Source organism: Fringilla coelebs (genome assembly GCF_963513975.1).
Source record: "Fringilla coelebs genome assembly, chromosome: Z".
In the NCBI taxonomy this organism is placed as follows: domain Eukaryota; kingdom Metazoa; phylum Chordata; class Aves; order Passeriformes; family Fringillidae; genus Fringilla; species Fringilla coelebs.
Genome location: NC_140031.1, coordinates 55768760 through 55840848, shown reverse-complemented (window position 1 = coordinate 55840848; position 72089 = coordinate 55768760).

Genomic DNA, 72089 nt, shown 5'->3' with positions numbered 1-72089 from the left:
ATCTGTGCCCCAAGGAATTTTAAAAATAGGGGGTTTTTTCACTATTCTCATGGGCAAAGTTTTCCTGTATCTGCTTATCTGAGAAATTTTTAGCTTGCAAAAATGGACATAAAATTAGAACAGTATAGAGAAATGTAATTCAAAAATATTAGTTCAGATGAAAAAGGGTATATGAGTATGAGACATACAAGGGATAGCTCATGACAATTCATCACTTTCCATGTGGAATGCAATCCCAAGAATAATGGTAGATCTTCAAAACCAAAACCATCCCAGAATACTGGAAAACAAACTGTGCAGAGCCAGGTACAAATGCAAAAGGTATTCTTTATTTTTTTAGGCAATTTTCATCTCTGGAGTCTTGATTTTGCTGTCTTTTATTTATGGCAATACTTATGGTAATATTTATGGTAATTTCAATGCATCAGCAAAAATAGACATGCACATAAGCCAGTAAATTCAAAGCCCTACTTTTGCACACAGAAGGACCGGGAGACTTCCACAGACTCTTTCCAAAAGAAAGATGTTAATATTGTCGGAAAACTATAAATGCTTATACACCCTACAGTTAAACAATGACATCTAGAAGAATACGTACCACCTCTAAACTGTGTGTGGTGATAAGTCATACAGACCATATATGGGTTAAAGAAAGCTAAGAATTTCAGAGGCATTGCTTGAATAGGTCAGAGACCCTATTCAAATGTCAGGGTATGATTGTTTCTTGTCAGATAATATTTCTCGCATAAGTACAAAGAGAACAAGGATTCTTGGTCAAAAACTTTCTGTTGAGTTAGGAAAGGTATTTAAGTTAAAGGCTGTCCTTGCTTGTTTTTGAAAAAACTACCCATACGACTATTTACTCATTAGTATTATGTGTCTATTATCTTTGTCATGACTCTCAAAGGTTTCTCCCATAGGCATTTCATACAACAGATAGAAGTACCTTTATACACCCTTGATTTTTCAGCAACTAAAGGCATCCAGAAATTCAGCAAAAGCAATGGACTGCTTTTCCTGCACTTATATGTGCAGAGTTAGGACCTCTGTATGTTACAGATGGAGATTAAGAAGCAAAGCATTATTAAAGGAAATTACCCACAGAACCTCTGCCTTACATGGACCACTGCTCCTGCCTGAGTGCAGTTCTTTGGTGAAATTTATGGATTTTATGTGCCATATTTGGATGATAGAGGACTGCAAACATTAAAAAAACAACCTAACAACACAATGAGGTATAGCCAAACACACTATTGCTACCTTAAATACAGTTCTCCAAGAAATCTGATGCCGTAATACCTACATATATACTTGCTATATGTTATTATCTAGTATATTATCTATCTATATATAGTATATATATACTAATATAGTATCTATCTATATTATCTAGTATACCATCTATCCATACAGATGACTATTCTCTGCATGTCAAAATTTCTAAGATTTGTTTTTAGCTACTAGAGGCAGATTAATTTCCTACGATTTGTGACACAAAAGCATCATGAACTAAGAAAACTCAGCAAAGCTGAGTTTTGTGGGGTGACTGCATAGCAGTGAAGAGGATCATACACCTTTTGAAATTTGCAGATTCCATAATTAAATTAGTTAGCTCTTTGAGCTGCATTCTTTAATTTAACCACATACTTATACGATGAAAGGGTACATTACTGCAGGCTCTCATTTTTGTCAAGGCCTCCCCCAACACTGCATGCCATGTAGCAATTTCATTAATGTTAGTAAGAATCATCAACTTGGAAATTCCCCAACAGAGAGTAAATTAGTCCACTAAGATGCATTTATTGTTGTAAATGAATGCAACATTTATTAGTATTAGCAGATGCAATACTTACACAAGAAAGGAACAACAGCGAGCATCAAGTCATTAGATTGCATTAAAAAGAGAAATGAGCTTGAACTGAAAAATCTGCCATTTAATAACCTAAATGTTATCTATGTCTAACTGCCAGACTTTGAGTTCACTTTTTAAATAAGAGGTTGTTTTTGCAAGAACTTTGCTAGAAACTTTGATCCAAAGAATTGTCCGTGTTTTACACTGCTGAGATGACCTGAAAAACAGGTTGTGATAAGGACAGCAATGTTTATGTCATAATATTTAAACTATAGTTCCGTATATCTATTCCTATGGATGTCATTGAGATCACATCCTACTAGAAACGTCACGTCTGTGTTGTGACACATTTGTTGTTACCTTTCAGCCTCCACAAATTTGAAACTGCTCTCCTAAAGCTTCAGACTGGTGAAATAACTTGGTAGCAGCTTACATTATGCCTATAGATCCCACTGAAAGTTTTTTTCCAGATCTCATATTTGTGAAGCGCTATGATACAATCACAGATTTAAATTATTTCTATATATTTTATTTAATTCTCAAGAAATTGTCAAAGATAGATATACTAGATAATGTATTTACTTTCTAGCTGAGTGGTTTATCAGTGAGCATGTTGTCTGGGCCTGTATATCATTTTGAGGTTTGCAGGGGACAAATTTAAGTCTCAGGGCACAGTTATATTGCCACATCTAGCCTGCTGTTTTTGCAAAGTTATGGCAGGACTATATTAAAGAAAAAAATTGCATCAATCTACTAATATCTCTCTTAATTCTTTGGAAATTTTCTCTACTAGTGATTATTCACAGTTAGTTGAGTACCCTTGTTAGAACAAGATCATTTAATAGAAGGCAGAAAGCAGAATGTGTTTTTTCCTTACTTAAATATTTACTACTAACATCTGTGACTATGGTACAATTCTTGTTGTGTCTTTTTAAAAATCTACCTCACAAATCATATCTTCACTTTGGCTCAGCAAATTGCAGCCACTTTCTGCTGCAATTGCATAACTAAAATCAAATGTTCACTTATTTCTTCAAAGCTGCTTTTCATAGAGAAGATTTAAGTTCAGAGTCAGACTGCTGAAGAATAAAGAGGATGTTCTTTGCAATGGTAATCAGGTAATTGCTCTTTACTGGCTTTACTCAAATGGAAATAGAAGCTGTTCACAGATCAAAATGAAAAATGTGTGTCTTGTTTCCCAGTTATGCAGGAATGTTCATGATCAATATAAAATCAGTTATGAAATATGGGAAGTACACAATTTCTCAAGGAAATTTTCAAGAGAAAGGATTTCACAACTTCTGCTTTCCAAAAGGCATGTGAAAGGCCTCAGAATACTATTTTCTTTCGGTTTCAGACAGAAATGGTGATGCAAAATCCTGATCTATTTTACATTTCAAATTCTTATGGGTACTTTGAAAATTTTTGCCACTTTCTACAAGTTTTTTTTTCCTATTTCTTTTCCCTAAAAATCAATATTTACCTTTATTTTGAACATTTATAGGATCTTTTCAAAGTAAAATAGGTCTTCCTTATTTGTTATTCAGGATGACATTCCTCTAAAGTTGGCTAATGCAAAGATTCAAAAATAAAGGTTGTTTGACTTATTACCCAATCCTGCAAAATACTGACTGTACAGGGAAAAAGAGGAAAATAAGAAGACTAGAGTTTTCAGAATGTAAAAAGTCAGTCATTAGTTTATGCAGAGGCCTGCCAGTATTTCAGTGGGAAGGCAATGAGGGCTGTGTGTAAGAAGTGAACCTGCATCTTTTTTGAGAGTTCAGAGTACTGAGTATCCAACTCAACCAAACAATCTGTGTAAACAGACTTTGGTTTTGTATATGATTTATTTTAAATAGAAAACCATAACCCCTCTTGCTAAAAAAGTAGTGACTTTAGCAGACTGATGGGAAAATGTTAATTTCTAATGCTTAATGTAGTTGAAAAAATTTTGTCAGAAGAAATTATTAACGTGTTCAGAATTTTCTCTGCAGGATGTATTCTGTTTTGAATGAAAGAAGTCAGACCTGTCGAGAACCTGTCTCTATGGATTGCACACAAAGAAGGTTTCCTCCCTACTGCTACATGAAATTACTGTAAATTGCCCTTCAGTTGATGGTGGCTTCAAGCTATTACAAAACATTTAGAAAGAATGATCCACACATTCAGTGGCATTATTCACAATTTGAATAGGAGTCTAGAAAGCAAGTAGAAATTAAAGAGGTGAGATTGGCAGAAATTTTCACAGAGTCACAGAATATGCTGAATTGGAAGAGACCTGCCAGGATCATCAAGCCCAGCTCCTGGTCTTACACAGGACCATCCCCAAGAATCTCATCACATGCCTGAAAGCATTGTCTAAATGCCTCTTGAGCTCAGCCTCTTGGTCAGGTTGATGCTGTGACCTCTTTCCTAGGGAGCCTGTTCCAGCCACCCACTGGGTGAAGAACTCTTTTCCTAATATCCAATCTAAACTTTTCCTGACTCAGCATCCATCCATTCCATGTCCTGTCACTGTCACCACAGAGAACAGACCTGTACCTGCCCCTGCTCTTCCCCTCACAAGGAGTTGTACCTGCAGTGAGCTCTGCCCTCCGTCTCCTCTCCTCCAGCCTGAGCAGACCAGGTCACCTCAGCCACCCCCACACGGCTTCACCCCAAGCCCTTCCCCATCCTCGTGGCCAGATGGAGGAGGTGGAAAGGGGTGGGAGCAAAGCCCCACATGTGAGGCTGTGGGGAAGCTGCTCTGCCATTGAGAGAGACCCCAGCAATGTCAGGGAGCAGAAGATTTCACTTTGAATTCAGGGAACCAGAATGACCTAGTGCTTCCTGCTTCCCACTAGCAGCCCTAGTGAGCACTGTCAGGTAGGACACAGTGGTAGTCCTGCTCATACTCCCAGCTCTGAAGAAATCAGTCCTACAAGATTCCCTGGATTGAACAGCACCACTGAGCTTTCACCGCCTCACAACTGCTTATATCAGCCTCCAGATGTCGTATCTGATGATGAAAAGGAGCATAAGAAGAAGAAAGGAAAATTTAAGAGGATAGAAATGAAAAAATGGAAGATTATGGTGCGTTTCAAGAAGACAATTTCGGTGATGAAGCTGGAAGTTCTTCAAAGTTGAAGCAGTCCAAGGGAATACATATCCTCAAGAAATCCAACTTTAAAAAAAATGAAAAGGAATTTAAAATTAAAGGGGAACCCAAAAATGAAATGAATGCACACTGAAGATAAACATAAGGAAGACAAACACAAAAAGAGTAAAAAGATGTAACTGCAGCAGACATTTTAAAACAGTGAGAAAAAAAGCAAACAAGGAGCAACAAATCAAGCTATTGCCAAGTAAAGACAGGGAAAAATTCCATTTTAATCAGGATCCTTGTCTATGCATAAAATCAACTGAACTGTGAAAATTACGGTAATTTGAATAAAACTGCACAAATTATAGAGTCTACACAAATGGCTGTGTAGACTCTATAAAGAAACCTTTCTTCTAAGCCTGGAGAGTTTCATATTTGCGTGTTCTACACATCAGACTCAGGGGAATTTAGAGAAGCCAGAAGAGTTTTCCAGTGACTTGAAGATTATTTCAAGACTGATTTTCTCCAGGTGATTTAAAATAATTTAGTAGCAGTTTTATTTCCAACCAAATTAATTATTTACATTATGATATTTGCCTTGCTGTGAATTTGTAGGAGGGGTTTTAAGTTACACTGAAAGCACCTGAATTTTAAAACCCTTTTGTTCCATAATTTTTCCTTCCAGACTTTGACTATGACTAATTTCTTGATAGAGCAGCTTTCTTTATTTCCAAAACATGGTTTCTATCACTGTTTCATTGTAAACTACCGTTGGTTGGTGTTGTTTGTTAAATATATTAATCAACACTACAGTGTCCAAATTACCTGAAAGTCACCATCCAACACAGAACAAAATTGTCCACTCTGTGCATGCTTTCAACCTTAAGCCAAGGGTATGTGGGAGAAAAGAGGAAAATAGGAGATTGTATATCAGGCACTCTTTGTGGAAAGGCAGATTGACATCTAATTGTTTGTGTGGGCTTTTCTTGGTACAGCAATATACAGGCCTTTAATTAATCACTTTTACACATGCTATGTACAGCTTAGTTTTCATAATTGCACATAATTGTAACTTTTTGTATTTGATTTGATGTAGGGTAAAAAATAATTTGTTTCCCTCTCTTGATTATTTACCCTCTGATTCCCTTTTCATTGAGAAAGGTTTAAGAAAATCATCAAAATTTCAGCTTTATATAATGAAGGTACTTTAAAAGTATATGAACTTGGCACCAATAATCATATTTGATGATCAGGGTCGATACCTGATTTCATTTAATGAGAATTACTCATCATATTTCCTCATAGCACCCATCAGGCTTGTAACATTTACAGCTTTCCAAGCAGAAGACAAGCCCCAGGAGACCACATGTTAAAGTGACTCTCATGGACTGGGAAATCTCAACCTGCCTCTCCACTTGCACACATTTCACAATGGCAGAGGTGTCCAGATAGCAGGACTTCATGAGAGGAAACAACAACCCATTTTAAGTAAGTGGAGACGGTGAAAATAAACAGATGTTTCTGGAGCTCATCTCTGCAGTTTCCAGCCATGCCCAACAAGCTCCAGAGGAAGCAAATAGCAGTAAATGAATTATGCAGGTAGCTGAGTAGGGTACCACATTTTCATAACTAGATATAGACTTGTGTAAGGTTATTCTATGGTCACTAAACGCAAATGAGAAGAGTCGCTGTAATAGCTGTGGTCTGAAACTAGACAATTGTTTGTTTAGGTACTAACAAATAATAGACATTCATAAGTAACATTTCTACAGACATTGATGATTATAGTTTGAGTAGCATCCTAAATTAAAAAAAAAAAATGAAAGACTGAGAATTGTATTGGGCTGAATGTCTTATTCAGCTCAAGTAGTACACATAGCTATGACACGCCTGGAATAAGTATATACACTTTTTAAATATTACAACTTTCTGTGAATCCACCATATGTCCTATTTCTTCCATATTATCCTCCTTAAGTATCACACAGGTAGGAATGTCTTCAGACATCCTGGGATTTGGGAGTATGTGGGGAGGTGGAAGCTGACATTAAAGAGCAAAAACAGAGCACCCTATGCCAAAAATTGCAGTTCCAAGTAAAGGTGGCATATGGCATACATGAATTATTCTAACTGAAGTCCCTGCTTGCTTCTGCAGCTGGAGGATGCCCTGCATGACAACTTGGAGGGTAAAGCCTAAACAATTAGCTGGTTTTGACAACAAGCAGGAGGCCTTTCCGAGTCTAGACAACAAGCACATTTAAATAAGTTAATTAAATTCCTTATGGCTTTTTATAGAAAGAAAAGTAGGCAGCACCTTAACACTGTAAAGTCAGAAAGTCAGCAAAAACACTACAAGTCTGTCATGAGAAATCTGAGGAAATCCAATCCTAATTTTGTTGTACTGAAGGGAAGGGGACTAGAAACCCTGTCTGGGAAATTACATTGCCTAAGCAATCATTGACTTAAACAATTTGTTTTAATACGTCTAATTATAAGGATCTCTGGGCCTATTGTTATATTCTTGGTAGTAGAGTTAAACTCATGTTTAAACATCAGTTTAAAACATGTACCACTCAGAAGAGCACTTAAACATGTTTAACTTTAAACATATGAACCCTTTATTGTAATCAGTGGAATTATTGTCAGGCAGATGCTCAAGTCCCATGTTGAATCAGTTTTCTCATTGCTGTTCAGTAGATTGCGCAGACCAGCATTTTTAAAAGAAAATTCAACAAAGCCCAACTGCATGGTTGGGTTAAAAAAAAAAAAAACAGTGAAAGCTACAGTTGCCAGTGACATGGTTTTTCTTAACACTTAAAACCAGAATGCCATGGGACTGTTAGTGCTCATGAATAATTCCTAGGTGTCTCAGTATAACACTTGGCCATTTAGCCAGATGACAGGAAACTCAGCTTAGTAATTGATTATTAGAAAAGGAATGCATGCAGAGTTTTGTATTAACCTTAATTATGATGCTTGACCAATTTACAAAGAAGATGGAGGTAGACAAATGAAAACCTAGAATCACAAAATTACAGAAACATTTAAGTTGGAAGGGACACAATTCCACTTAGTCCAGCTGTACACCTGACAATGCCAAGTCCACCACTAAATCATGTCCCAAGGCACAGGTCTTTTAAATACCACTTCCTGGGCAGGAACTTTTTAATCAGTTAAAAGTATAAAATAGGAAGCAGACCTCTAAAACTGAGGAATATGCTTCAAACTAAAGAGGAACAAATTGTGAAGAAACACTGTCAAAATATCTCTCTTCAATGCTAATACTAAAGAGACCTAATGAGCCCAAGAAGCTAAGCCAACTGATCAGAATCAACATTACTTTGAATCTAACAACCACAACACAGTAAAGAGAGGTCTTCACCCTGAGTACACCTCACAGTCTTCTATGTCAATACACCTTACAGCAAGATTTCAGCATTTCCTTGGTTCATCTGTCACATGTTTAACAATGTGTGTTGGCCATCAAGTAAAAGTTTTATTATGCATAGGCTCAGAATGTGAAATACTCATTTTCCAGGATTTCTGTATAGACTACTCCGTGACAGAAGTGAGGCAGAAGCATTAAGAACATTATTTATAAAACAAAATCATATCTTTACTCGGTACTCATGCGCTAATATACTGTTTCAAAACTCTTCCCTGCTGTTTCATATGCTTGTCAAACAAATATCTGTATGGTTATTTCCTGTTCCACAGTAGCTGGTGTGTAGATAATCTACCTGACAGCAACACTTCCTCTCAGCTGGAGACAAAGGAATGCGGAAAAAACTTCAGGAAGTGCTTCCACTCACTATGCAAGGATTTCCTGTCTGCTAGCAAAAAGAAAAACAGAGAGAAGAAACAGATCATACCAAAGGAGCAAAAGTGAGAATAAATTCACAGGCTTTCTGAGTTTTTGGATTCTCACTATTCCACTGGAAGCAGAGAGTACTATCAACTACAAGCTGCTACTGTTGCTGCATAAATCCAGCTCACACTGGCAAAATATTTACTGCGGTGTATATGGTAGAAAAATCAAACTCCTTAGAAAGAGGCTTAAGTGAGGAGGTCTCTATGATTGTACAATATTTTATTTCTTCAAAGAATAACCATGATGACAGAGGTATAAGTATGAGTCTGAGTATGAGGAAAATACTGCTATAAAAAAATCTAGGCAATCAAGAAAATTACTTCTGAAATCTCCAGTTTCTTAAAGTCCCAAATGAAAATGTGGGTTGCCCTTAACAACATAGTCTATATATGTCTATATTGTACTCAAAGGTGTTTCTATTTCCAATATCCAAGTGGTGGCAAGTAAGGCAACACCTTAACGTATAAATTCAGTTGAGTAATTGCTGGATTGTTGTGTGACCTATGGAAATCAAGTCAAAGACTAAGTAATATAATAAAACAGTAGAGACGCGTTATCTCTATATAAAAATATTTAGCAGCTAGAGAGATGAAGTGGAAAGAATGTGAATGAATAAGCACCTTTTACCAAATGATCAGTGTTCAAACCTGATCACTTCTCAACTACTTTGTGATAGTACAAGTTGTACTGTACAAATTTTTTTACCCATAATACCAAGTCTGAGTCTGATAGCACTGTGAGTGATGGTCTAGAACCTGTCTGGGGACCACATGAACTTCCAAGACTCAAGAAAATTTATCCCCTCAAAGTTGCTTCTTGGTCCTGATAGGAGATAGTTAATTTCCAAGAAAAATACTTTCACCATGTAACTTGAGAAAGAACCAAGCTGTTTTTCTCATGGAAGGCACCAGAGAGTAACAGTCCAGCCATTTAAAATTTGTGTGCAAATTGTTTTAGAAAAACATTGAAAGTTATCTTTAGCAAAAGAATATGGAAATGAAAGCTATGGTTACTTCTCCTGTTTTACAAGGCGCTTATATTTTTCTTAATTCCATTTCTTCACTCCTTTCAGAGTTCTCTGTCTTTGGCTTGTTATATGTAGTGGATTAGGAATAGGTCCTCAAGCAGTCAAGGGTGGACAAAGAACCTTCCATCCCACCTGTATTCAGGCTGGCCAGGTTGAAGCCAGCTTTTGTGCAGAGGCTGTGTAGCTACACCAGTGGCCAAAATTTGCTGATAAACCATGATCATTTTTCCCTCAGAAAGCCAGCTGAGCTACCCAGTTTCCAGACAGGGCTGGGCATGCCCATCCAGCACAGGAATGGCAGCAGTTTAAATATTCCCTCACACGTGCCCACGCGTGGCTACTCTGCCTTTCTTCCGAAAGCAGCTCTGAAAAACTTTGATACTGTCAGGACAAGTGCCTCTACACACTTCTAATACAGGTCTGTAGGGATTCGCTACAGGTAGCCCTATAGTTTTTGTAAATCTGCCTTCTAATAAAAGAAATTAGCCTGTGTTTGAGCCATGGATATTTTTTTGCCATAAGCCACTCCTGTCTTAATTCTACACTTAAGACAGCCTATTGAATCTATGTTATGTTATTTCATCCATAGATAACATGTCTTTTAAAAGAGAGAGAACGGGACCAAAGTAAAAAAGTTTGCGTGACACTTTTCAGCTACTTACCTGAGTTCCGTGCTATTTCAGGATGAAATTAATTTCCCATGTCCAGAGGAACATTTGATTTCAAGACGGATACAAAAAAAATTGCCTGATCTCATCCAATGGCTATTTATCTTCTAATCATCTCCCTACTTTGCCTCTAGCCCCTAGTATGTCAAAATTTCTCTTGTGCTTGGAAGAACGCCTGCACCAATCAAGATGATTGGCCTGCAGACTATTTTTCCACTGCTCCCTGGGGAAGGAATTCGATCACGCTCTGGCTGTAGACATCCAGTTGCTACCTCTGCTGACCTCAGCTGTTGTCATGATCTGCCTAATAAAATCAGAACAATCTTTATGTGAGAAAGCTTTGCAGTTAGACAGAGATTAAACACACCCTTATCAATGTCTCCAAATTAAATTTTCACATCATAACTCTTTAGCCCCAGCCTGTTCCCTGTAAATGTACTGGACCAAATTAAATTTCTGAATGCACTGCTCAGAATTGGTTTTTTAGTATCATAAATATTAATTCTTTTATTCCTCATGCCAAGTCTAAGACACCATAACTAAAAGTATAAAGTATGTTTCAGCTTATTAATTGTCTATAACAGAAAATTCTGTAAAAATTCTAGAGAAAAGGTACAGTGAAGCACTTAGTAAATCATCTGTTGTACAAAATGTCCTCTTTATAATACAAGAGAAGGGGGGGCACAACAAGTAAATATGTATTTCTGAAGTGAAATGATGTCAAGTAACCATGCTTAGAGAAGCCACATGGCAAAGAGTAAGCAGTTCTGTAATCAAAGCACATGCTCTTTGCAGCCTGGAGTGATGGTAAACTGATGATAAAAACCCAGCCAGAAACCCAGCCACAGTTCTGTGGACCATGTTTAAGAAGACTAAACCGTAATGTAAGAAATACTGAAGCTGGCAGCACAATACAGTAGAAATTGTCCAATGTCAAAAAAAAAGTTTAGGGAAAAGAGCAACATAGTTCAAATGAAAATTGGATGTTACATTTGTGAACAAAATTAATTTCTTGGGGAAAAAATGGAGCTGAAATGAAACATATGAGTCTCTATTATGGAAATATAAAGATGTGCGTGAATCTTGGGAGAAAGAGTATGATTTGAAGAGCAGGAAAGGCTGGGATAACAGCCTTATTTTAAATAATAAGGAATAAGTCCATACCACTAGAATGAAAGCTCTAGTTACAGCAACTATGTCACGATTTCCTTTAATAAAGATCTGTACTGACCCAAAATGTGGTTAATCCTTGTCTTCTTAGCCCATTGCTCCTCCTTCCTCTTCAACCTCCCAGCAAACTTTAAACAAGAAGCAGCACAGTAAATTAAGAATGAAGTACCTGCAATGTGTCCTACAAACGCCTATATGGCAGCTCCTGTCACTTTCCATTCATAGTAGAAGGATTGAAATCAAAAGGACTGATGGAGGATTTTCAGGTTCATTTTCTTCTACAAAAACAAATCTATTACCAAAGATTGACCAGCATTTCAATTTGCCTTCTTATGTATCAAGGACTGTTAAATATGTTTATGAGGTGCCTCAGATGTCAGGCAATTCAGAAGTTCCTTTCAGGATACACCAGGATTACTAATATCTGGGAAAAGTGAGCTAATAGCTGTAGTATTGCCTGTGCTCATCTCCTATCCATAAAATCTTTCAAGGAAGAAAAAAAAAATTAAGAAAGGACCAAGTCTTGGGCTGATATTTCCCTTCTTCTTGGAATTTCAAGCAGGTTCTCTGTTCCACTGCAGAAAGTGATGGACTGCCTGTGTGACAAGGCCAGGAGGGGAGCTGGCTTTGTCCTAGTGACACCACTGCTCTCCATGACTGCAGTAGGCACACTGTGCTTTTCGTGAATTGACAGCAGCTGTCAGGAGCACAAATAAGCCCAAGTTTGTTGTTCTGGCTCCACAGTCTTTCTCTACATGTAAAAGTTCCCAGTTTTACTAACATCAACCCCTAAAGATAGAAATAGTGCCTTTACAGATTTTGAGTACTAGTTCTTCTCTGGCATCACTCTTAAGCAGTATTGAGTATGGAATAAAATATTAGAATATACCGGCTGGTTTTGGTGGGGGTGTAAGACCCAGTTTCCTATAAATATAAAATACTGAAACTAATGAGAATGCACATTTGTGAATTTCAATACATACTCCTCTGCAAAATCTTACAAGCATGCCCATTAATTCACAATTAGACCTCTTATGTCAAGAGCACAAGGTCTAACAATATTAACTTCAATATGTAAAATTACAGGGAAGTGAGTGCAGTGACAAAAGGAGTACAGAGGGTTTTTTTTACATTTGGCACAAAGGAATCTCTACCTACATTGCCCGGAGGAAACATTTATTCCTTTAACATCAGCATGTGCTCTTCTATTTTATTTGGTTGTATTTTTGGCATATCTAATATGCCTTCTGACTTTCCTTAGTAGTAACTTTGTCTGAGAACTTACATATCTCTATTTCTTCACTTAGCCTTTTCAAACTCAAAATGGGCCTTCATTTACACACCTTTTTTTTCTGTAAGTGTTCATATTCTTAAAAAATATTGAGTTATAAGACCTTCACATCAACAGGTTATCATTTTTTAGGATGTGCTGACATAGAGGAGCAGTGCTATTTATCCTAATTTCTACAATGTCTCACCTTCACTTGCTGCTCTTTAAGTTACTGTTTAGATATTATCTGCAGCAAAACAGCTCCATATCAGACTATATACAAAAACTGCAAAGAGAAAGTGGAGAAAACAGTAATATAAATATATTTAGCACAATTCTAATTTTTAATAAAATAATCTGCAGCAAACTATTTCTATCTGCATATGACTACTTCCATTATAAGCTTCTGTTTCTTTTCTACTGTATCTTTTTCCACACAATCCCATCACTGCAACTTTGTTAAAGCCAAAGACATCTTTAAAACTTTCTTACTCTTTTCCATCTGGAATTCAGTCCCAAATCAATACAGAATAACATTGTATAGTCATTAATTGTATTTTTATAGTAGCATTCTGTAGCTGGGATACTAGTCTCTGCAAAGTATATGTGTAACTAGTGCTAGTTATGTTCATTTACACTTGAGAAGCTCAGGCTCTCTAAGAAGGGAATATGTAACCCTTGGGTTTCCTTATACTTTCCTCTGATATCTCAATTTCACATTAGGCCCTTTCTAAATGCAGACTTTCGCACCAATCCAAAAAGAACAACTCTTTTTTCCTTTGAAAGTACATGCAATTACAGGACAATAGAGAGTAAAACAGCTATTCAGTTTTTAGGAGAAGGAAAAAGACCCATTTTCTGTACCACAATACACCTCTTCACAGGAATCCATGTCATTTCCTGCTCATCTCCCATTATCTGTGATTAGGGCCCTCCCACACTGAACAAACCCAGCAAGCAATCTTTGCAATGTTTGTAATAATAGCAATAAGTCAATATTTAGCACTTGAACAGCACTTCTCACCCATACATCCCTAAGTGTTGCAAAAATGATGCAGCCTCAATCTTGTACAAGCTTGGGGCTAACACCAAGCTTAGGTGAAAATCAAGATGCTCCCTATGTCTGTACCACTAGATGAAAGGGGACAAGCACTGCTCACTGGTGCTGGAGCCAAGTGTCAAGTGGTGCTAAAGCCAGAGTTGATGTTGCTTTAGCACCTGGAAGAGATTATCTGTGATGGACCCCATTTTAGTGGTTCAAAACAGAGACAGGGGGTCAATTAACAATGAAATTTTGTGGATAATGACAGCACCAGTGTTGCAACTGGATTGCTTGGACTTCTCCATTAGTAGGGTTGATGCATTCTCTTCTGATATTTTTCAGTTGACATAGCTGTTCCTACTGATAATACGCAAGCCTACTTGTCCCTACTGATAATCTCAAGACTTCAAATTATAAAACTTATCCACTGATTATAATTTATTATAAAGATAAAAGAAAAAATTCTCACTGCCTGAGTGCCTTTCCAATCTTGAGATTCCTTGGTCTGGGAAAAACTCATCTCTACACCTCTATGGAAAAGAGCAATGAACTATCATAAAAAAAAAAATAAACAGTAAAAAATTTCACCAAGGGGAAAGAAATAAAAATATTCCAAATTTTAAAGAATTTTTAACATCTTAATGAAGTCACACTCTGTACTGTAACAAAATGCAGAGAATTCTGAGGTGCTCATACTGTATCACAGGATAGGAAGTTTTGTTAAATCTATTATGTCAGTTACATAGAAAAACCTGCATTGTTAAATTAGATTAATATATTGCTCATTATTACTTTGTTTACTTTTATAGTAAAGCAATTAATTCCACCTCTAAATGCTGTAACAGCCATTAAATTATTTACTGACTTTGTCCTCTATTTTCCTAGGTTATATGCCATGTTTGTTTCTTTTTACCAGAAAAATTATAACACCAGTTTTTTATATCAACCTTCATTCTTCTTGCTGTGTTCATAGTAAGGAAGCTAGCAACAATCAATTCTGTTCTGATAAATGCAGGTGTTTTTCTGGTACCCCATAGCTCATCTCTCATAGCAATAAGCCTTTCTTGGTTAAACTCATAAGTTTATTCACCAGATTCATTCATGAAGCAAAGCCAAAGGAAGATTACAGTCATTGATTGTGGCTGTTGTGAAACAGGTCAAATCTCCATTAGTGGTATACACTTTGTAGTGTTCCACTTTGTAAACTCTGTCTGGTATTAGATTAAATCTACTCATAAAGCACCTCAAAGACATTTTAAAAGCCATAGCTGGTAGCTCCCTTCCATAACAAGGAAGATTCTGAAGCCTGACTGAGGCAGTCTTCATTTGGGAGATATATACATATATGCACACACACATATGTATATAGACATAGGTATTATACATAATATGTAATACTATATATAACATAATTCAATTTTCACTGTTCTTCTGGAGGCAACTAGATGCCACTTTTGCATCTATTTCTCGGGGGGGGATCTAATGGGATACCTGTCTCACAAATAGTTGAAGGTGTTCCAGAGGTTTATGAAGCCAGATTCTGCTTCACTGCATAGCATTGTGAGGTCTTTAAAAATGACCTTGACTTACTTGGAGCCCTTAAAAACCCACCTACTTTTCCAAAGCGTGAAGTTGTAACTAAGAGAAAAAAACGAAAATTTAACCATCATGGTGTCATTATGTTAGCTTGTTTATCACTTGTCTGGACAGTGGCAAAGATCTGCATCCTTAGAACAATCTAAAAAACGTGACAATCCAGAGGAAGTCAACACATTTCCCTCCTCAGCCACTGAGAAGGAGCATGAACATCAGCATCACATGGTGGCTGTTTGCTTCTCAAGAAATGCAACTCTGGGAAAGTGCAGATCATGCACAGGGAGAGTAATTCAGGGCTTGCTTTTTGTGTTCCCCAGCTTGAGGCTTTGTAAGAAATGCGTTGTTCTTTTCTTCATTTAGAGAGAAATAAACCACCATTTGTTACTGTAAGTCCATTTTGACATCTTTGCATATGGTACTAGTTTCATTGTGCATGGGAGACAGTGGGTGACAGGTATAGTACTGCTAGCTTAGTGGTCTGAACAAAACCTTCATATCCCACAAAGAGGTTTGACTGTTTAATATTCTGCTCCAGTGCTTAGTCTGCTGTTAGCTACAGGGAGTCACTATTAACCGTTTTCACCCATGGAAGAAAGTAATTTAGATTACAAAGATTTCTGGCATTGCTACAGTTGGTACAAAGTAATTGCAGAGTTTCTTTATTTCATCTTTTCTTTTCTAGAAATGAAAGAGAGAAGAACATTTATAAAAATGCAGGTTTCTGCTGGGCTGCTCCTGAAGGCAACATGGAGGAAAGAGCCAGATTTAATGGTTATTAGTATGAATTGATATTCTTAAGCAGATAAAGGACTGAGAAAAAACGTCATCCAACAATTTCCAAAATACTTTGCATAAAGATGACTACTTCTTTAGTAACAGAAAATATGCAGAAGGTTAACTTTGAAGGATTTGCCCATTACTAAACCCACTTAAATTCAAGCTCCTTGGTCTTAAGAACAAATTTTTTTTTCTATAACACTGCATTCAGCTTCACTGTCTAGTCCAACACGTCTATTTCTTCTTTTGACACTTATTGACATTAAATCCAACTGATTTGGGGTTTCTTTTTCAGAGGAGGGGCCTTTAAAATGTATATGAGTGCTCCTAGTTTGAAAGAGGTCCCCAGGATAGAAAAACTTCAATATTGTTATTTTGGTGATTTTTTGCATGTCTGTTGTTTCTTTTTGGATTTGTTGGGGTTTTTGGTTGTTTTTTGTTTGTGTTGGTTTTTTGCCTTTTTAAAAGCATCCCTTCATTTACTAGCATAGTAGCATTAATTTTGATTTTTCTTATTATCCAGTTGGGCACACTTACCTGCTTTCTGTAGTATTACCTAGTGAAAAGAAGGAGCTGCATTTTAGAGATCAATGAAAGGGAAAATGCAAAAGTCAGGTAAAACAATTAAACCTTCAGATCTCATGAGTCTACAAAACAATGTGAGAGACCTTAAAAGAAAATGGGTTTTGACACCTTTGAGATTTCAAATATAATTAGATGATTTGTGGTTCGCTTGAACTTGAAAAGCAAATTAAACTTTGTTCCTTTCTCATTTTACACTAAATATTTGGTGTCTAAGAAAAAACTTCTTAATATTTGATAATTTAATAGCATCTATTTCTGTTTAATAGTGTGGATATGGTGATTGAAACTGTGCACACAGCTGTAACAAAGAGTAGAATTATTATGGAATTCTTTAAATCATTATGAAATGAAGATAATCTTCTATCAGTTGTTAGGCAAATGTCTGTCATCTCTTCCGTATGATGGAAATGGATACAACAAAAACAAAAAAGGAGTTGTAGCACAACTAGAAGAGTTGATACTGGTCAGGATCTAAGGTCCATGATATAAAATTTTATATTCATCAAACATTTTCAAAGCATTAATGGTTATTTAAATACTTTTTCAGGTTTATTTAAAGTAAATGAACTTCTGTCGTTCCTTTTCATCTCTATGACCTGTCAATACCTCTGCTACCTATGTGAATCTTGTCTAAGCCATTACAATGTATTATGCCCACCTATATTAAATCTAATTAAAGAGTTGCCTTTTTGAGCCATGGCCCTGGACTATTCCACAAACAAAAGCATATATTATGCCTCCAACTAAAGATGAAAAATGATAGAACTTTATGAGTGACAACTCTTATTACAGTGTTTAATTGTATTGTTAATTGATTAATTCTTTAGATATAAGCATGCTTTGTAACTTGTTTTCTCAGAGTGAAAGAAATTATGCTATACAGGACACAACTATTTTCACCTTTTTAACTCTGGTATTCCATTTCCACAACCCTAAACTGACATGACATTCCCAAAATCCTCCTGTTCTTTTGACGTTACCTTTCTGGTTGAAAATCCTGATATAAAAACACAATTAAATCCTGATATAAGTGATCAATACACTGACACAAACAGCATTTTAAAGAATCCAGAAATATGTCATAGAATGGCCTCTGTTGTATGGACCATAAAGAATATTTGGTCCAACCCCGCTGCTGCAGACAGAGACACTTTTCTTTAGATCAGGTTGCCCACAGCTCCACCAAACATGGCCTTTAACCCTTTCACTGATGGGACATCCAAAACTTCTCTGGGCAACCTGTTGCAGCACCCCACCACCCTCACAGTCATTTTCTCCCAGTATCTAATCTGAACCTACTTTCTTCCAGTTTGAAGCCACTCCCCTTTGTCCTGTCATTACATGCTCTTGCAGATAATTCCTCTCCAGCTATCTTTTTATGTCCCTCCAGGTACATCTGTCAGGACTCATCCCCATACAGGCCACCAGTTATTGGCATTGGTGCTTGGTACCAATCTGACTGTCACCATCAGTTTATCATCTTACTGTAAAACTTTCATACCTTCTCTCTGTGAGTTCCTATGGGCAGCTTCTCGCAGCACTGACTCCTTTTCTCTTCCTTCTGCATGGCTGGCTGGCTCCTTCCTGTCCCTTGCACGACCACCTGACCCTTACTGCTCCTCACAGCGCAGCCAACAAACTCCAGCTCTCCTCGCCACTTGCTAACCCACTCTTTTATAACACCCATCCTTACTGGACATTGCTGTGCCCTATTAAGGGCAGGGCTGTTCCTACACTTTGGTAATTAGTACAGCTGCAACTCCTCAGGGGTGAGATTGCCTTTCACACCATCTCTATTCTCCTATAATCCACCCTCCCACACACATCCCTTGCAGATTCTTCTTATTAAATATAGTTGGTGAACATAAGCATAACATGTGACATAAAGCCAATAACTGCTATTTGTATAAAGTATATTTGTATAACTGCTATTTGTATAAAGTATATTTCTTTTTGTAAGAAAGGTGTGTTGGAAAGCAAATGGGTAAAACAGTTCAGCCAGAATGTTATAGATAATTGTAGCATCTAGGAACTCTGCATTTAGAGTGAGGCTAGGGTTTCCATTTAGTTGGGTCTGTGAGATGAGGCACACAGAATGCTGTCAGTAACTTTGTGGGTAAAAGACATGAATAAAATAAGACATGAATAAAGTAACTTTGTGGGTAAAAGTCAGTAACTTTGTGAGTAAAAACATGAATAAAATACAAGGAGCCTCTGAGGACAGCTAGCAACCCTTTCCTACACAGCTCACCTAATCAAAGGAAAACAATGGAAGTGGGCTTGGAAATCTGCAAAAACATTCATGATCATTAATTTTCTATATTAAAATAATGTTAGACTCTTCCAGAGTCCTCCTTGACCAAGCTTTGGCATGTTATTCTAACTTCTAACCCCTGACTGCCTGCCCCTAGCTGCTAGCTGGAACAGGCAAAAGTTCTCAGAACAAAGCTCTGTCCCAGGAAAAAAGTTGAATTAAACATAATTCAACAAACTATGTTGAATTGTAACATATCATCAAGATGATATGATGTCTTGATGATATGTTGTCCTTTGGGTCAAAATCTTACAAGAAAGATAACAAAGCTACTCATTCCAAGCTAGCCATATATCCTATGGTATCCCCTTTGGATTTTGGCAAATTGACTGAGAAAAAAGATTTGGAGTACATGTTGATATAAGGGTCATTATGTTTATTGCAGAATAGTAGGGTGAATAAAAAGGAAGAAAATTCTGTAGATGGTTTTCTGACACTTTAGGAGCCAAAAAAGGCATATGTAAAAAAATAATTCTTTGTCATAAATTGATATAAATATGAGACATTTCTCATTTGAGGTATAAAATTACTTCTATTTGAGCAGTTCTTCATTCTTATGAACTACTTTATCTCTTTTTTTAACATCCTTGTTTGTTTTATGTCTTGTAGAAGTCTCGTTTCCTCTTTTGTATGCAACAGTAATCTACTGAAAACAAATTATACAGGAAATTACAAAAGGGGAATTAATACCCATATCCAAATTCCATTAGTTCTACTCCCACCACTTCTCTAACATCAAGATTGGCAAAGAATTAGAGAGGATTAATGGTTCTTGCTGCTGCATCCCATTTCATAAGGAACAGCTAAATATGCAATACTGCAATATTATATTTACTGCTTTCTTAGTATATTCCTTAATTATTTTCTCCACTTTCTAGCCTAACAATGGTATTCAGCTTATACATATGAGCCAACTGGTGGGGCAAGTCACTCTTCAAGAATATACTGTTCTCTTCTCTATAGAAAATACTCTAGAAGTCTTTGCAAGATAAGATCCCTTTTCTTAGGACTGTCTACAACTATTACAACACACAAAAAATACAAACAATACCTGCAATGTACTAGAAGAAAAATTGCCAGTTAAATCTCTAGCTATTTCATTCACATGTGGATCTGTAAAGGAACACATTGTGCTAAAACAGTCACTGTCTTCAGCAGTGGCCATAGAAAAATACAGAAGACCAAAGTTTGATATTTCACTACAGATTTTTACATTTAAAAATCATTGCAGGGAAACACTTAAGGGGTTAAAGTTAAGAATATTGCAGAATATTGTCAAGTTACTCTCAACTGGAATGCTTCACTGAGAAAAATGGTATGTCTTCTGCCAGAAAGTCCTACCAGTCTTACATCTGGTAGGCTAAATTCTTTTAAAGCATTATAAGGTGTTTTCTGCCATTTTAAAAACGGTTTCCAGTATCCTAATGTGCCAAACACTTACAGAATATAAGACTTTATGACTCAGATGTCTTGAAACAATCTATGCTGAGCATTCAAAACCTGTAAAATGCTGGTTTTCCATGTATTTTCACAAAACACGGCTCATGAAGATCTAACTGAAGCAATGTTTCTAAAACAAATTAATTCACTTCAGCACAGTGTAAAACAATTTTTCCAGTGTTAGGTGCTTTCTAATATGTATTTAAAGAAATACTGGAAATGCAAAGCATTTGCATTAAAGAACCCCTTCTAACAGGGATATTTATCCATTCTACTTGATTTTGAAACTAAAAATAAAGGGGAAAAGTAATTTAATTGGTGATATATAATTTTGATACATAAAATATGCAATTAAGGCTTAGAAACTCCAAGAATAGAGCCTGTCAAACTCTAGTGTCAGTTTTATGCTAAAATGTTTACCAGGACTTGGTTGGTAAGGGCTGATGAAATAGGCTTCAGATTTTGGATTTCATTATGGTTGTGGCTAAAACTGGGAAAAGTAAATAAGGTGCAGTTATTTTAAAATGTTGAAGAAATCAAGGCAGATGTCAAAATTTATGCTTACGTTTGTGGTTTTCTTGTGTTTAGGAATTATTGAACTAGACCTCAAAGTGGGACTGAGTTTGGGAATGTAAGAAAACAAGGGAAAAGGAAGTATTCATAGATTCTTGTTGGGCTGAAGAATTCAAGCTAAGGCTCAATCTACTGCTTAGGAGAAATTGAGCTTAAAACATTAGTGTAAAGGAGCTGGAAAGAAATTCCACAGAGTTTGTGTCCATTAGATCCTTTAATCCCCATTGGAATTGTCACCTGAAAAAACCTTGTCTATAGTTCTGTATCTCTGGTCCCCTCTGTCACCATGGTCTAGAAACACCTTCCAGCATAAGATGAAAACAAACCTGCAAGCCTAAACTTCTTTTAAACCCCTTTCCTACCTATTTCTCAAACATCCTTCTGTATAACGTGGTATTCTGTGATTTAGCTCCCTCTCAACCTTTATTTAAAGTTTAGTCTTTGCTGCAGTCAGTGAGGAACCTAAAAACCACCAAAAATGCATTAAAAGCCCATAATGGCTTTTTCATTTCTCCTGACCTAATTGGTAACCTTGTTCAAGGTTACAAATTTATCTAATGTAACTTCAGAAGAGCTTTGTCAGCCTGTACAATGTGTCTTATCACACTATCGCTTTTGGACAAATTAAGAGTGCTTGGCATACTTCTTGGCAGAGATCAGGACTGGCATCAGCATTTGTTTTCTATCCAGCACAGGTGAGGGGAAGAGGCACTGCCTATCTTCAGAGCATGCAGCCAAGTTAAGTTATGGCATTCATGTAAACAAAGACATTACACTTAAACTGCTTGGGCAATATAAGAAAGAGGTTTGGATTTGTGTAACAGTGATGTTGACTCTCAGGATCCAAAAAAAAAGAAAAAAAAAGGTGCAAAAATACATTAAATAGAGATGTCAGCAAGGCACAGCAGTGTTCAGAGACCAGCTTGGTGCCTCAGCACCATCATGTGTGGGGCGAACAGGGATCACCACGCTGGTGTTAGAGTACATGCAGGACTGAGGATGTGTAGACAACACAGAACAACAACTTAGACTAACAAGCAGCTCATGGAGGGCCTTCTAGGAGAATGTAAAGGCTTATGTCATAAGGAACGTCTGCCAAAACATGGAAAAAAAGATAAAAGCTTTCAAAATGCTAAAGCTATATTATTTTTTCTTAGTTTACTATCATAAAATGACATAAAGTTTTATTTCTTATTGCTTGGGAAGTTTTTGTAATAACAATGAATTCTGTTGCAATTAAAAGTTTATCTGCTTCTTTCCCACTTGTATTACTTCAACTGATCTTCTCAAAGGTACATCAAAACTGCACCTTGACAGCATTTTCCATCTATCAGAATCTCTCGTGTTGCTATACAGACTGTATTTCTTGTACTCTTCACTGTGTGAAAAACTAATTAGTCTCAAAGGAAAATATCATGGAAATGAACAGGAACTGGGCAAACCTAAAGGAAATAGTAGCCAACTAATCAATTTAATAATATAAAACTAGGTTTTAAAAAAATGTGTGATAATACAGAAATCAAAACAGGCTGACAGATGCACAATGCTACTCTAATACTTTTATTATTTGGCAGATGGGTTGAAATGGACTAAGAGGCATTTTAATTTTGTGAATGTAACTGGCACCAGAGAGATGGGCTTGTGATGGAATTAATAACTATAGCAAAAATTAATTGTCCCTCAGGAACCACGGATTATATAAAATCCAATTTAGTCACAAAATTTCTGAAATCTTAAGCAAAACAGATAAAGACTTGCCTTTTCAAGAGAAGCAGATTATAAAATAAGTAATATCTTGTATAAGAAAATAAACCATTAGCACTGTATGCTGCAACATTGATTATTATATGTCATTAATAAAATTTATTTCCAACAGAGACAATGACAAGAAAAAAAGAGCTTTTGACACAATACATGCTATTAAGAAGCCACAGTAAGACAGCAGCATCATTTTCAGTCTCATAGACCATATATTTTATAGTGGGATATTTATAGGATTACAAGAATTATATATAGTATTGTAGTGTTCGTAAGCAGAGAAATAGCAATCTGCTTTTTAGAGGGTTTGGGTTACCCTAAATGCTTTTTATGTTATCAGCAGTCTAGACAGACTCCATTTCACACAACTAAAAGTCTACGAAACTGCTGGACAACTGCTATGTTTTTTCCCTTGGAATGAGATTCACTCAGACTCGACCACACTGAGCACAGGAAAAAATGTGGATGTAGTGATTTAGTAGGAAAAAAAAATGTTTTAAACCAATTTGCTGCTTCAGTGTGTTTCACCTTTAAGGTAAAGAGAGATTTAGCCACTTGGACAAAAAGGTGGGAATTCCAGTTAATTAAAAACTGCATTGAATTCACAACTAGATATAAGTTGTCATAGATATAAGTCACCAATTCTGACTTGCCTTAGTTCTGAAATGTTTTATTCATGGTTTAAAGAAAAAGGCTAACTTAGAAGTTATTGTATAGTGTTTTCTTGTTCTAGAATTACATAGGAATAGATCTTTTTTCAACTCACTAGAAAAATAAGTCTGTTAATTCATCTATACAAACAACCTGCAATTATTTACAAGTAATTATCCAGAGAGAGAAGTCCTGATCTGAAGCATAAGAGCCAAAGCTTTGGGTCTATCCTAATCTCTGAGGAATCCCATCAAAACCAGAGGGTTACACAAAAAGTTGGCAGTGACTAAGTCATCTGAGCGCACCAGTTTTACTGACCAAATCTGAAGAGGTCCAGCCTATAAAGTATGCTGAGCATATGCCTCCTCAATGCAGATCCTTTTGAAAACTCAAGCTGAGTCTTCCCATAAGAATTTTAAAAAATCTTTCCTCTAAGAAGGTTTCAGTTGTGTTAGACCTAGCTACAACATGTATAATATTCCATATAATTATTTATGGAGTTTCTTCTAGTTGTTGCTTCAGGCTCTCTCTCTGTGTATAGTCTCCCTCTCTGAGCTACCACACATATACTGTATGCCCCAGATAAATGTAATTTTTAGACCATGTTCAGTTCAGAAAGTGGCTCAAATCAAAGTCCTGTTAGAAGCATCTACACAAATGTATTCCGAGTTTGCCGTTTTCTTTCAGTATATTTTTTATACTCCTATTGACTGGCAATTTCCTGCTTTTCTGTTTGTGCTGTTGGCAATTCTGCTTTGTTTCCTTCTGCAGCTCAAACAGAATTTTCCTAGCTTTAGGAGGGTTCTTCAAATAATCACGTGTATTTCCTGGTGCTATTTGGCAACATCTCAGACCAACCCAGTTGCGTGGAGTATTGGCAGTTAAAACTCCAGCTTTCCACTACATAGCTGAACTTACTTCTCTTTGTCATTAAACCTAGGTAGTCCTCTACTCCATAAAATCAGAAGAAATGGACCATGGTACAGTGCCCCACATCAGCAATTTTGTGTAATTTCTTAAGAGAATAACTATAAACAGCTATATATTTTCGGTGTCAGTAATGGGTCATTGTGCATTTTGTGTATCATTAGGTGCAGATGAAACTCACCTCGAGGAGCCATCACATGGGCTTATTTAATATGGACAATGGGTTTTTACACTGTACCACAGATGGCATGCTCCCTCGCAGCCCAGACATGAATTTTATTTGCATACCTCTCCTGGAATGGAAAAGTCTACTTTCCTGAGCTCATGTCCTAGGCACACAAATGAAAAGTATTTAAAAGCATATGAATGCAATGTAGAACTCATAAACCTGCATGGTTTTATTTGCTTGGTTCTATGTTTAAGGCATTGCTTCATTTATTACATAAGTAAGGTAATAATAGTGCTGAAATAGTTGCCTAAGTAATGTATTACTACAATATATAAAAATAATATGACTGTTGTAAGTCTCTTAATTCCTGATAGTTAAGAAATCAACTAGATTTTAATTTCAAGAGTCTATCTATTTAAATCCAAATGAAACACTGAAAAGACCAAATATAAAAAAAAAAACCACTCAACAGTTTGATATAAGCAGTTCTTAACCCTGAAAAGAAATATTCTCCAAGACCTCTATCTCCTATGAATCAAAACCCTAATTTTACCAACTAGGAAGTGCAGAGGATAAAAGGACACTAAATGTTATGGTTCTCCAAACCCAAAGGAGACTTGGAACCTAAAAGCTTGCATTTTAATTATTAGTGGTTTTGATCTAAGCACAGATATTTATTGCCTCTTGCAAACCATGACTTCCCAAGAGCCCAAATATTTCTGAGGTGAGAGGCTTTCATATGCTAAGAGGCAATGCTGGAAAAGCCAGCACAGATTTTTATCTAGACAGCAATCTAAATAAATTTTTATGTCAGATGAGGAGAATATTAAACTTCAGTGAAAAAACTCCATATGCTCATGATCTTGTTTGGGTATTTTTTCTTCCAAAGTGCTTCTATTAGGACATAGATTTTTCAAGCAGATTAGCAGTTGATGGTCAAGTGAGTGCACTCTCAGAGTTAACAGGAATGGGGTTTTTGGGCCAATTTATTCTAAGAAAAGACAGAAATTAACACCTGCCTTGTGTAGAGGGCTGTTGTATTTGTCAGCTCCTTCTTCTTTCTTTTAGACTTTCTTTTTTCTTCTTTTTTTTTTTCTTTTTGTGTATGTATGTGTGTGTGTGTGTGTGTGTGTGTGTGTGTGTGTGTGTGAGTGAGCAAGGGAAGAGTTACGTAAGAATTAGAAAATTATACATGGCTTCAAAAACTTTAGAAGAAATTTTTCATAATTACAGGTTACTTAAATATGACCTGTTGCTACACTCACCATGTTTTATTGCTTGGTTAACCTAGCAGTTGCAAATGTACAAACTTTTTTTCACACATCACTATTTCTGCACCCACAAACAGAAGAAAGGAACAAATGTCTTACAAATATCTTACCTGGTGGTATGAGACAGAACTTTAAAAACAATGTAGCTCCATCTTCAGTCAATTTAATCCACTGTTGGTAAGAAAATAAAGAGAAATCTCCACGTGTGGATATAAAATACCTAAAAACTTCTCAAGACCAAGGGTCACGTGCTATTGCAAAACACTCGTATAATATGCTGGATGTAGATTAAGACAGCATCATCAAGTAAAATTGAAGGATGATTTGTGGTTTGAATAAATGGCTCAAAACTCCAAGTAATTTCCATAAATATCTGCACAGATTTTGCAGAAGGGAGGGCTGGTGTCAGTTACTGTGTCTTCATTACCATGCTTCCATTTATATGGTGATGTGGCAGTGTTGAAAGAATGACAGTGCTTACTTACTTGATGGTGAGCTGCTTTTCCTGTTGCTTAAATAATTTCTTACAAAAGGCCTGGGTTTTTCAGTGGCTAGATTATCCAGTTAATTCTTTTTAAACCAAACAAAAACCTCTTCTCTCTTCTTCAGTAACTACATGAATTTGTAAGTTCCCTTTTTCTGAGAATAATGTTAGCTCTTGCTGTGTAACTTTTGCTCTACTTGTTAATAATTAATTTCATTTGATATTTTACTTAATCTTTTTTCATTATTAACTTTTCTATAATCTGGCTAACACATGCTGCACCTTCCTCAAAGTGAGAGGTGAAGTCCTGCTTAGGAATGGTGTACATGCCCAGAAAAATTAGTGCAAGGAACTAAAATATTTTTTAATACTATTAAGTATGAAAGCATGTACTTAGTAATAGAGCAAGTAATGCAGATAAGATAAAGTAGCTCCATCTTCAGAAAAACTGTCTTAAAATCCCACAGGGATTGTTCTAGTCTAGCATTACAGTTGTAAAGGCTAATACAAGAGTTGGATTGTCATGTGACCAAGACTAAGTTCTTGAGGAGAGTCTAAAAAACAAATAATAATTATGAGATGACATCTCCCTGAAAAACTCCAGTGTAGGATCAGAAAGGAGATTAGGCTATGGTGTAAAGTTTGGTGGAAAACCAAAGGCATCTGTCCTTAATGGAAGTACTATTTGTGGACCAAAGAAAGATTCAGACAGTGACAGTGTTCTCAGTCTTTGATCCCGAACTACAATAAATACGATCTCATCACTCCTTGACAAATGAGTGCCAAAGAAGGAAAGGAACCATGACAAGCAGACTATGGGATTTTACTTGCTATGTATTATCTAGGTACCAACGTTAGATGAGGAAAGAAGAAGTTGAGAGGAAGAGAGCAAAAATGAGCAACAGAATAGTCTTTGCACTGAGGCCTGCAGAAAGCAGTTGTACCAATGCCCATGCATGATTTATCAGTGACTTGACATTGCCTTTGCACAGTTCACAACTATTGGTTAATATTTTTCCATTTGTCTTGAAAATTCAGCCTCAGTTGTAGAGGTCGAATTGGACTTTCTCACTCTTACACATCACAGCTCACAAGGAAGTGTTCAGATGACCAGCACTCATGCATTTCTATGAGCCATCACTTTCAAGTTGCACTGTCATGTCCTTACCCACATGTTGCTGTCTGATTTTTCAAAGGATCACTTCAATCCATGACTAATAAGAATAAATAGATTCCTGATCACTCCCCCATCTTAAAGAATAGCAGGAATAAAATGAAGGGAAAAAAAGAATGATTCTAGGAAGGACTCTGGGCACACGTGCACACACACACATGCACAAGCACATTGATATGTATGTGATCAATTTGACTTAATATGTACACATATAGGCATTCCTTAGTGCACACTTGCACGGGTGTGACCAGGTTTTTCCAGCAGATTTTTGCTACACAGCATGGTAATATTTGTGAATTATTGCTTCACCATTATGTAGTGCAGCTTCTCTCCTCTCAGAAATTAGAGCTTAAGTACCTTGACAAAGACAACCTTTTTGTGGCCAGGTTGTGTGTGTGTTTGTGGGTGTACCTCTATCTTCTTTCCAATAAACGGTTAATTTTCTCTGGATTGATTAATACGCCTTATGTCTCCAGTTTACAAACAAAACCAAAGTATGATATACATATCATTTTACCTACAAGAAGAAATCAAGCTCAGATATTGACTCTGCCATAAAGGCATGATAGCATTTCTTTGTATTTTATCATTTCTTTTGTAATATATATTTCTTTGAATCTGCAAAATCTTTGAATTGGAAATGGAAATGTATCATGTTTCAATCATTGAATCACAGGATGGTTTGGATTGGAAGGGACCTCAAAGATCATCTAGTTCCAACCCCACTGCCATATCTTCAGATATGGCTCTGTGCTGGCCACAGCTTTAAGAAAAGGTTGCTCCTTTTTCTTAAACTGAAAAGATCTTTGAAACTTAAATGTTGTTTCATTAGAATGAGTGAGGTTTAACTAGAGGGAGCCCTTGATCTGCCCAGTGGAACAAATTAATAAAGTAACTAAAAAACCTTACCTTGCCCACTCTGTCTGCTCAAGGCAGGCCACTTCACAGAATTACAGTATCGCTTAGGTTGCAAAAGACCTCTAAGATAATCAAGTCCAGCCTTTGACCAGTAGCCAACAGGTCACCTAAATCATGACATTAAGTGCTACATCCATTTTTTTCTTGAACATTTCCAGGGTTGGTGCCTCTACCTCCCTGTGAAGGTTGTTCCAATGTTTATCCACCTTTTACATGAAGAAATTCCTTCTGATGTCCAATCTGAACCTTCCCTGGAGCAGCATGAGGCCATATCCTCTTGTCCTGTCACCGGCTACCTGGGAGAAGAGGCTGACCCCCACCTGGCTACAACTTCCTTTCAGGGAGTTGAAGCTAGCATTAAGGTCACCCTTGGAGCTTTCTTTTCTCCAGGCTAAACAATCCTGACAGGACTTCTGTTCCAAAACCTTCCCCAGCTCTGTTGCCCTTCCCTGGACACAGTCCAGCACCTCAAAGTCTTTCTTGTGAGTGGCCCAAAACTGAACACAGGACTCAAAGTGTGGCCTCACTAGTTCTGAGTACTTGGGGACAATCACAAGACAGTGATTCTGCTGCTCACACTATTGCTGACATAAGCCAGGATGCTGTTGGCCTTTCTGGCCACCTTGGCACACGCTGGCTGATGTGCAGCCCTGTTGACCAGCAGCCCGGGTCCTTTACTGCTGGACCGCTTTCCAGTCATGTTCCCCAACCTGTTACACTGCACGGAATTGTGGCAGATTTGCAAAACCCAGCAGATGGCCTTGCTGAATGTCATTCAGTTGGCCTCAGCCTGTCTATCCAGCCTGTCCAGATCCCTCTGCAGAGCCCTCCTACCATGCAGCAGATCAACATTTCCACCCAAATTAATGTCAATGCAATTAATGCAGGACACTGAGACTGTCCTCAATTCCCATCACCAGATTTTCAGTAAAATTATTAAACAGAGCTGGTCCCAATGCTGAGCCTCAGGGAATCACACAAGTGAGAATCCACCAACTGGATGCAGCACAATTCCCCATCACCCTCTGGGCCTGGCCATGCAGCCAGATTTTAACTCAGTGAACAGTGCACCTGTCTGAGCAAGCCATGGGCTGACAGCTTCTCCAGGACCATGCCTTGGTAAAGAGTAACCTCATACTTTATCCCAGTCCACCATGTTCCAGTGACTTCTTCAACTGCTACAAACTTTCTGAACCTCCTTCTTTCCACCATCTTGGATATTTGCCTTCTTGTTTCCTCTCTGTTTCTCTCACGGGATCTGGGCTACATCTTCAGCTGCATCATGTCTGTACCTCTCTTCACCTGGCCTGACCCTGCACACTAGAAAGATGCACCCAGCTAAACACATTCAGATTTTTCACATGGCCCAGCACATAACAGCCAGGACAGGACTGTCCAAAAACACATTTTCATTGAAAAATAATGTCTACCGTGTAGAAGAATAATGGCTACCGTGTATATATATTTGCAAACAAAGAGAATCATGCTTTCTCTCAAAATCTGTCCTTCAATTCAATGCTAGATGTAAGGTTAATGAAATCTAGGAGGTACTCATTGCAGTCACGGGAGACACATTTAGGGAATGAGACTTCAGTTCTTTATCCATATAATGAGATTTTCATTTTGAGGGAAGTAATATTTTTGTAAGGTTGCAGGCTTCACTTAGTTTGGTTTTACAGATCTCCATTTGTCTTCCAGGCACCTTAAAATCTTTTTCAAAATGCACCCAGAGCTGGTAAACTTGCCATCTCCCAGAGAGTATGCATATCTATGCCTACAGCATCATCCAGTAAACATGCACATTCACAGTACTAATATTCAGGAACGATAATTAATTGTTCACTAAACTGTCATCACTTCTCTGTATACTTTATCACAGCTAGAGTTTCCACTCTTGTTTTTGCAATTTCAGCACAGGTCAAACAAAAAAATTTCTGAGAGCAGGAAGGGGTAAAAAGGAAAAACTAAAGCAATGGTAAGACAAAACATAAATTTTGTAAAAATTGTCTGGATATTCTGATTTAACATCTAAGATTTTTCTGAGCCCCAGTGCTTCAAGGATTGGTCCCCCCATAGTAGCATAAACTTTAAATGCTTTCAAAATTCTACCTCATGTTTTGGTAAGTGCTGAAGCAATCTACTCTACATGTTGTATATTGCAAACTATAAATTACATAAATCAAAGCTGACAATCTAAAAACTGTCACTGAAGCACTTAAAATCCATAATGGTATAATTTAGATGCCTAAATAGATACCCTTCCAGATTTTGCTGAAAGTCTCTATCACTCTGTGGCTCCAGTTTGAAAAGACAATGCATTATGGTAGCATTGATGGGATGTGATTATTGTTGTTAAGAGTGTATCAGCATCTATTAGGGCAAACACTGCGTATCAGTCCAGGCTCATCAAATTGTCCATTACCAAATGATTCAGACTTTCCAATTATGTTTGAGTTTGCAATATCATCTGCTAACCCCTATAACATTTCTTAAGGATTTACTTGGTCTCTGAAAAATAAAAAGTCTGAACAGTCATGTTAATGAAAAAATGAAGAAGTTAATGCACAAAATTGTGTGTCAGAAGAAGTAGAATGCTGTCCCCTAACAAAAATGTTCTTGTTTGAAATGTCTCATCTTTGTCTGCAAATGCACCAGGTAGATGAAATGCTGTCCTCTGGAATCACTTCATTTTCTGTCAGCCATCACTAATAGCACATAAGCTACAACTGGACAGATTACCATGAGAATTAGTACTACTAAGAGAAATATCTTGTTTGATTTAGGCAGTTAGAGTACCTTTCTGTTCTGGCCTCTTCCCTCTCAGCCCATTCTGTGGACAAAAGCACAAAGACTTGCAGCACCTGAAACATATTTGTCTTGAAAAGAGCAAGACTGTCCAAAGTGTTAAGAATTGAAAGGCCCTGATGTAAGTATATGTGTTAAAAAAGGAAGAGATTAGGTCACTGGGGTAAATGAAAATTACCTTGAAAAGGAGATATCTGCAGAACCAGGCAAAAAGCACTAAAGCAATCATAAGAAAGAGCCTTTTGAAGTGATATGTATGAACTGAGACAAAGTGAATTTACTGTGGAGTGCCATGAAATAAGGAAATGCTGTTAGCATTAATTAAAAATGAATTGTAGATACAGATATGGACATGAGGCATTTTGCTAATCCTTCTCTTGTTAATACCCCGTAGATCGGGGTTAATGACTTTATGCAGAAGTAGTTCAGATCCCTCTAAACATCCTGATGTGTGAGCTATCCATTTCCAAAGCTATAGTTTCAACAAGCTGAGTCATTGGAAGACCACAGCCTCTGAGAATAACATTTGAACATCAAACCTTTGCTTCAACATATAAAAACTTAAATCAAAAGCATCATAAATTCTGTGATGCATGAATGTACCATTTTGAAAGATTATGAAGAAACTTATGCAATAGCAATGACCATTTCTCATTGATTTTCCTTCCTGAACCCTGCAAACAGTCCATAAGAAAGTGTATTTCAGGTCACGATTCCCATATGAAAATTGGATTAGAACTGAACACTGCTGTGCTGGATTATTATATACCATTAGTAGATGGCTGCAATTTGAAGATCAACTTCTATTTCAGGCTTGCTGAAAATGAAGGCATGTCTGTAATCAAAATTTCTTTGAATATTTATACTGTATGTCCTTTGCACAGATCTGTTTTTCAGACCAAACCATGAGATTTAGTCTAAATTTATATTTCAATGTTATTTTACTAGAATATAGAATTCTGGTTTAAGCTAGTTTTGTCCTTCTCCCCAGACAAAATGAATACTGTTTTTAATGTTCTTTGAATTAGACATTTGGCATTGCTTTTTGGGGAAGTTATGCTGTGATGGGTCTCTGTTTAGAAGTAAAATTAATTGAATCTGTGGATTAATCAATTCATGGAATAAATATCCAAATATTTCAAACCAATTCCAGATAAGAACTCTGGGTATGATACCCTTAGGGCATTTCTGATCTTTTTTTAGGTGGATTCTCTGTTGAGCTACAACATAGCCAAGTTTGCACAAAAATTTAATACAGAAGCACCAAGATTCAAATGTTTGGGGTGTCTTTTGTAAAATAAGTGGCAGTCAGGTCCATGCGTCATTTTATTCTTCCAATAGAAAAGTGGCTTTAGAAAAGTATAAAGTTCAGAACACACTGTTTTGATGTACTGTTCAGTGATGTGGGTAAATTCACAGTAGCTCTCTATTACTTTCTAAATGTTAATGATTATGATGGGGCACTAATATCATGACTCCTTCTCCTTAGAATATAGTCTTTATACCTTAGAGTGGATGGATATGCTCTACCATATCCTTAACAGACATAAGCCAAGTTCTTGTGATAATATGCCATGGAATCAGCTGGATACCATTTGATACTATGGCAAGTTTTGTAAAACTCCATTGAGATTGCTACTGTGGTAGAGAAGAACATATGAGAACACTGCACTTAGACAGAGATTCACATGTAACAGAAAAAACTAGAATGAAAAAAAAAAATGTAATTCCCCGTAAACCTGTCAGATTAAACAGACATAGGATAAAGACAAAGTAATTTAAGACCAAAAAATTTCATCTCCCTCCTTTCAAGTAATATTAGAGAAATAACTTTTGTCTATGTTATCTCATCTCACCTTAATGTACAAGCCCATTTCAGAACAAATGTGATAGGATCTACTCAGAAAGAAACATAGCCTCCTGAATTTACATATGTAGAAGCTACCAACAAACTCCTACAAGTAAATGTGCTTCTCCTGGAAAATAAACAGGGTCATTATCATCCTGAGTTCATCAGAGCTTCAAAGTTTCTCTATAGCAAAATCTTTCCATATTAGAAAAAAAAATCAGAAGGCAAATTTTCAGATTTTCAGGGTAAGTAAAATGCTGTGCTAAGTCGCTCCTCAAAATTTCCTTTAAAAAGATGAATAGAGACTTAGAGACTTAGCTTTTCTCTAAACATTACAGTAAATATTCCATGCTTACTTATTATGAATAGTGAATTTGTGGCTGTTTTGTCTTTAGAAGTTGTTGAAATTTCATTTAAAATAAGCATAAATTAGCAAGTAGCATAAGTTCCACTGGTATCAGAAGGGCAGAGCAAGACTCAGTACCAAGCAAAAGCAATACACAGAACAGGACGTGGTGAAATGTCCTTGTGATTTATTAGTGCAGAACATACTTCATAGATAAAAACACTACAAGTTCTGAGCAATGCTGGCCAAGTTTCAAACAGTGAAGGCCAGCATGAGCAGCAGCTGAGGTTATTTTTGTGCATGTCTATATGGTCTTAAAATTCAGACAATTTGGGGCTCTCCAGTTGTGTAATATTTAAGCTGCAGTGTAAGTCCCTGGTTTGATTTTTCATTGCCACCAGAGATATCATTTCTCGTAGTGAGTTTCAGATAATATTATTACATATTATTTTGTTATACATATATTACATATTAAAGATTATATATTTCTTATTACAGACTATTTTCTTATTACATATTCTTTTATCTTCCCCTTAAATTACAGACAGCTTTTCCTTTTGACAGAGCAAACAATGTGGTCCCCAGCACAGGGATGCCTTCACGCCTACTTGGGATCTAATGCCAGGCTAACATTAAACCAGTAAATTAATAAAAAATTGATGGGAAAAGTGGCAAAAGATTCAGCCAGGATAACCACAAAATTGATCAGAAGTACTGAAAATGAAAGACAGAACACTGAAAAACATTATTATTTTGCTGTTCCTGTATGCAACTACCTTGTTAAATTAATCAACAGAAGAGCAGGAATGTTGCTGTATTACACCTCAGTAAGTCACATGATAGAAAATCTCAGACTGCGTCTCTAGTATCAACATGCAGTATTCTGCAGCCCTAACTGCTTCTTCATCTTCTTAGGATGACACATTTGAAGCAGCTTCTATAAACCTGAAGTTTGGAAAGGATTCTTATCTATGTCTTCCTCTTCTCAAGTGGAATGCAAAATTAATATACAACATTTTGAAACGAAGATACCTTTATGCCATTGATCAGAAATGCTAGGGGAAATATTTAATCAGCTGAGTTGTTTGCAATATTAATATATTAATAGTGTTGAAGTACTTGCTTTCAACCTGCATTGGTTTTCTGAGCTTCCATTTAAAATATTGTGCTTTAAAATGTTAGCTATAGAGAGGAAGAAGATAAATGTGATCAATGAAAGTTTACACACTCTGTGCCTACCCCAAAAATAGCAGAGATTTTTTTAGTTCAGTCACACTCTTACAAATTCAAAATATGCATACAGTTCCATACCTAATCTGCAAGTACATTGACCAAGGCCATGTGCTCCTAATACATAATCATATTTAGAAGTCACTACTTGATATTGGTGTATTTCTTTACTCCAGAGATAACTGACTCATTAGTTGCAATTTCCTCACTGCTTAAAAGAGTCTGAATACTTATATATAAGGAGCTTGCTAAGTTCCTTCAAGAGTTTGTATGACCTGATTGCTCAAAATAGGAGGGTAAGTGGTGCGGGAAATCTTTCTCAGTTCAATGTCTCTAAGTGTTTAAGCTCTGTGACCTTCATAAGACTTTGAGAAAAGCTTAAAATTATATGCCCGTTGAAGCTTTGCTGTATAAGAGCTATAAAGGTTGCATAATGGTTTGTTTTCCAAGTGGCATCTCAGAACTATTCTATTAATAATGTAGCGTGCTTTGCGAGAATGATACATTTATTTGAAGAAAATCTTCAGATAGATAGCAAGCTAATGATTATATTATTATTTATATTTATTTTAAAGGGATACCACAGGATATAAGTAAAATGGGGAATGGATTGCTCGTGCAGGGATGGACAATGGCTCCTGTGGTTTGCAGCAGGTACCAGAGATTATATCTCTTGGCACGCCTGCTGAGGGTTGAAATTGGACCATAACTTTGCACTAGTTTTATATTTTCAAGATTTGTCTTAAACTAGAAGTATTTGAATTTATGCCTTAAAAAAAAAAAAAAAAAAAAAAAAAAGTCTGTTATTGAAAAGGAGAAGAACAAGAAAAGTCCAAGAACACCCTAGCAGTAAGATGTAAGAAGGTGAGCAGGTCACTGGCTCACCTTCTTACATCTTGGGGGCCAGGGGTCCCTTGGCATCTAATGCTGTCTTTTCAGAGGAGGAGATGTGCACAACCCTCCCCTTTCTAAAAAAGGGTATTTTAACCTCTTATCTTATGAAGTTTCAAGCACAAGAAAAGTTAAATGTAACTCAGCACATCAGAGCAGCTTTCATCCTACAATGTTTCATGTAGGATAAAGGCGAGTAATTAATGGGAAAGACAAATTTTTAATTCATACCTCCCCAGCTCAGTCAGTACTCTGTCTTCTCCAAGGCTTTTTCTCTGATGCCATATTGTGTTGTGTTGCCCCAGCTACTTTGGCCAGGACTGCAGTCCCTGGCATTTGTTTAAAGTAAGTCTGGTGAGTTCATAGGTGTTGCCAATGAATGATAACGACTAGAAGATCACAGATTCCACCCATAAACACGTATTTTTACATGAGTATAACCTTTCTGAGTATAACCTAAATGAAAATGTGTAGGGGTCACTCCTCTCAATTTTCTCCATTAATGTTTAGTAAAAAGTACAGATTATATAAATTCCTAAAAGTGCTATCATTCTTCTAATAGGAAAAAAATGGGCAAATCAGTGACAATCATAGAACCACAGAATGGTTTGGTTTGGAAATACCCTTAAAGATCACCTAGTTCCAACACCCCTTGCAATGGAAAATGCATCACATAATTCAAAATCTGCAAAACTAATTGCTTAAACATTTACTTTTACAAAAATCTATAATTTATTTAGTGCTCTGTTGTAGGTGTTCACATAACAAGGCCTGAAAAAGGATAAGAATAATAAAGAAGGAGGTGAAAAAGAACAGTCAGACATTGAGGGATACTTCTGGGCTGCAGAGGGATACGTGTGATAATATTGACTAGCAGAATTGGCAAGAACTTATTCCAATATGAAAAGGACAACGATTTTGGAGTATTTAAGTCAGACAGAATTGGACAGAAAGTGATAGGAAGTGAAGCAGTCAGACAGTAGCAGCATTTTCAATTTTAGAAAATGGAAAAGTGTAACTTTTTAATGTAATTTTTTGTGTAATTGCATACATCTGCTTATGAAAGTCAGATGCAGATGATACAGGTCTTTATGTAATACTTCAAGAAGCAGGCTCTGGAAAAATTCAGAGATTGTGCTCCCTCAAAATACTGACTAGTAGAAATTACTTCAGATATTTGCTTTCATTAAACAAAGAAAGAAAAGAGAAGGAGAAAATCTCATCCTTTCCTTATGCAAGAGCAGACCAAGAGCATCTCCAGAAGAATCCATGGAATCACGTTCACGCAAAACTGACAGTATCATGTTCTGAATCTTTGACTGTTATGATATTATGAGGATTATTTCAGTTCAGTGTGAAATTGTTCAGTGATGATTTCAGTGCTTCACTCTAGAAGGCTATCAGGATAAGTGATATATACAGTAAGTATCCATTTCAGTGAAACAGAAGGCAGAGGAGCAACATATCATTCCCAGGTCTAAAGTCAGAAACACCCTTCCCAGAGAAATAGGAAAAATCTACTTTCTCACCACCAAAAGTTTCTACCATACATTAGGAAACAAATTTGAACATATACATATACATGTATATGAATTATACCAAAATTTCAACCTGTGAAGCCAGAAGCAAGAGGTTTAGGTTTTCTTTCAATCAACTTCTCCAAAGTAATTAAATAATAGAAAGATCTATGGAACTGGAAGATTTTAGGTGTTGTGAATACCAGGTATTTTGCTTTTCAAATCAACCTCTAAGATTTCCTATTCTGCCATGTGATTGCAGCAGTAATATCTGACAACAAGCCACAGAGATAGATTAACATGCAAAGGTTACCTTGAATGCAATGCATTCTCCATCCTTGTATATGCACTTTCCACAACTTGCATGCTATTCTCTAGCTGTCCTGTGTATTTGCCCAAATTAATACATGTGTAAAATCCTATACTGCATAAAAACCCCAGTGCAGGTGTGTGAGCTTTGCAGCGACTTCTAGATGATAGAGCAGTGTCTATAGCTGTTTTGCAAATATAGATTGGTAAAATATAGACAAATATAGACAGCTTTCATTTTGTAGTAGAAAAGGCCAAATAGTTTTCCAATGCGTGATACAACAGTCCTAAAGTTTCATTTCTAATTATTAAAGCAGTTTTATAGGGGAAAAAAATAGGTTTATGATGCTTCATTCTGCTCTGATAACAACTACAAACATATTCCATATTTTATGAAGAAAAATTAAATTTGCAGGCTCTTAATAGCATATGTATATACACAGGTTCAGAAGCCAAGTGCTTTAACTTTTAGGGTTTTTTAATCCACTTGCTTCACATCACTTTGGACAAAAGGTAAGGGTTGTGTCTGTAATGCCTGTGGGATGGTATGCTGTTGGAAAATCATGAAATTCCCTGTAAAAACAAGCCCATTACTCCTACCTTATCAGCATTTATCCTTCATCTTCACAAACTGATTAAACTGTCAGCTAGAAAGGCCCTTTTTTTCTTCCCAATACAACTGCAACTGGCAGTCAATGTTCTATTAAGTAAAGAATGCATTAGGACTCTTAATTCACAATTGAAAATCTTCAGAATGAGGTTACCTTTTTTTCCTTTTTAATTGGAAAATTATTACAGCAAATTGCACGCAAGATTTGCTTCAAATTTAAATTTAAAAAAAAAAAAACCACACACACACACACAAAATCCAAAGCTAAAAAGACAGCCTCAGAAGTTTGTACTCCTAGAGGTCTGTCTTACAATATTTTTCCTTTGTGATCCTCAGGGCTCATTTAAAAGTTTTCTGCTACTTTCAGAATGTAAAACTTAAATTGAACTGTGCAAGAGGGGAAAAGAAAATGGAAGTTCTGAAGATTACTTTGACCCCCTTTGATCAAAGCAATTTTAAAAAAACATTTTCGATTTGAGATTAATATCTCATCAGTCCATGCATTTCATGTCTCCTTTGCCACACTTGGCTCATAAAGGCTGTACTCCCTTTTATTTCAAGCAGCTAAGACACACTTTCAGTTTCCCAGATCTCTTTGACCAGCCTGCAGTGTTCAGCAAAATGAATGCTGTCCCTGAAAAATGATTGACGACAATGGGCAATCCAAGCCCAGGGATGAAAGCTTTTGCAGTTTCAGAGAGATCTGTCCACCTTCACACGCCAGTAGCTACTCAGTTACCAAGCAGTCTGTGCTCCTGTTCATTCACTGGCCTCACAGTTTGTTGCAGAAACAAGGGGTATTGAACAGCAACAACTCACTCTGATAAGTCTGGGTGGCTTTGGTTTAAACTTGATGCCCATAAAGTCAAAATAACAGACATACTAAAATGGACTGACATCCAATTACCCAATAACACTATTGTTTTCATATCTTAGTAATTGAAAAGGAGACTGCACAAAGTGATGTTTTAAATAAAAGTCAGATTAACACCTATTTATACGCTCAAGTAAGTAGAGAATATTGGAAGATATCAGCAATTTCATTTCTCTACACTTGAACTCTAAATTGTTTTCTACATTGGCAACTATGACACAGTGGATAAGATCTCTTTACAAAAATAGTTCATTGCAAGGGGATGAGACATAGATGAAATACTGGTAGCTTGCTAAAATGGGCAGAGAGCCATGAAAGCAAGTAGGCGCATATTTCTCACGCAGTATAAGAAGCAAAAACTAGCTGTAAGTTTACTGTAGTCCTCCTCCAATGCACATCTTTCCCTTTCCCCAGTTGCTCACCAACTGCCACACATACCACCCAGACATATTTGTTGTGTCAATTTAAAGAGTCTTTAAAGACAATACTGGCTAAAAGTACTGCTCCATTTTATTTACACTATCTCTATTAAATAATTCAAATTTCTGCTATGAAAACAAGGAGTATATTTGGTTGTTATTCAGGGAAAACACAATTCTTCTCTGTATTACTTCAGTTTTGTACCAGCATAGAACCAATGAAGCCAGTAGAACTCCCTTAGTATAAAACCGGCAGTGGAAATGTGAATTAACTTTACCCATTAGACAGCTTCATCGGTATGGAAATTATAATGGTTGCTCTGGCACCTCTCAGAGGAGAATGAGGTTGGATTTCTTCTACTGAAGATCTCATTTCCACCTGCAAATCTCTATTCCCCTTAAAGGTTATATAATATAACTACAATCTATTCTTATTTGACCTCATCACTGATGGATAACCAACTTCTGCAGTGCAGCCACACTTAGCTTTGAAGCTGAATATTGTACATGTAAAAACCTCTGGATCCACACCAAATAAGTGCTGTTGACTGCCCTCTAGATCTGAATACTCAGTTTTCAGGATAATTACCTATCTAACATATGGCAAGCCTGCAGTCAGGTGCAAAAGTTACACTGAAGATAGTGAATACCACTCAAGCTTCTAAGCTGCTTTAGAAAGCTATTGAAGAAGCACATCATAATTTACATGTGCAGTATATGAGATGCATAAATGGAATTTCCACAGAACAAGACCACCCTGTTGTCCACAGGTTCAAAAGCCTGGGACCATCATGCAGTCTAAGGAGATTTTGAGCTGGTCCTTAATGATCTTTTCCTAGAAAAGATAGTAGGAGACCATATTGCCTATGGAACCAACTACTGAAAAATGTGGCACTCATGAAACTCTGCTCTTGTACTCTAACCTCTTCTAATTCTCACCCACATTTCAGTTGTACATGAGAATTTTCTGAAAGCACTCTAATCAATATGAATTACATATATTACTACCACACACGGTTCTTTGTTCTATTTTTTCATATCACTGTTATAAAAAAAAAAGAGAGAGAAAAAGTACATTCTGGGGATAGTGTCCATAAAATTTAGGAGCTACCTCTTGCCCTTATAAAATTTAAAGGAAGAAAAAAATACATTTTTTTTCTTTGGACTTGTCAAAGACAGGCCAAATACTGATGAAAATTAAGCTGTTATATGAAGGAATACATAATCATACAACTATAGTGCGTAAAAAGACTTAAGGTTTTCTTAATTTAAGAATGTTAGAAATTAAGTCTTCATTAAGTCTTGAAGACCCACAGAATGCTAGGAATATTTTTTAAGGATGAAAAGTCAAAAAAAACCATTTATTCAGATTTTAAATACTGTAAAGACAAACAATTCACTACAGACTACTAATTTATAAAGAGCTTTCAGACATACTGTGCACACCGACATGATTCTGGGTTGCATCACTTTGCTGACATAATTTCCATGAAAAGGAGACATAAAAAGAGAAAGAACAGCATGACTCTTCTAGAGATAAAAACCCTAGTTCTTGAATTTTACAGAACTAGTTCATTTGGGAGCAAAGCATGTGTTTGTGGATGAGAATGGTAGCAGGGTAATAACCTATAGATATTTATTAATCAGTAATATGATTTTAAAAGAAAAGAGGTGAAAATGAACTTTGGAAAGGCTAGTCTGACTTTAGAAAGTATTTGTTCAAAATTTGGATTTATTTTGTAAACATTGCTTTCATGGCCTGATCTTAAAAAAATAACTTTTGAAGAAGTCTTGATCTAAATTTGGACTGAGACATGAGACGTCACAAGAATATTTTTCCTATTCATTAGATGCTCACTTCCAGGAAAATGCTGTGTACCATTCTTCTGGTGGATACCTTTTTACTTAATTTTACTGTTATCACCTGGACACTGTAGAAATTAAGACGTTAAAAATGTTGATTCTTCCAACATGGAGAAGAATATGTTTGAAAACAAAATCAGTAGGTTTCCCATTTTAAAAGGACAGCTTTCCAAATAGGAATAAAGAGTGACTTCCCTACTCCATAATTCATAGCAGTAGCAGACTCCCCTTAGCTTCTGCAAGGAAGGGTTGCCTCAGAAAAAAATGTGCTTGCCTGGCCAAGCACTTTTCAAGATGCCTGACTTGCAGCCAAGGAAGATGTCACTTTGGATATCCTGCAAAAACAACAGACAGCCCAACTTAGCAATGCAGCTCATTTGAATAAGCAGAGGTCTCTGTCTCTTAAAGAGGAAGATTCATTCTCTATGGCAACAGCAATTCAGAGCCAAATGTTCTACAGAATTTGCCAAACAGAGAAAACAAAGGAATATATCATAGAAACATGTGATTTTATGTTACTTAAAGAAACTATAATCCTTGCTCTAACTAAACATCCTCAAAAGTCCTCTGAAGCTGAATAGAATACTCCTATGGAGTTCTGGATCATCTGAGTAATTCTTTGCAGGGAAAAACCAAAACAACATCAACAACAAACAAACAACCAAACAACAAACCCTAAACTGAAATTCAAAGAGAAAGGATTAGCAAAGAGTAAAAAAATCAGTCACTGTTAAAATCCTCTTCAAAATTATTTTCCCTTCTAAGCTTTATGGGTACCAAAAATAAATGCATAATTAACATCTTATACAACATGTTAAAATCCAATTACATATAACACTTCCTTTTGCCATGTAAATTAGTAGCAATAAATCCTAGAAGGTGTGGAGATTAATGTGGTTTATTTAAGATGCTGCTGTATTTCTCTCCCTTACTTTTCCCAGAAATCTTTCTGAGGTTATATCTTTTTTCCTAAATATGTCAAAAGCTTATAGAATTAGCCTTCTGGAAACTTAAAGGCTATTATTTCCCCCCATCACGGACTACACTTATGTGTGTTTCAAGTGATAAAATGAATACAGATTTTCTCCTCCTTGATCCTGCTGGACCTGTCAGAATTTTTTAAGAGTTGTCTCCAAGGTCTGACTTGAGAGGGCATTGCTGAAATGCTGCCAAAGCCATCTTTGCAACAAAGTGACAATTCAAGCTTATTTACAGAATTTATTACCAGAAGAGAAACTAACAAACCACTGAAATGTATGATAAAAAAAAATGAGTCTGTTCTCAACTGCCTGTCTTTCAATCCTTTCTTTCATAACTATCACTTTAGTTTTTCTATTACCACTTATTCTTATGTTGAATAAATCATTAATGTATGTAGAAAAAGCAATCTTGAGAGACTGCCCAAGCCTGCAGTTTGTATTGTAAGGAAGTATTATTGAAGATAAGCCTATTTTTCCTTTTCTTTTTTCCTCATATTTTCATCAAGGAAAATATTAAGAGCTATTCACTGCTACAAAAAGTAATGGTCTGAAAACTCCAGAATAAAACTTATTCATAATAACACTAAAAATTTTCAAATAAGGTTATTTTTAGAATGCTTTTCTAATAGTCTTCGTCTAGGTTACAGCTAGATTGATAGCAACAGTAGACAGCACGCCAAAATCTTCCCAGAAACCTTACTAATTTTCTGGAGTAACCAAACACTGAGAAGACCATGTGGATTAACTTCTTGTGGGAAATCCTATCCATCAGCCTTGGCATCTAAACTAGCGCAAAAACCAAAAAGCTGCTTGAGGCATAAGAACTAGGGAGGAAATTGAAGTGCAAAGTGCCTCTGCCAAAGCTGTAAGAGTTGCAGCTCCTCTGCCAACTGCCATCCGTCCATGTGGCTACCCTCATGGTATAAACAAATGGAGAGTAGTGGTATAAATCAATTTAGACAAAGGATATGAGCTAGGAAGGGCACCTACATCATTCAGGAGGATAACAGTAAAAGAACAGGCGGACCAGCTGGGTAAGAGATTGTATATCCCAGAGAAATCACTTTTTAAATGGCCAAGTCCACGTAAGAGTTGTAACTTAATCCTTGCATGTTCCCTCCAACTCAGAATAATCTGTGGTTCTGTGAAGATGAAAAAGAATGGATATAGAAGGAGACAAATTAGACCATCCAAAAATGCTTCATGAAAATGTGTCTTTGCAACACCAGTTGTTGCTAATTCTCATGGAAATCAAATAATTTCAAGGTATGCTAGCATTTTCAATGAAGAAATCATGTTTAGAGGATGTAATCCAATCCTACAGAAGTTACATGCTCCCAAATGGCATTTGACTACCTGCAACCACAGACTTCTTTCACAGAAATTCCCAGGTAGGGTTTTCAGCTGAAGTAAGCCTCTGCGTCCACATGTGTCCTAGGGACAGTTATGGCATCTCAGAAAAAGGTCTGCTTTTCTTGGGTGCATGGGTTAGAAAGCAATTCTGAAATACTAACTCTGATTTGGTGGGGCACTTGCCTGCAGGGCCCTGAAAGCAGACACTTACCATCTGTGTGTCCACTCTCTCTATCATGTGTGTCTACTTCCAAACTCAGAGGCAGGCATCATTTGCTTCATTACCCAGCAAGTGAAATCCTCAAGAAATTACTGTCCTGCTAGAGGTGGAATGAGATCGATAGTAAGAAGTTTTGTTGCTGCTACTGCAGTCTAATAGAAACAGGAATACCTACTAATGAATGCAAACTTCTTTCCTTTCAGAGTAAGGTAGAATGTGAAGTATGGAAACAGGTATTTAGCATGCCCATATTCTCACAGAGGAAGCCAAATACCACCTGCAAGCCTCAGTGGGGCTCACAGAACTACTGCAAAGCTGTAAACAATGCCACTTCTACCGGTATTAAACCAGCTATTCATTCCCAGCAACTGCATATTTAACAGCATATTTATTAGTGCTTGGGGAGTACAGAATTCAAGCCAGTTTGCTTCTTTCTCTTACTGCCTGGCCTTGTCATGTGTAGTTCTCTGTTGGGCTGCTGCCCAAGGAGTCCTTAGTTAATTGAATATAATTATTCTGCATCCTACTTTCAAATGCTAATGCAGTTTCACCTCTCCTTGTAACACAATACAGATGAGAGCCCCAACTGTTGTCTGGTACATGTAATTCTTTCCTCTTCAATACATTCACCTTCATAATAAAGCAGCAGTTTGCTGGGTGTTGTTGATCTTTAAGTATAAAGTACGGTGATGACTAAATTAGTAATGAAAGGTAGTTAAAAGTATTAAAATGCAGCTAGTTCTTCAGTGAAAGATGAATTTTATAAGCATTCAGCACTACTCTTTCTGTCATTACTCATTAATAAATTAACAAGGCAGTCAATTAACATGTTCATCTTCACCTGAGATTGACAAGCTGTAGAAAGCAGGGAGGACACAGAGGATGCTCTTTCACTGAGAGAGAGTCCTCAAATATCAATAAACGTCTGTCAGGGCTGAAAGAGCTCTTAATCAGTTTGGAACATCTAGATGGCCAGTTAGTGTTGCATTGCCTCCAAAGACATCTTCTGTGTCATTTTAAAAGAGCCAGGGCTTGGGGTTTTGTTTTAGTGCAAATATGTCTGGTATTTTGGTTTTACTTTTTTTTTTTTTTATTAAATACACTTTAAAACATGTTTCAACTTAAAAACTGAAAACAATTATTTAAGGGTGCTTTGCAAGACTATGCCACAAGATTATGCCCCTACATGCAAATTAATAGATTTGGGCAGCAAATGTTCTTAGTTCTTTTATACTTATTTTCTTTAATCTGGTGCAAGACATATTGAGATTTCAAGTGAAAAATTATTCTAATTTGAAATTTTCCATCAAAATCTCACCTTTTTTTTTGTGAAGCAATGTTTCAATAGTGCTTGTGTAGATCCTTCAAAGGTTTCTTCTAAAGAACAGTTTCTTCAAAATATATTTGAAAATGGAAAAGCAAGTTTTCAAGACTGTTACTCTAAAGATGATCTTCAAGAAAGCTGAAATAATTTTTGATAAAGTGTGGGATTTTGAAAAAGAAAATGAGTGCATTATTATTCAGTGCAAAAAAAAATTGAATTGAAATATTCTGATCAGTTCTGCCAACAAAAAATCCTTGTGAAAATCTGTGCTGTGAACAATACTGGGGAAGATATTTGCTTAAAAATATATGTGCAGGCAATTCTTTTATACTAATGGAAATTGAAGAGCTCTTGAGAAATGTACCTAATTCAAGATTTTGGGGAATACCTGGGAAAGGCTTCTGCCAACTTAGAAATGTCTAAATGCATTAAAGCCACTTTTATTCCTCTTTCTTAGTCATTTTACCATCTAGGCTCCTTGTAGATGTTACTGAAATAACATCTAAATGATGTTATATGTTACATGTAAATATGAAAACATTTCAGCTCTGTATCACTATATCTCAGATAATATGTTTAATTTTAACATAGAATACCATCACACCATGGCCTGCTGTCTTAACTGGTTCACTACTTGGTGTAGAAAAATGTTGTCATATGCTGCCAATGGCCTTGGAAATGATGTAGCCCCAGGACAGCATGTTTGACCTCCTCCTATCAGTCAGGGTTTTTAATTATCCAGTCTTCCACTCCAAAAGTGTTACCTGAGTGTGAAGTTCTTCTATCAGTTTGGTTTTCCAGTATATAGCAGATTGTTTCTTTTGGGTAAAAGTATGGCAGAAGGACTCAAGGTGTTAATCTGAAGAAGGACATATTAAATCCTTCTTACAGGATAATTCCAGATACAACAGCTTTGTGAAATAACAGTAGTACTTCTGGGTTCAGATCTTGCACTTTACACTTAAATAAAAAGAAATAGCAAGGCTCATTTTTGTTTTGAGAATGTCCAGTTACAGAGTGTAAATTCAACTCCCACCACCAATTTTACCTTATGTGTCTTGTAAGTCTCTTTAATAAGGGCCAAAAAATATGGTTCTGGCCCATCTGTACATAGATTCTGTGATGAAATAGGAGAAAAAGCTGTGGCTTCTATATAAATAATCATCAGGCACTTAATAAAAGCATTCATAAATGTCAGTGAGAGAAGACTAGTTCATAGTCTTCTGAATTCCAGTTATTTAATTTGACTTGTTTCCCATCAGACATCACTACAGGTCTGTGGTGTAATCAAACTCTGCTACGTTATTACTCCACAGACATGTAGCCTGCCTTCTAGCCTTACCTCTACAGTGGGCACCAACCAAAATCAGAAGTTACTCAAAATAATCTGTACTTCTTACAGCCAAAAGGTCTTCTCCTTTTTCACTTGATGATTACACCTAAGTGCTAATTTCTTTTTATTTGGATTAGGTATTTAGTGTCTGTCTCCAAACCCCTCAGCCTGATAAGGAAATATGCTGGATGGTTTCAAAGTCATACTGACTAGACAGAACTGCAGGAGACTGGAAACCCAAATCCCTTTGTCTTTATTTGAAAGATAAGAGTTTCCCTTGCATCTTTGTGTTTGCAAAGCACATACAGAAATGTGTGATGGCAGAAATTCAATCCACACCAAAATTAACACTGTTTTCTTGAAGAGTTTCTGCCTCATTTGTGAGAAAAAGAGATATGGCTTAAACACTATTGATGTTTAGTCCTGCTGTCTCCTTCTTTTCCCTTTTCTAAATGGTGTACTGGCCAAGTAGGGGATTCTTGAGACCATTAATCATGGATTTCTCATGCCCAGAATAAGTTCTGTTTGCTAACAAGTTCATAAAGCCAGCACCTATTTATGTTCTTAGGAATGCTATCTCACTGAGATCTGCCATTTCGGAGTTCCTTTCCCAATCTTATAAACAGTCATATGAATATTCCATTAATTGGAACACGTTGCAAACTGGGGGAAGCAGACAGAAACACTTAGAGTTGCTCATGTTTCCCTGCATCCCATTTTGTTTTGATGTGGATGCTCTTTTCACTTTTGTGCTTTAAAAAATGATTTTAGAAGATTTTAAAGTTTTATTCACCTGCAATTTCTTATGATTGAGTCAAAATTATGGGGAATACTGATGAGAAAAATTGGACTGTAACAGCAGTAAGAACTTATTACTGATTACTGCCTACCAGAAACTGCCATTACAAAAAGGCTGCTGTTGCACTGCATGCGTGGAAAACAGAACACAAAGAAACATTTTAGATACAAAATTATTCACTTGCTAAATAATACAAATAATTAAAATAATCAGCCACCAATGCTTATGGGATAACATACATATTTGTTATTAACTTCAGTAATAACAGGCGTTCTTAAGATGACCCTAAATTGAAAGCACAGACATGATATTGTAATTGCTGACCATTTCCTTGTGGAATTAGATGGTTTGCCATGGATAACAGGTATTCATTGCACTGTTGGTACTCTGTCAGATGATGCAAACTAGGGATGCCATGTATAGATATGAATCAGTTTTGTGACAAAATTTGAACTATTGCTTGAACAGACAGTTTACACTAAGAGTAGGCAAATTCTCATGCGGATGATGAGGATCTTTCTACTCCCCTTACAGCATTCTTTAACAAAGTTTACAACAGAAATTAAGTTAAAACAGTACCCCATAAACTAAGGTTCCTGATACCTTGTCTCATATTTCTTTCAGTCTCATTACCTTGGTCTGGTAACTATTATCCAGACAACTATGCATGCAAATATTGAGAGTATCTCTTTAACAGCACACCACCTTGACTTAGCTGGTGCTTTAATATGGAGCTTGATGGCCATTTGGTGAAAGGGGCTTTAAACTAAAGTATTGCTGATGTCTGAACTGGTAATGAAAAAGGGATAAAGAGCTTAAGTTTCAGCATTGCAAAATGCATTGCATATGCAGCTCTTCAACCGCTTATGCAATTACCCTGTTAAGAAAACACCTTCTACTGTTCTAATGCTGCTCTGCATCACGACCACTACCATTCTTCTGTCCCCGGACAAAGACTGCCTTGAAAGAATGATTCAGAAGTATTACTTTACGCAATTTTTAAATTGCATTCACTTTCACAATTACAACAAACCTCAGCTCATGAACACTGCAGAGTTTGTCTGCTGTTTGTACCACCTTTATCAGGTACAGGGTGGAAAGTGAAAGACTTCATGAGGTGTGTCTTGTTTGAATGTTTACGATTACGTTCATGTTTAGACAAGGTAGGCCTGAAGGGAACATTTAAATCCACTATCTGCTTCAAGATAGGAACAAGCACACATCAAACCCTGAAGATAACTCTTTTCTGTGCTGTTCTGGAAAAAAAATTAGCAGTATAGATTCTATGACTTTCCTAAGCAGCAGATTCCATTGCCTCACTATGCTGTTACTAAGATGTATCCAATATCTAGCTTCAGCCTTTTATATTAATTTTAATGTAGTTTTGTCCTATCCTAATAGATTGCTTCCCCAATCTAACTTAGGCAAGCTGAAATTTTTCAGCTTCCTTGGTTTTGCTGTCCTCCTCTAGATGCAGGCTGACCCACTTGTTCTTGAAATGTGTACTGCATTCAAGATGCCACTTCAGCAGCAAAGAGTAGAACAGCTCATACTTGGAACTGCAAAGTAAACTCTGATCACTCTATTGCTTGGAGCATGTCCAAGACAGAGGAAATTTCTGGAATATTACACACAAAAAATCGCGAAAGGTCTCTACTCTGCTTCTGCTAACAGTACCTTTTTTCCCCCCAAAGGATCTAAAAACTGGGGAAAATCTAGGAGCAAAAAAATATATTTCAGATACGAAGACCAAATCCTTTCCAAACAGAAAGCTCCAGTGTCCAGCGCAGGAAGATTTAAGTACTAGGTCTTAACATTTCCAAATTCCCCTCTTTGAAGGGTCTATTTTGATTGCCATTCTCTCATGTCAAATTTCTCCTCAGGTAACCAACTTGCAACAGAGACCTGAGCAGAAAATATCAATCCAAAACATGAGGTCTTCTAGACCTGACAGAATTCAAAATAGACAATTGGAAAACATTCAATTATTTTGCCACAAACCATTCAAAATCAGATTTGCTTACTTTTTAAAAAAATATTTTTTCTCCTGATGCAGAAAAAGAAAGAAATCTGTCAAGCAAATCAACAAGAAGACATAGAAAAAATAAGACAGAATATATCTTGGCTTTAATTAAAGAGTTTTCTCCGAATTTCTATAAGACAGTGGAAGCCTGAGCCAGCAATTTATTTTGGATAATTAAATCTGTTTCCTTCCTTCACATTTCATTAAAGCAAAGAATATTTATACCAATCTTTTTTCAGAAAATGTAATGCATTTGGAAATAGTTGAATAAATGTCTTTCAGTAATGATAGACTAGAAATCCAAATCTGTCTGAAAATGTATTGAAGGATGAAGAGGTTAAGCAGAAAAGAAAACAGATTACTGGCATACTGAAATGCCAGTAAAACTGGGCAGAAAAACTGAGCTGATGTAGTCAATAATGCGCTTATTTTGATCATGTAGAGTTTTCTTAATCGGGACACAGGTAATTTCAATAGAGCACTTGAAGCAAAAACAGAGAGACACTGGTATTAAGACTCCTAAGAATTTCTATTGACAGCTCTGGGTAATGACTCATGCATGGTGAACTAATAAAAGCATTACTATGTGTGGTTTAAGATTTCAAGTCTGTAGTTGTTACTTATTTTTACAACAAACAGCATTCACAGAGTGACAATACAGAGCACTACTATCTTACCCAAAGTGGGTGTTTTTACACTTAAACAGTAAATTTTTAATGCTTAGCAATAAGTGTCCTCATCTTCCTACACCTGCCACTATTTGTTTTTATAAAACTGAAGCCATAAATTTTCATCTGTTAAATGTCTATGGTCCAAAATAAAAAATTACTCAAAGCTGTAGGAATTTTTCTATTTCTTGAAACTATAGCTCAAATTAAACATACAGTGATTTGGCACACTGTGGGGGTGAGTGTGGAGGAGGTTAGGAATGAAAACTTGGAAGCAAGCTCTTCTTCCAATGATCATTGTTTGTTTAATGGAGATCAGATTCACCAGCTTCACAGGGAATTTGCTGCAGAACAGTGGTGGAGGTTGTAGCATTTCATCCAGCTTACATACTCTTCTTAGAAGGATATTTCCTACAGTGCCTTGGAATCTTTCAGGGGAGAAGCTGATTGAGGCAGCATGTTACTGGAGCAAGGAAGAAATATGGAGTAAAAAAACAGGCACAGGCTCTTCTGGAGACAGGAAAAAAAATTACTGGCAAAGATGGAGAAATTTCCTCACTTTAGGAAATAAGATAATGCTCTTCCATAGAGAAGCATCAACCAGTGACACAGCAGATTTGCCATTCTTTAGCTGTTGGAGGGTGACAACAGGCAGTAAAATTCTAGTGTCAGCTGGAGGGTCCCTAAAACACGTTTACATTTTTTATAAATAAACTAATATGAGGTATTTGTATGGGCGTGTGTTGAGGGGGAGGAGTCCTTCCAAATCCCTCAAACTGTATGAAAGGTCTAAGACTGCTTAAAAAATCCTTAGGCTTAAAACTTAACTTGGTTGTGAAACACAAAGAAAGAAAGAGCTGGGTTGTTAGCTCCCAGCTAAGAATCTCACAGCTCATCAAGAAGCTCTGTGGAGTGACAGCAGCCAGTCAGACCATCCTTCTGAGCAGGATGTCTGCAGTAATACCTTTCTTTAACATTGCTTCAGCAGGTACACCAATCACTCAATAACTCTTCCCAGACACTCCATTTCATAGTAGAAAGTATGATGTCAGTTTGAGAAACAGTTAAAAGTTTTGGTATCAAAAGAGGATGTGCACAAGAATGATATGGTACTCACTGTTTTTATTTCCACCTTCTATTCAACTTCTTTTTCCAGATCATGAAAGCATATGGACATTCTGGATTTCTTTATTGATTTTTCTATTGTCCCCTGAGGACACAAAGACACAAAGCCATATCGTGCCCAAAATATCAACCAGAACTTTACATCAGTTGGAAAGGCACGTGGTTTTCCTCTGTTTCAGAGGAATATAGGTCAGAAATGTTAGGAAAACCTCTTTGTTTTGACTGTGATTCATTGGGAGCAAATCAATGGAAATGACATCAACACTTTATAGTTGTGGCCAGTTTTGTTCGACTTCATTCTGCAGCTGACACGATAGATAGAAAAGACTTTTGGTCCTGGAGCCCCATAAACTGCGTGAAGAACTTAACAAGGATTTGTTGCTTTCCTGCCACAGGCTTAAGAGCTAATTTTTACTGGGCATCTAAAGTGTTTGGCTACAGTTTAGCGGCAAGATCAAAAAAAATCAAAGGTTATAAAATAGTCTAAATGAAGGTGTTAAATGTATAGGAAGACAAATTTAAAACAAATCCTCATGCCTTTATTTAATAGGAGGCTCAAGCACTTTTTTTAGATGTCCACTATGTGGTAGATTTAATGTGAAAGCTATTATAAACAAGCCCACATTATCCAATGTGGCCATAGAATTCTCTGTTCACAATTTGGAAGTATTCATTTTGGGAAGATACAACAATGACTTATGGTTGATGTTAAATGACATTAAACACTTGAGCACTTAATGATTCAGATGTTTTTATTAATCCAATCTTTGTGTAACAAAGCCCTATGATTCTCTCCCCTTTCTAACTTACTTTTTCTTTACTCTGGTATACAGCTAATAAAATACCTTATTTAGAGGGGAGGAGGTATTAAAGACACCTTCCCTGAAAATCACATGTCAGAAAATATGTATTATTTTTCCTCTAATGCTTGTTTACAAGAAACATAGCGTTGCAAGAATTTATGTCAGTGAACAAAAGCATGTATTAAAGTAGAAAAATATTGACGTTGTGTCTCATGAGCTTTTGTATAGAGAGCATTGGCTGATGTTAGAGAATAGAAAGTTTTTGTACCAAAGCTAACTAAGGGGGAAAACAGTATATCTCATTGCATAATAGTTGGAAACCCTTAAACCATGTCCTATCCCATAAGACAACTCACTCTAAGACTTAACTAAGTCAGGAAACTTTTGACACTATAGCTTTGTGTTTGGGAAAGAACTCAAAAAATCCATGAAGGTTAAATTTTTCATCATTTGACACCACTAAATTGTCTAGAAAATTGTGTAAAAATGGATTTATTGAATCCATGACTAATGCTGTGATGGACTTGTCTGGAATGATATAATATTTTACCAACATCAGCCAGTCTGGAGAAAAATTATGTTCAATCTTTTGAGATATTTGTCATATTCTGACCCTTCCTTTCATTCATTAGCTATTGCAATTCTTCCGACAAGACCACAGGGAGAATTATTTTGTAACTTTATTTGTATATTATTTCAAACTTTCCCTTTCAGGTACGGACTTCATTGCTGGTTTAAAGTTTTTCTAAACAGAAACAAAAATTTATAAATCCCTACAGGACAAAGGAAACCAAATTATCACATATCTTATTTTACCCAAATCCAGGCCTACAGCTCTAGGCTTTTATTCTTAACACATTTCTCAGGGCAGTTGCTATTTTTAATTTTTTACCTTTTTTACAAAATAAATGCTGCATAAATGCATAACAACAGGATCTGTATTTCTATATTGTTTTATAGTTAAAGAAAAAATCCTTTAGGCTGCTGGGCAAGCAGTATGTTTTCCCACACTTAGACTGACTGATAGAGATAAAAGATCGATATTTACCTGCAAATATTAAAATCATTGTGTCTGTCAATGACGTGCTGGTCAGAACAGTGAAATAGGCTGAGATCTAGAAAAAGATTTTTTAATCTACTGAGTAGATAGTGCTTTATTTAAATTCAATTATACTAGAAGCATTGTTTATTAGAACACTTTTAGTCTAGAATGCATATCTCCATTAAGAATATTCCGATGTGCAATAAAAGTGTATGTACTCAGTCTGGAATGAAGATATTAGGAAGAAATCCTTCCCAGTTCTTCACTTGATCAGGACCTGGCACAGGTTGCCTAGAGAAACTGTCAATGCTCCATCCCTGGGAATGACCAGGGCCAGGCTGGATGGGACTCTGAGTAACCTGATTTAGTAGAAGTTTCCCTGCCCATGGCATGAGGGCTGGAAATAGAACTTTTAGGTTCCCCCAACCCTAAAAATTCTAAGAAATTTTGTGCCTATGTTAGTTCTCTCCCACCTATCTGCCTTACCTACGCCATATATCTTCTTTTTCCTCTTCTTGTTCTTGTTCATTTAGGACGTCCTCCTAAGTAATTACTATTGCTGAAAGAAAAATTATTTCTAACACCTTGTGTAATACACAGCCAGTATTGTGGTTTTTATAAAACTAGTTTCAGTAATAAATGCAAAAAAAAAATTAAAACCTGTACAAATGTCACTACATTCCTTATATATATTTGTTCAATGAGCCATGACTGGAGCAACACCTCAGAACAAACCTAAGTTTCAGAAGCTCATGAATGACAGTGAAGCACTGTTTTTCTGTGTGAAGACTACACAATTTCCCATATGCTGTTTTATGGATTAGTGAAAATCAAGAGAAATGGTGTTGAAATGTGAAAATGTCTCCACAAAGTGGTTGGTCTCTGGTTGTAAAGTGTCAACATTCAAAGCTTCATTTAAAACCATTTCTTTAATTTGATCACTTCTTTTTCTATTTAAATGGGGCATAATTTAAAACCTAACTTTTGAGCATCAGCAGAAAAACAAAAAGCATTCATGCTTAGCTAGTTCATCAATATGTCAGACAGCCTGAAGCGCCTGCAATAAGGCTGTGATTCCTTGGGAAATGTGTTCCTAGGAGCAGTAGGACAGGGTGGGACACTCCTAAAAGTCATAAAGAACTATTTCCACCATGATACCTTTTCCTAAATTGAAAGACTAAAAGTTCACGTCTATGCTAGGTATGCCATTTTTCTGTTTCTTTTGGAAAGCCCAAAAGCTTTGATCTGATCTGGTTTCTACTTCATCTCTAGCAGGGAATATATAGAAATCAGACTGTGCAGAAATCAGACTTCCTATCTTCCTTAATGGAAAAGAATACTTCATGCTTCATGCAGATCATCTGCATATACCTGCTGCATTTATTTCATTCTGAGCCAAGAAGTGTCTCTGAGGTTCCCAGTGAAATTTATCACTATGGTCTTGTGCAAGAAAGTTCATGTTGTCTTTTTCTGTTGAAAGTTATTTACCTAACACTTTACACTTATTTTTCTCAGAGTAAAGTCAAATCACGCTTTTTCCATTGTGATTGAATTCACTGAGGTCAGCATATTTTCTTTTGCTCTCAATGAATAAAACTCAACTGTAATCTCATTATTGACACCTGATTACAGGCAAATTTGCATTTTGGATATTTGCATTTCAAGTCCACATTCTATCATTCCAGTTATTAAGCAGATTCAATCTTAAACTCATTAAATATTTTTCATATCTTGAACCCTCAAAGGCTGTCAAGAGCCTTCTGTCATGCCAAGTCCACATCCAGTGCAAGTGGGAACTCCCCTGGCTTACAGACCCTGGGCCTGCATTCTCCTAGCCCAGACCCTATTGAATAAGGGATATCCTTGGAAAGACTAAATAGACCAATGAGTAAATCAGTGACCCTAGATTATGGGTCAAACTCTCCTGGCACATCTCAGATCATACATCTAGCTGCAGTGACAAATATTAATGCAATGAAATCAAATAATAAGCTCATCATGTGATCCCATCTCTCACTTTGAAGCAGCCTCACCAATCAGACGGCTTAGGTCCAAGTGCTAGCGATCACATCCGTAGTACACAGAATGAACTGTTCATAACCATGCTGTGGAGGTGTCTGCTGTAAAGCAAAACAATCTGGGAAAAGAGAATTTGATGTCACATGTATCTAGAGCCAGAGAGTGGAAACTAAATACTGCCACCTCATGACACGCCAGGGGAACCATCAGGATGGGAGTTATGGTGAGGAGTCCCCCCAGGGGGTGAACAAGATCTATCCCCACTCTGCCCCTGAGGCTATCATGGGTCTCCAGTGCCCAAGGCTTCCAACGTGCCAAAGACAGCTTTTCCTATCCATCACAGCTGGCTATGAAGGTGCCTCCCAGTCTGCTTTCAGATACAGGATGAGCAATGCATCCATTGCCTCCAAAGAGGTCCTATGTGTGGGTTTAGCAGGAAGGTTATTCTCCTAAATAACATTGATAAGCCTAGACTGAATTATAGAATCACAGTATACACTGAGCTGGAAAGGATCCACACGGATTATCAAAGCCCCACTCCTGGCCCTGCATAGCCCCTTCCCCAGAGTCAAACCATTTGCCTGAGAACATTGTCCAAAAACCTCTTGAACTCTGTCAGGCTGGTGCTGTGAACGCTTCCCTGGAGAGCCTGTTCCAGTGCCCAATCAACCTGTGAGTTAAGGATGCTTTTCTAATACTGAATCTAAACCTCCCCTGAAACACCTTCAGCCCGTTCCCTCAGGTCCTGGCAGTGTCACCATTGAGAAGAGCTCAGTGCCTGCCCCTGCTCTTCCCCTCACAAGAAGTTGTACCTGCAGTGAGCTCTGCCCTCCGTCTCCTCTCCTCCAGCCTGAGCAGACCAGGTCACCTCAGCCACCCCCACACGGCTTCACCCCAGGCCCTTCCCCATCCTCGTGGCTCCTTTGGACACTCTCTGGCAGCTCAATGTCTTTTTGTGTTGTGGTACCCAGAGCTGCCCCCAGCCCTCGAGGTGAGGCTGCCCCAGAGCAGAGCAGGGCAGGACAATCCCCTCCCCTGCCCGGCTGTGATGCTGTGCCTGATGCCCCCAGGGCACGGGGCCCTCCTGGCTGCCAGGGCACTGCGGGCTCAGGTTCACCTTGTCATTGACAGGACACCCATGTCCATTTCCTGAACTCATTTCTGCTCTCCAACCACTCTTTTCCCAGTCCGTCTGTACATCCAGGGCTGCCCCATCCCAGGTGCAGAACCCAGCACTTGCCCTTGCTGAATTTCATGCAGCTGGTGCCTGCCCAGTCCCCTCATTTGTCAAGGTGTCTCTGCAGGCCCTCCCTGCCTTTGAGGGAGTCAGCTGCTCCTCCCAGTTTTGTATCTGAAATTAGTAACCCTTCCAGTCCTGTGTCCAAGCCATTCATGAAGCTGTTGAAGGGCACAGGGCTGAGCATGGAGCCCTGTGGAACCCCTCAGTGACAGGTCACCATTCACATTAACCCTTTGTTCCTGACCCCTGAACCCACTGCTCATCCCTTGCATGCTGTGTTTATCCAGCTAAGCACTGGATACCTTATCCAGAAGGATGCTCTGGGAGAAACAATATTGAAAGCTCTGATGAAATCCAAAAAGATTGCCTCAACCAGCTTCCCATGGTCAGCTGGGGGGGTTATCTTGTCATCAAAGGGAATCAGGTTTGATAAGAAGGACTTTTCTCTGATTGGCTGTGACCAATAAAGTGGTGTCTGCTTCCTTTGTACCCCTATTTACAAGGGGGAAAAGTGCTTTTACATAATTCTGGTGCAGTCTTATCCTGCCCTTCACAGAGCAGGCAATGTCTTGCAGTAATAAGCACTGGCAAGCAGCCTGCAGGACACTGGCCAGGCTGGCACATTGATAGTTTCCTCTGGATGTGGGTTTGTGCATTTTTGTGAATTAAGAAAGGAAGGTATAAGCAAGAAAAACAACCCACCTGGTTTATACAGTCCTTAATTAACTCAAGTGATTTTGGTATCTCCCAGGTCATACAGCAAAGAAAAAGGGTATAGTTAGTACATGAAATACATGTGACTGAACCAAATTTACAGTCCTGCTTTTGATTATTGCCATTACTCCGTGTGTGTGTATGTATGTGTCTACGCATGACAGAAATGCCAGATTAAATCTATCTGTAGCACAAACTGGTCTGTGACAGACAGTTCATTGTAGGAGGGTCAAGTCTGCAATAAGCACAAACCATTTTGTAAAGGGATTCTTTTTGCTTAGTGGCAAGTCAGTGGTGACGTGTCAGGTGCTAATACTGGTCCTGTTGGTTTCCTACAGACTGAAGTCATAATGGAATTATCAGCTCACTTGCACTTGTATATTCCTGAGTTTTAGGTGCCCTGTGACAAGGCTAATTCAAACAAACGGGCTTGTATATTTCCATCCTATAATTGCAGTCCTTTCTGAAATTAGGGAAATAAATGTAAAATATTAAAAAATATTTTATATGTTAATATAAAAACTATAATATATATATGGTTTCTATAAGACAGAAGCAGTTAAGGATGAACATAAATCTACTGTAGATATATTTTTCTAACCTGAAAATTAGATACAGATTTCTGAATTGACATTTCCTGTCATAATATCTCTACAAAATTGGATGTCTCAGATGCTCCCTGTATTAGTCAGTAAAAAAAAATTTCCTAAAACTGTCCTAAATCATGTAGAATTCCATTGGATGGTTCAAAAATAATCTGTGTCAGTTGCAAGATAATGAAGGTGTGCAAGAAGGGTCCAAACCAGTCACTTGCTGTCTGCAAACATTGGAATTTGAAAAACACAAGATACCAAAGGCTTTACTCCATCAAATATTTAATCCAAGTCTCTTAACTTCACGTAGAGATATTTACATAAATAATATCTACAACCATAATCCCTATGTCTACAACTAAGGAAAACAAGGTACTGTATCATAAATGTTACGTAAAGGGAATTGTTCTGCAGAAGTTGACCGTCTGTGGAGAATGTTGAGATTTTTTCTGTAACCCTTATTAAGCAATTTGTCCATTGCATATCATAGAATGACATATAATCACAGAATGGTTGCAGTTTGAAGGGACCTTAAAACTTACTGCATTCCAACTGCCTTGTCACTGGCAGGGACAACTCCTGCTAGACCAGATTGCTCTGAGACCTGTCCACCCTGGCCTAGAACATTTCCAGAGATGGGGCATCCACAGCTTCTCTGGGCAACCTGTTCCCATGCCTCACCAGGTTCACAGTCAAGAATTTCTTCCTAATATCTAATCTAAGTCTACCCTCTTGCAGCTTAAATCCATTCCCCGTTGTCTTGTCACTGCATGCCTTTGTAAAAAGTCCCTCAACCTTTGACATCCACTGCAGGAGACCATGCAAAAATGCTCAAAACCCTGAAGCTGAGCATTTGTGCAGCATGTCTTGTGTCTTAGGATGTGACTGGGTCCCTGAGTGTGGTGGGAGGCACAAGCAGTGGTAGAAAGGATATGAATTCTCAGCCAGTAACTATGCCATGACTGGAATTATATGAGAAAGTAATCTGAGAGATATACAATACCCAAAAGTGATGATGCAAGTTAATGGGTACTCTGGGTCTCTTGTGATCCCCTGTGAAGCAGAAAACCTGAATACAAAGAGGTGGATTATCCAAACATAACAATTTTCATGAAAAGCATCAACGTTTGAAAATTACAGCAACCATATTGCTGTAATGACTGCACCAAACGCAACTATTACCCCATAATAAGTTTCTTATTAAGGTTTCTTGATAATTTTGAGATGTTTAATATTATACTGCTCAACTTTATGCTTGATTTGACAGGGAAATATGTAAACTAAAATTCTTCCCAACTTCTTTAAAAAGTGCTGTCTATTCTTTCAATTAATCCCCTTGATCATTTTGAAATAATTTATGAATTTTATTGCCCTATTTTTTGAATGCTCTTCTGATTCATTTGAAAGCCCTGGAGGACAGAACACCATCCATAGCTCTCCTGAAGATAATACAAAATAGTGCATAGGTCAACAGAAATTCCTAGCCATCTATCTAAAACAATTCTGTAGAGAAGTGCTAATGGGTCCCACGGTGCAAGTTATTCAGATATATACATTTTATTTCTTTGTACTTTGTTTGAATTAATTTTATAGCCCAAGCCTATATCTCTTACAAGAAATTCCCCTTACTCATTAAGTCTGTATTTCACACAAATTAAAAAGCAGTGAAGTAATTTGAAATGGGAGTTTTCTAAAAAAAGATCTTTTCTTAAAAAGAAAAAAAAAATGAAAACAAACCAGAATCTGAGTCTAAACATTTCAGCAGAATAAGTTTTTCTTCCCAAGACCTATTTAGTCAAGTATACTGCAAAGCTGAATAGTATTTTAAATGGCATACACTGACATCAGAGATTTCTCACCCCTTCTTCACACTTGGCAGAATTTGAAAGGTATTTAATGCATCAGAGTACCCTTTACGACTGTTATTTTTCCCAATTAGCATCAAATGACAATAACGGCAAGAAAATAAAATTGACAAAATAATTTACTTAAAATTTCTTGATAAAGAATAGTGCCAGTGGACATTACAGTTTTTTGCTGTATGATTCATGGTCATATAAAAACATTCATTGGCCAAGCCACTTAACAGCAGATGTCTCACCTGTTCCTAGATGAACTTCAAAACATTAAATAGTGTGTGTGTACTAACAGAAGAGTGATAAAATTTAAAAGGAATTTGGCAAACCCCATCTTTAAATCTTTTACTTCTGGCAATACAGACCTCTTAGTGGACTTACTACATCTTCTCTGAGGGGGGAGAAAAGAAAGTTTAATTTTTGATATTTTTTTACATACTATCTTATCAAATAATTCTGTGGTACAGTAGACCCAAAGTTAACCTCTATCTACTCACTGAAACATGAAAAATTTGATCATAGAAAGAAAAATAACATTTATGTGGCACAGAAATACTATTTCAGTTTTCTTAGTTTTGATTTTTTAAAATGTAATACCTCTGATTTCAGGTATGAATGAACCTTTAGCTTCAAAATTGCCTTAAAACCATCCTGTCAGAGCATTTAATTTATGAGACAGTTTTACTTCTGTAGTTTCTGGAAACCACTTATTTTTTTCTTCCATGGTTGTTTACGGTCAGTTAAATTGGACCATTGACATGCAGTGACAAGTTGTGAATTGTTTGGAGGAGTTCCCCTATCAGTAGCAAAAGAACAGCAAAGTCAGGGAGCTTTTACTTACACGGTGGCTGTGCCACTAGCAGTACAGAGAATAGTACACAGGTACTTCTGTCACTCTCTCCAGTAACTGTGCCTTTGAAGAAACACTGTAATGTTACAGAGGCTTCAACTGGCAAAATATTTGTGCTCCTCTGGCATTGTAAAGCACATGTATGCATTTGCAGAATCAGAGTATTTGCTGCATTCTGATGTGCAAAATTATAAAGTAATTAGTTTCTAGTGGTCTATAAAATACTGATTATTACATGTAATAATAATTACATGTAATTATTACATGTATTTTCATAATGCTTGAGTGCTCCAATCAGGGGTCAGTGGTGACCAGTACTAGTGGTTAGACAGACATTTTTAATTCAGGCCAGTCCTTTCCCAGAGTTGCCTTATATATTATCAATGTTGATTATTATCAATATAAATAGGTAACACAAGAGCAGAATGAAGATAATTTAGGTCACCTCTGCACTTTTCCGTATTCACACCTGTTTCTCTAACAGTAGTGTTCTTTCTTTTTTTTTTCCTTTCTCTGCATACGAAAATATTTCCTTACAAAGCATCAACATCCAAACTCTAATGGTGAAGGCCCTTGTGATTTGGTTGATACAGCTGGTTTTTATTTACAGCTTGCTCTTTGAATCAGGTGATTAAAGAATAATCTAAAATTGTACTCTCAGAATTCTTAAATCACAACAAAACCCAGCCAGCATTTAATGGAATATATCTCTATATTGAAATCTTGGGGTTGTTCTTCAGGCTATACACCCTTAAAATAGCTGGGTGAGTAATGCTGAATCTAATGTAATGTGGACAACATGATGCCTTCAGTACAGCAATTAGAACAAAACATGGGAAATACTACAGTGGGAGGATTTCTGCCACATAATCCAAAAACATTTGCAAACTTCTTTACTTCTTCCCAGGGGAAGAAAAGTCTGATAGTCCCAGGTGGAACTTCCTATCCCCATATGAGATAAGCCTTTAATTTCATGGCCAAGATATCTCACTGAGCCTTCCTCAGTCAGTGTACATTCTTGTCTTTTTCTGACGAGAACCTTTTATGTATAGTCTGAAAACTGCACAGCAGTTCTTTTATTTCACAGGCACTTTCTAATTATGCTGCTTCTTAACAGGGTTTTTCCAAGCCCTACATAAATGAACTTGCTTGTCTTCCTCCATATTTCTTTTTGTACCTGAGCTTTGAACCTGGCAGCACATCTGGAGAGCATGCTGGGGCACCTTCAGCAGCTGCACCATCGGCTGTCCAGTAGTTCAGTGAATCTCACACATATTGTGCTGAAGATTGGCTTCATTATTCTTCTGCCAAGGATGACTCTCAGTTTCTCAATAGGTCTGATTGTGGATGAATGGGAGATTTGAGAAACCTGAGTGGTGGCTCAGCTGGAACACCCAGAATTCCCAGCAACAGAAGCAGAGGGGCAAGGGCAGGAAAGCAGGCGGTTTTCATGCACACATTCCTGACACTTAGTCCTCAGCTCAGATTCCTGGGGTTGTAAGGAAAGTCCAATTAAGCTGCTATCTACCTCCAGCTCAAACTGGATGGACAAAAATGGATTTCCTTAGAGAGGTAGTATAGATGGGGGCAGAACCAGTTTTTACCCACCTCTGAGTTGTTAGGTAAGTATTCAGGAACAACAGGAGACCTTTCCTGCATCTAAAATTTCCCATTTATATATGCCCCTTTGTAACTGCAGTAGGAGGCTCTTTGTGACTTGTTTACAAAAGAAAGACTTTTGCAATCACAAGGCTGCTTGGTTGTATTTTTCCACCTACTTGAAATAATGGCTCAAAAAGAAAGCCTGTTGGTTGCTCAGCAGCAAACTGTGAAAACTTAACAGCAGTTACATGGATCATTTAGAAATAGGAGAGTTGTCAAGTTAATCAGCTTGAACTTCATCTTGATTTTAAAACACAAGTTGCTACAGCACAAAAATATTTTGGATGAGCATTCCTTTTTCAGTAATGTCTCTCCTCTGAGGTTTCTCATGCAACATAGATCAGACTCTCCCTACGCCCAGATGGGAATCAGTGGAGACAAGGCTGTGCATCATGGCACAGCCAGGACTTATACTTGACATGCAGAGTAATGGACTGCTCTGCCAGGAGGAGTTGCAGTACTCGTGAATGAGATATGTGTTATTACGATTGTTTTTCTAGCTCTGGATGTAGAACAGATAGATTTATTAAATAACGAGTCACCCCAAATTGAGATACCAAGGATACTGATTCAACAATATGGTCTAGGATGGCTGGCTCCACTGACCTCTCATTCCATACCTCTGGTCTTTGCTGGTACTGATGGATGGTGAATTACTAGCAAAATCAAGACAACACTTTTTGTCAGTCCTAAACTTACAGCTACTTTTAAAAAAGCAGTACCTATAATAAAGAAAAAAGTAGATTTGGTCTAACTCATTCTCCCACAAAGGTCTCAAGGCCTCAATATAGACATTTGGTACCAGTTTCCTAGCAGAATATTAAAAAAAAAGTCTCAGCAAGATAAGCCTCAGGACCATTTGTCTTAAAAAAGGGCGATGTTCAGCATTTTAGTGAAAAGAGACTCAAACCATTCACAGAAGAATCATTCATATTTTAGGCTGTAGGTAATAACCGGGCATCTCTTTTAAACCAAAAGAAAGATGCATTTTTTTCTGCTAATCACACTGATTGGATGATGTCAGCAGATTAGCCTGTAAGGACATCAAAATAATCCTGTGTGTTTTCCAGTATAAACTTCAGTAAAACCTCTATATTATAGAATCAGTCATAGTTTATTGGACTTGCTGTCAATAAGGGAGTGTCTCATTTGTGAATGAGTGTAAATATATCCACAATTCTTGCAGTGACAAAATACTTAGTGGTAGAGTTTTTACTGCTGCTCTCTGTTGTACAATCTTCATCACACATGATAGTGCAAACCCATCCAGATTTATTAGTTGATTAATTCCTATTAATTTCCATGTCTCTTTCAAAGAATGAAGAGGGATTTTCCTATTTCTCAGTCTGAATTAAACATATATTAATAAAAGTCACAGAAATCATAAGTCAGTAATGATTCCTTCCTTAGTTAGAAGAATTGTTTATTCTCACATTACTTAAGTGATGTTTAAATTTCTGTGATTACATTGGTGAAATACGTAAATCAAACTTCCTGCTTTCTTCACAGCAATTCCTCAGGATTTCAGGAGTTATGATGTAAGAAATCTCAGGGAAAAAAATAGCCTTAAAATTAATGGGCATGTACTTGAAGTTTTAGTAGATATATGACTGCTGTGTTGTCAGACACTAAGTTGGAATGTTTGCAAGTGAAGATGCTTTAAATTTTACATTGGAGACAGCACCACCACAGTAATGACTCATAATGCCAGGATGAGAAAGAAAGATGTTTAAGGAAAAAAATGACCAATGCTTACCAGCACAGTGTTATCTTAGCTACCCCAGTTACCCTTCTACTGAGTTATCATATCATCCTTTGAAATGTTACATATTGACAAATTATTGGCAACTGGTGTAAGTCATCTTCATTTTCATCTACCAAAGGAATTAAAAATATGTTAAAAAAAAAACAATCTTGGCAACTGCTAAAAGTACTTTCCTGCAACTTGCTCAAACAAGACAGTGTTTTGAAATTTAGGATACAATTGGAATTAAATTTGAATTAGGATTCAACTCGTGGAAGTTTTGAATGCTGATACTTTGTTTAATGCAAGCAGTAACTGAGCTATGCATGAGAAACTCGAGTACTATTTTCTTTCAAATTCCACTGTGTTCTGGTGTCATGTGATTGCTCTCCAGAGAAAAATCAGAGATTGTTTTTCATTGTAAGAGTCCTGAAGGATCATCCAGTTTCAGCTCCTAAGAGATTTAATAAAAAATTGCAAGGTAATCACATATGTGTGACAATAAGATAGAAGTCAAGTCATAAGAGGCCTGGGGCTACACTCACATGTTTTGGCTTAGTTTTGTACAAATATGAACTTCCTACAAGTATATCCACTTGTTCATTTCTTTTATTGTCTCCAAGTGTCATTTTGATTTGACGGTAAACACAAATCATTCATATTTTACATATATATATATATATATATATATATATATATATATATATATATATATAAAAAAGTCAACTTCCATGAATGATCTGACTTCAGAGCAACTCAGCAGAGATTAAAAATTATAGTGTAATACAAATCCAATATTAGTTGTAGCCTTTTTTGTCTTATAGCTCAATTTTTATTGAAATTTGCAAGTGCTTTCTTGATTGCCGTTTTAGAGTTTGTATCTTCCTTTATTGTGTTTCTGAGGAATCAGAAGAATGGTAGCCTCAGAAAGACACGAAGATTATCCAAGTTCATCAATAATTTCTTGGCCTTATTAACACTTCCTCAAACGAAAATGACAGAGGCAAATTTCAAAATTGTGTGTGTTGAGCTATACAATCCACAATTGATGTCATTGCAGTTACTCTGGCTACATACTGCTAAAAGCCAAAATTGAACGTGAACCCCAAAATGGATCACCAGGAAGACTCTCTTTCTTGCAGTGATGGTGTGTTTAGAGGGACTCTGTCTTTGCAGCAGTGGAAAGAGGATTCATATTTGGGGACCACTGGTTCAGAAGTTGCCCATTCTTTAGGCTGGTCACTGTTTCTCCTCACCTTGGAGTTGGCCCCTCGTCCCTCGTCTCCTCCAGTGGCAGCTGAATGTACCCACTCCATGTCAGCTGCAGAGACCCCACGTGGGAAAGGTGCTGGCTTGCCACTGTTGCTAAATTTAATGGGGTTTTATGCTGTTGGGAGGTGATCAATAAGCCCTTGGATTTCTGTGGCTCTTCTGACCAAAACACTGGAAAGAAATAGTTTTGTGCTGCTTATGGTATTCTTCTAATGACTTGCTAAACAGAAGCAAACTCACCTTCATAGCATTAATTATTAATTATTAATTAACCAGTGGTTTTTAATTAATAAAACACTGGTTTTATCATTATTTTTTCACTATTTAGTGAAAAGCATAGTGAAATCTACCACACAAAAAGCTGCTTTAAGCTTAAAAAACCAACCAAACAAGCAAAAACCTGCGGGGCTTAAGTTTAAAAAATATCAAAAGAAAACTAAAACTGAATAACAGCAGAAGCAGCAAACCAGTATGAAGAATTTATTCCTGAGGCTGCAAGATGCATCCAGGACAGGAGACTAGAAGAAAGACTTCTACTAGTGAAACAGGCAGACTTCATTGCATAAGCAAAACTCTTTTCCCTCTAAGATCCGGATCTCTACTTGGATCTTTGTCAAAGGCTTTGCACCTGTTCTGTGCATACTTTCTCAGCTGTGATGCTTATAACCTGGTCAGGTTAACACTTCAGTCTCATCTCAAGGCCATTTTACAAAATGGAATTGCTTTAACAGGAATGAAAATTCCACCAGTGTCAGCAACAAAATGCTGCTCACTCAGTGAAAGAAAGTGTTTGTACCAAAACCAAACACTGCAAGTTAAAAACTATTTTACTTTAACTACATGCACTTTGCCGAGTCATTTAGATATGTGTTTAGATATTTCTATGACACGAGACACAGAATTTCAAGCCTTTTTTTATATGTGTGCTATTGAGCACAAAACTACAGAAAAACAGAAAATTTGTGAAGAAACACTACTCCCATAACTTAATTTTCATCCTTCCTTCAAAGACATTTTATACTAAACTACTGAAGATTTATTCTGGACTAAGTCTGGATTAAGTCATGCTTTTTTACCACCCTAACACAAAATAAAATATTTATACCGTCCTAAGTTATGGCATTTCATTCCCAGGTATTACTCACAGGCTGCATTGTATTGGGGCTTCTACCCTGACGCCAAAATAATAAGACTGAAGCTTTACCCAGCTTGGCCATGGAAAAAAAATTTCTCTCAGGTGCAGACTGACTATGGATGAAGAAGAGAGCATTGCTCAACACAGTAGAGGCAAAGTAAGCAATGACTGCTACAACAATGTGAAGGTAAAAAAACAGCATTAGGACACTTGTCTGATACATTCTTCCAAATGCATCAGGCATTTTAATTATGGATTTTGTTCTTTTGTCTTCCACCAATACATTGTGCAGCTTCCCTACCAGCAGCACAAAGCCAGGTATTTGTTACTGGCATAACCTCTGTCACTGCTGTTCTAAGATCAGCTGTCAGTTCATTTTAGGCATTACAATTAGAAGAAAGCTTAAAAACTTTACTGAAATGACAAAGCTTTACCAGTGTTAAAAACAGGAATGGAAAGGGCTCAGTAGCTCAAAAGAAGCTCTTGGATACCCTGAAATAGGCTGGTGGGTAACCAGTGTGCACAACTGTTATAGGAGCAAAGAAATAGGCAAGGGCTGGAAAATAAATATTTGTTTCATAAGGGTTATCTGAAATTTCTGTAATTTTCACAACAGCCTACTGCTGTATACTTCTTCTAGGTTAATTGAAGTTTCAGGGCACATTGAAGTTTAAAACTCTTTGCATTCAAAGAGTTTTAGGTCAGAACAGGTTGATGCCATCAGATGACGTATGAGATTAGCTATATCAGAAGATAAAATTTCTCTTTAAGTGTCCTTCTCCTTTGAAAGGCTTTACAAGAGGCTGTCAATCACTGCAGTGTTCAAACACTGTCCAAGTGTTTGTCCATTGTATATTCAAAGCCATCTGAAAAGCGCCAGCCTTCCTTCTGAACAGTATTTCCAATCTATTAATGAAACAATATATTTAGAGTAAGAGGCACTTCCTTCCCACACCAAATACGAAAAAAAAGTATTTTTAAATTTGTTTCCAAAAGTAAATGCTTTCATGTAAAACAAAACCCCAGACTCTCACTGTTCTTCTTTTTCAATCCTTTGCCCTTCTCCAAAGTGGTTATGCCTTAGATTTCTTTGTAATTTATTAGTGGGAATAAATTAGCCACAAGAAAATGTTAAAATATAAATAAATATGTAAAATAAATGCTAATATTTATCTAGTGTTATTGATAAATACACTAAAAATAAATAATGAGTAGATAAATACTTGTGTAATGTGCTATTATTAATAAATACAAATAAACATAAATACATATTAATCAATATTAATGAATCTTAATATTAACAAGTGGGCATTGTTAAACCTTTGCAATTTCTTAGTTTGAATATTGCATTCACTTTAAGATATTTTATCAATTTCACAGCCATTTTTCCTTACAATCTCCTAGAAGCCCAGAATAATTAGCTTCGGCTTACTACCGCTAGTTTTAGTTCTCAAGACCTGCCATGATCACAAAGATCATTTACTGATCCTGTAAACCCTTTCATTTATTTTCTGTCTCATTGGGCCTTTGCTTTTCCCACAGAGGAAGCAAAGCTGAACAAATTTCACGTCAGTGACTTTTGCCTACCATTTGCACACACTAGTGTTGTGACTATTGTTTCTGTTGCTTTGAGAGACTCTATCAGCTGAAGGGAGCAAGAGAAATTGTCATAATATTGTGCTAGATGAATGAGAAACATAGAAATGTTCTACCTATAACAGTGTTTGCATAACTGTTTTTATGCCTCTGCCATAGAGAATCTAAAACTAAACCAGATTCTAAACATAAACTCTTGCAGCAGAGAAAAGTTCATCTTTTTAGTAATGGAAAAGGGGACATAAAGGGTTTAAAACAAAAAGTCTGAAACCAAACAGGGTCATGTGTTTTTGCAGGAGAATGTGAAATTTGAATGTAAAGTTGTAACCTCCACAAAAATGAAATTTCAGTGTTACAATAAGCTACAACAGCAGACAAACGTACTGTAAAGACTTCTGATACCACATCAGCTTGTCTCACCTGGCATACCAGAGCATCAGACCTCTAACCAAAAAACATACACCCAACATATCAAAAAATTCTGTTTTTAACTTCTTGCAGTGGGACAATTAACTCTGTCGCTCTCAGAGTACCATGACTACTTGACTTAAGGACACCATTCACCCAGATAACTTATGTGAGTCTATCTTGCTGTCTGTCATTTTAGACACAGTAATAATTAAATCTCTCATGCATCAAAATCCTGAAATAAAAGTTAATCTTTTGTGCCATTGTAGAATAATTGAGTGAAGGCCATAATTCCTAGTGCTGAGTGCTTCTCAGTTTACACTAAATTTACTAAAGAAAGACAGCCTTATCTGTAGGGGCACAGAATTCTTGAAGCTTCATCAGCATGAGATGTACAGTTTTAAACCATAAAAAGGAAATATACAAACAACAGTGCATCATCTTGGTTATAGCTTATGTCATAATGTAGTTTTCAGATGGAAAACAATTATTGCAGTTTTTGCCAAATGGGACTAGAACATACACACACATACAAATAAAACTTAGAAATAAAAAAGTCTCATTACTGACAAAATGGACAAAAAAGTAATCCAAACATTTCAATCTGCTACAGAAAGGATAAGACCCACATGTGAGAAATTATAATATATTAGGCCAAGTTCAGTGTGTAGTGAAGTTAGTAATTTCAGGCAGAAGCAGCATTTTCCAAATTATGAAATCACAATTCCAGCTTAAGCAGTCTTGGAAGAATCAGAGAAATGTGTAAGCAATGCACAGTATAATATGAAAGTATCCAAGACACCTCAATTGTGACTGGGAATTATCTTATAGAAATGATGGTAGAAGCAGATTCTGAGACTATGTTCTTTGCTTTGTCACCAGATCTTTCCGAGGAGAAGATGGATCACTTGACAGCTCTCAGTAACGTATTCCAAAAGAGACTGTTTAGGGCCCAGTACACTTACTATACTCAGTCAGCAAATGGCAAAGCTAACTCATTACATTCTTACACTTTTTTCTTTAGGAGACAGAAAAAGAAAAAAGAAGTTACAAATATCAGATTGTCCCTCAGATTGCAAGAATTTGACGGATTCTAGCTTTGTTCTTTGTTTATCAGACAAGGTGCCTTATGTGAAAATGCACAGGTGTGGTTTCATCTCTGTTTTAGTTCAAATGAAATGGCATGGCTTGTCATTTTTTATACAGAATATACATAGTTATATGCATTTTTTTTTAAATCCACAGAAGTTAAATATGTGACATCAGTAAAGTATTACCAGATATGCCCGCTACCTGAGTAAAGACAGATTCTTCTGCATTGTTTTAAGAAGCGCCAGCCTAATGGCAACACACTTCAGGCACCAGACTGGAGCCCCAAACCATCTGCAGTGTGAATCCTTCTTGCATATTCTGCCCCAGTTCAGCCTGTCTTATTGAAATGAGTGAGCTCCATGAATGGAGCTAGGCCAGCATATACAATGAATGACACCTGCTCTCACAGAGCAGAAGCACTCCACAGTTCAGGTGTGCTCACTGAGCCTTCCAACAAGCACCTCAGCAATGCACCCATCTTAGGAGTTGAATTCCTCATACCTTAATGCTTGGTCATCCAGGATGTATCATTTTGCCCGTTTATTTAGACAACATACTAAACGAGCCAGAGATGTTATCTTCCTCTATGCTTAATACAGTGTAGATGTGGGCATTTCAATAATAATAATATAAATGAAGAAGGGAAACTTCAGTCTCAGTTTGCTCTTCTTTCACAGCATTTTTAAAGCACCAGCATCTACAATGTATAAAGGACAGATGCAGGTAAAACTGCTTAGTTGTGAAGTTGGTAAAGCTTGCTCTCATTTTATGATAGACCCTACTAACACAAAAATAGAATCGTCAATTAAACAAGAGTCATTCCTTTGTCATTTGATGCTACAGAAATTATGTTTAAAACCATAGTCTCATAAAACAAAGAATCATGGTAGAGTTGAGTCTGAAAGGAAATTTTAAAGGTCGTCTAGTCTAGCTCCCTTCTACAAGCTGATGTATCTTCATCTAGATCACATTGCCTGAAGAGCCATCCAGCCTGACCATGAATGTTTCCAGGGATGGGGTACCTACCAGCTCTCTGAGCAACCTTTGCCCATGCTTCACTACCCTTATGTAAAAATATGTATCTAACCTAAACATGCCCTCCTTACACTTAATCCCTGTATCAAATGTTGGGAAAGTTATCAATGGCCCTACAGCACCAGCAGTTTTCCTTGTGAAGAGTGCAACGCATCAGGCAGTGATGATCTCCTAGTGGTGCTGGATAGGCTTCCACAAACCAGAATGTGTGAAAACCTACTCAATGTTAACAGTAAACATGTTTGTTGCAGCCATTTAAACTCTACCCTTGCTTGAGGAGGAAATGGGGTGGCATGTACTTATGGGTTCAACCATCTGGCACTTTTTAGAGAGCTTATACTGGCCAGAAACACTGTTATGTAAAAGATGAGTCTCCTAGTAACCAGGTAGGGCTGCTTCTCAGTTCTCAAAAGGTGTATTAAGAGGACTCAACACGGGACAAGTCAAACCTGAAAATCCATTGAATTCCAAAGGAATTTAAAACCAAGGGAAAAGCAAGACAAAATCATCAGAAATCAGTCTGGACCTCAAATAATATTTTCAGAGAGAGGCAAATCTAGACATGAACGCACTTTAGCAATGAGAATTACTCTTGCAAACTACAACTGTATCCCAGATTAAGGCAGATTAATTCTGTGGAATATTTTTTCGTTTCTGTCATGCTCCTAGCTTCCATTTTTCTCTTCGTTTAAAATGCGATGCTCCAGAGGTTGCTTCCAAATCTTTGCTGAATACAACCTCTTTTACGTCTAAAAATTGTTTATCACAAACTATGCCCTTTTTATATTTCTTAATAAAGGACACTGGATGGCATTTTGGTCTTTGAGATCTGTACATTGCACTTTTAAATCCTAGACAGTTTCTCAGTATATTTACTGTCTAGCTCTTCGTAATTACCTATCAAAAAATAACAAAGCCACCATATAAACCTCTAGATGGTGTCAATTTAGAAACACCTCTGCAGATATTGCATCTGTATCTGAGTTATTTTCTCCTCATATTTTTGCTACAAGAACATTAGCTTTCTGTCACCTATCCCTCGGGTGAAAATCATCATAACTGTATTTCCGTGATGTTACCACAAAGAAAGACATAGGCAATATAAAACAGGGCACAAACCAAAGCAGATAAGCCTTAATGTTATAAAGACTTTTTTCCACCAGTAATATTTTTAGCCAAAGCAAATCAAACAGATTTGTCCTATTGAAGTTATGAATAAGACTGAGGAATAAATAATTTTCTAAATAAAATAGTTTTCTGGATCTGCCAGGTCTGTAGATAGCTAAGTAAACCACATAAAACACCACATTTCAGCTTCTATAAGGTTAGGTTGTGAAATATTCGTATTTTGCACATTGTCTGCATTTGATCATGACTTTCCTTCTCTTTTGTACACCTGCATGCCTACACACAAATATGCACACACACCAGGCTATCTTGTCCCCCTCTACTCCAGTCTCACAAGACCTGGACTACTATGTCCAGCTTTGCAGGCCCCAGTTGAGGAAGGATGTGGATCTGTTTGAGCACGTCCGACGAGGAACGTGAAAACTGTCCAAGGGCTGGAGTACCTCTGCCCTCAAACGAAGGCTGAAAGAATTAGGGTTGTTCAGCCTGGAGAGGCAAAGGCTCCAGGGATACCTAAGAGCACCTTTCAGTAAGATGCTAAGGGGGGGCTACAAGACAGCTGAAGAGACATCTTTTGCAAAGGTATGGTGTGATAGGTCAGGTGGGAATGACTTTAAACTGGAAGAAGATGGGTTTAGTTTAGATGTTAGGAAGCAATTCTTTACTGCGAGGGTAGTGAGACAATGGAACACATTGTCCAAAGAAGCTGAGGCTGCCCCATCCCTGGAAGTGTCCAGGCTAGGC